Source organism: Pelophylax lessonae (assembly GCF_965119305.1).
Source record: "Pelophylax lessonae genome assembly, chromosome: 2".
NCBI classification, from domain to species: Eukaryota; Metazoa; Chordata; class Amphibia; order Anura; family Ranidae; genus Pelophylax; species Pelophylax lessonae.
The window spans coordinates 717327493-717399581 of NC_138769.1; the positions used below are offsets into that span (position 1 = coordinate 717327493).

General features: G+C 44.0%; 2 protein-coding genes across 2 annotated transcripts; both read right to left on the reverse strand.

The window, feature by feature from the left end:
• Positions 1–29460: 29460 nt before the first annotated feature.
• LOC309548267 (odorant receptor 131-2-like) lies at positions 29461–30393 on the reverse strand (the record flags this gene model as incomplete). The annotated part of the gene is made up of 1 exon (XM_082248214.1): positions 29461–30393. The coding sequence occupies one exon, from the start codon at positions 30391–30393 to the stop codon at positions 29461–29463; it is 933 nt and encodes a 310-aa protein (XP_082104340.1).
• Positions 30394–30409: 16 nt separating this feature from the next.
• Positions 30410–56177, reverse strand: LOC309548268 (uncharacterized protein; the record flags this gene model as incomplete). Its single annotated transcript, XM_082248215.1, has 4 exons — positions 30410–30454; positions 46109–46763; positions 54196–54293; positions 56139–56177. The coding sequence occupies 4 exons, from the start codon at positions 56175–56177 to the stop codon at positions 30410–30412; spliced, it is 837 nt and encodes a 278-aa protein (XP_082104341.1).
• Between the last annotated feature and the right edge of the window lie 15912 nt (positions 56178–72089).

Genomic DNA, 72089 nt, shown 5'->3' on the forward strand with positions numbered 1-72089 from the left:
CAAAAATGCCGTTTTCGGCGTTTTGCATACAGGGAAGTGTAGTGGAGGGGTCTAGGGTCTTTTAGACCCTCGATCCCTCCATAAAGAGTACCTGTCACGACATATTGCTGTCACCAGGGATGTTTACATTGCTTGTGACAGCAATAAAAGTGATCAGATTTTTTTTTTTTAAAAAACCTGTAATAAAGTTTAAAAAAAAAGAAAAAATAAATAGGAAAAAAAAAAAAAAAAAATTTAGCCGTCCCCGTCACCGTTAGCTCGCGCACAAAAAAAAACGTATACGCAAGTCGAGCCGCAAATGAAATCGCTGTTCAAACCACACATGTGAGGTATCGCCGCGATCGCCAGAGCGTGGGCAATAATTAAAAAAAAAGAGCTACACTCTAACTCTAAACTGGTAACCGTTAAATAAATTTAAAGCGTCGCAGATTGAGATCTCTATTGACCGTAGTTTGTCGCCATCCAACGGGGGGGCGCAATTTTAAACCGTAACATGTTTGGTATCTATTTACTCGGCGTGACATCATCTTTCACAATATACAAAAAAAATGGGCTAACTTTACTGTTTAGTATTTTTTAAATGCAGTGAAATGTGATTTTTCAAATTTTTTCCAAAAAAATGGCGTTTTAAAGACCGCTGCGCAAATACCGCGTGACAAAAAATTTTGCAATGACCGACATTTTATTCTCCAGAGTCTTTGCTAAAAAAATATATATAATGTTTGGGGGTTCTAAGTAGTTTTCTAGGAAAAAATACTGGTTTTAACTTGTGAACAAAAAGTGTCCGAAATAGGGCTGGGGCTAAAGTGGTTAAAGACCACAACATAGAGGGGTATACAATGTACGGTTAACAGCAAACACACACACACATCATAGGTTGAACTGGATGGACTGGTGTCTTTTTTCAACCTCACTTACTGTGTAACTATGTAACCTCTTAAGGCACTGCCAACCCACCTGGCTGCAGCTGCCCCTTTCACTAGCCCTCCAGGCTAACTTTTCCCCAAAGTCCTGCAGACTGACACTCTCTCCACAGTCCTCCAGTTTGACACTCACCAGCCCACCCAGCTGACTCTCAAGAGATCTCCCGGACGTGCTGACCTGCTCCCTCTGTCCTCTCACATCCTCCCATGCCTCCAGGAAAGGATTCCTCCTGTGTGTTGTAGAGGTTACCTCCAGCACCCCAGCCCCAAGCCTAAAGTCACCCCTCCCCCAGACTAGGGGATGCCCTCAAAGGTCACCGACACCCTCCTCAGCACTCCTTCCCCTTCTTCCACCCGACTGCCATGCTGGTATGAATCATGCTCATTTTTGGGGGGGATCTATCCCCTACCAGCCCATTTGCTGGAGAATGGCCCTCATAAATATGCATGACAACCCCTCCTAGCTTCTACCCACTATGTCTCCAATGTTCCAGAGAACAGGGGGTGGCACCAGATGAGCTGCCAAGATGAGTCATCCAGCCTCCCTGAGTCACTAATCCCTGACCCAGATTAAGCCCAGATTTGGCTTTCAGCAAAGCCAATTTACCTACACTAACAACTAACTATGTACACCTAGCTAGAGGGTTCTACACCTGGATAGGGGGGCAGACGATCCCCACCTGGGGTCCATGAGGCTCCCCTGTACACCTGGATAGGAGGGGCAGCCAATAGAGGAAACCCTCAATTTTCCTCCTGCAGGCACTGAAAGCCTGCTTCTCCTTTTCTCCCTCCCACAAGCATTCAGCGGCTGCAGGAGAAAAATAGAGGTGATCAGTTCCTCTGTATGCCCACTGGTCTCCCATCCAGGTCACTTGACTTCTGCTGGCCCCGGGACCCTGTGTACCCCACTGGCCCCCCTATTTCCCTCACAGCTTGGCTGGCTTACCCCCTCCCTTCTCCCGCTGGCTGCTGCAGGGGATGTGTCAGGATGGAGAGCGGGGAAGGGGCTGGTAAATATGTACTTTACCTGTCCCTTCCTTTTCTGAATGGAAAGAGTCAGTTATCCGTACCAACCACTGACTCTGTCCATTCATAACCGAAGCATGAAACAGGAAGCTCTGTACAGCTGAATCTGCAGAGTGAAACATCAGATATTTGTTTAGACCCCTGCTATCTCACCAAAGCCCCCCCAATGGGGCTCCTAAAAAATAATAAAAAATAAAATTTGCAAAAAAATAAAATAAACAGGTAAAAAAAAAAAAAACTACAGAGACCAGTAGTGGAACTACCAGCACTTGTGACCAGGCCCTGGCATTCCACCATCATGGGGGGGCTCCAAGACGACAGGAACAAGTGAAAGTGTCCTTATGGGGACCACAATAAAGGGCCCCGTGACAGGAGTAAAGGGCCCCTGAGATCAGTGGGAAGGGCCCTGGGCTCGTCATGGTTTCTTGCATAAGGGCCCTGAATTGGTGGATGATAACATCAGATCTGTCGAAGGGATCTCAAGCCATCTGGAATGGGGTTATTATGTGCTTTTGGACTATGTTGCTATATTTATTTATTTTAATTAATTAGAGATACTTATATATGGCTCCATATTTTGAGGTGAGGGCCTACCTATCACGGAGGTGGAGCATGCTTTGTTTTATATGTTTGCTGTGGAGCCCTGGAGTAGTGGTGACACAGAGTCTAATATATATTCACTTTGAATGGCCTATAAGGATGTTTAAGTCACAGATGTACATTGTTTCAATTATTGTGAGAGAGAGAGAGAGAGAGAGAGAGAGAGAGAACAAGCAGATTGTACCTTAAATTGTTTTTTGCAGCAAATGGAAAAATTAAACTACTTGCCAGAGCAGCTTTTTTAACCTTTTTGGAGAGGCAACTATCTCTGAGGGGCAGAGCGTGCAGATTTAACTTACAATAATTAAATTAGACTGAATGTTTGCATAGATATCATAAAAATATTGTACAGATTTAAGAGAATCTCATTCTTATAGATAGGTGGCAGAGTCTTATTTTTCTGACAGATTTTCAAAAAGAATTATTTACACAGAAATTGAATGGGTCTCATCAGAGGCCATTTGAGAGGAAGAAAGCAGGCAGGCTCCATCTGTAAATCCAAAAACTCAATTTTATTCTTTCGGGGAGAGAAAAATGTTGTAGCACTGTCCCCATAGGACTTGCTGTGTGATGACTTCTTGGGCCTCTTCTGATTACCTGCAGACAGTCACATAGGGGTAGTTCACACATTCATCCTTACTTCCAATGGCTCGTTACTCAATAAACAGTCCAGGGGTTTTTGTTTTTGATATTTATTGTGGATCTTGGATGGAAGAAGGGAATAGTGGGATACTGCAACTTGAACTATTTACAGTTGAGAAGGACATCTCTCACTTGGCCTCACCAGGTTACTTGTGGAATTGGTCACACTGCTTTAACCATACTGCCACGTGTCTGGAAAGGGTTAAGTATTCTTGCTCTCTCTCCAGCAACAGACTTGGTGAACTACATTATAGAAATATAGAAACATAGAATGTGTCGGCAGATAAGAACCATTTGGCCCATCTAGTCTGCCCAATATATCTGAATCCTATGAATAGTCCCTGGCCCTATCTTATATGAAGGATAGCCTTATGCCTATCCCATGCATGCTTAAACTCCTTCACTGTATTTGCAGCTACCACTTCTGCAGGAAGGTTATTCCATGCATCCACTACTCTCTCAGTAAAGTAATACTTCCTCATATTACTTTTAAACCTTTGCCCCTCTAATTTAAAACTGTGTCCTCTTGTGGTAGTTTTTCTTCTTTTAAATATGCTCTCCTCCTTTACCGAGTTGATTCCCTTTATGTATTTAAAAGTTTCTATCATATCCCCTCTGTCTCTTCTTTCTTCCAAGCTATACATGTTAAGGTCCTTTAACCTTTCCTGGTAAGTTTTTTCCTGCAATCCATGTACTAGTTTAGTAGCTCTTCTCTGAACTCTCTCTAGAGTATCTATATCTTTCTGGAGATATGGCCTCCAGTACTGCGCACAATACTCCAAGTGAGGTCTCACCAGTGTTCTGTACAGCGGCATAAGCACTTCTCTCTTTCTACTGCTTATACCTCTCCCTATACATCCAAGCATTCTGCTGGCATTTCGTGCTGCTCTATTACATTGTCTTCCCACCTTTAAGTCTTCTGAAATAATTACTCCTAAATCCCTTTCCTCAGATACTGAGGTCAGGACTGTGTCAAATATTCTATATTCTGCCCTTGGGTTTTTACGCTCCAGGTGCATTATCTTGCACTTATCCACATTAAATTTCAGTTGCCAGAGTTCTGACCATTCTTCTAGTTTTCCTAAATCCTTTTCCATTTGGTGTTTCCCTCCAGGAACATCAACTCTTCAGGACAATCTCTAGCACCCCCTTTACTGGCACCTGGCAACTGACTCTTCTAGCTGAAGGGATGACCCCTCTCAGGATCCTTTTGGTATGCAGAAAAGATCCAAACTTATACTCTCTCTAACACCTACCTAGGAGGGTGCTACACCCCCCCCCCCCGCCAAACTGAGCCATGTCATCACTGGCTTTGGGCATCCATCCCTACAAAACACCTATACAAAAATGTACACGGAGTATCCCACAAACTTTAAAAAGGGGCAAAAGGGAAATAACTTATGTACAGGGCCATGGGGCATACCCCATATGTGGTCAGCAGATACAATAAATTATGTAAAAAATATATATCTCTGCAGTACAATATTTACAAATTTACACACAGATTTTACCAGGTGCATTAAATGAATGCACCCCCACCAAACAAAAATCTGTTTGACAGGAAAAGGTTGAATATCCTGACTAACTGTGAAAAATTTAAACCCCAAAAAAGGGGTTAATATAGCGTTTGCTTCTAATTATTCAGGAGCGAGCAATTCCTTGTTCGCACCCTGAATATTAAAATAGACAATCAAGTGGTAAATTATATATAAACCATTCAAAATTTACACAGCTAAACGGTGGTAATCCAAAGATATTAACATATGGTGTACATAAATAAATACATCAGATTTTAAAGTGCAAAATAGTGCCAAATAATAAGTCCCAATAAACAGTTTATAAGTGACTTTGTTCGTGAATAAAGTGCCAAAATAAAAAGGAGTGCAAGTGTTAATTCCTCCAGTAGTCCAACTGCTGGTATATTGGGCATAACTTGAGATAATAGGGGTTCACACTCACCAGAATTAGTGGGTTTTAGATACCATATGGTAGAAAGACCTTTCAGGCTTATGACTTCCTGAGCCTAGAAGGTGACTGCTGGGCCTTGTGGTTCCCTGTGGTCGCTCCTTTAAGTAAAAAACGATCCTCCAGGTCCGGTAGTTAGGGAGAAATAAAAGTGCTCCAATAGTGCAGTACCATTAAAAAGTAGCTTTTATTTAATCTTGCTGATAAATGTACAAAGGAGTTCAAAATAGTTTAAAAACGCCTGCTGCGGGTAATGCCTATGGATGGAGAGCGGTGACTGCCGGTTTGCTTTCCACCAGGCTACCCAAAGCGTGCGTTCCACCTGACGCGCGTTTCGTCAGAGCGTGTGACGTCTTCAGAGGTTGACTAACTATTCTACAAATAACATTTGTACATATATACATGAAATATACAATGGATGACCTTTCAGAGGCCCGAGGATTCTCTACAAGCCTGCAAAGGAAAGGGTGAGAACATAGCAACTATGCATCCTACATACTCATAGTGAGACTGCCCTCTCCGCAGAGGCGACCTTCTCATCTGCAGAATCTCTAACTCTAACATTCTTGTAGAGACTTCTGATGCATCCGGCCCCCATAAGGGCACTCTTGACTTTCATTCTGTTATGCACCTGTAATAGACAAAACAGAACAAATCTGCCAATCTAACAGACTAACACATCTGTACTGGTTCCATTCGAGAACCATATGACTAGCAATAGGCACAGTCCCTCTCAGTTAACAGGGCAATGACTCTGTCCTATCCTAGTCAGACCCACAAGTTATGATAAAGAACGGCAGAGTCCACCCAACTGGTGTTCACAGTGTCCTTCTCTGTGTAACGCCAAAGCAACACATCCTCTCCTGGCGGCAGGCTATTATTGCTGGAGTCTGAGCAAAGCTTGCCTTACTTTTGAGTGTCTGTAAGAATTTTTCAAGGGATCCTTCACTCTTGCATCCCTATCTGTGAAGAGGCAATAAACCACTACCCTTCTCTCATAAGGTGGCAACTCGCACAAAGTTTCATCCAACACCACTCTGGCCCACTGGCCCAAAGTATTCTTCGCAAAGTGTCCTTTAACCGGTTGCTGACCGCCGCAAGTACATATACTGCGGCGGTCAGCCCCAGCCAGGCAAAGTGACGTACCGGTACGTCACTAGCCTGGGAGCCAATAGCGGGCGAGCGTGCGCCGCCGGAGGCGCACTCCCGCCTCGGCTCATTCACGAACACCTCCGTGCGTGTGACCAGCAGATCGCCGCCATTACTCGTTAAAAAAAACAACAAAAACGACAAAAATCTTTCCCTTAGTTAGTAAACGCAATAACTTTTGCGCAAACCAATCAAAATACGCTTATTGTGATTTTTTTTTACCAAACATATGTAGCATAAAACAAGAGATTAAAATGGTTGGCCTAAAATGTTAAAAAATTTTGATTTTTACATTTTTTTTACGGAATTTCATATAAAAAATGTGAAAAAATATTGTTATTTTTGCAAAATTGTTGCTCTTTTTTTGTTTATAGCGCATGATCAAAAAATCGCACAGGTGATCATATACCACCAAAAGAAAGCTCTGTTTGTGGGAAAAAAAGGACGTCAAATTAGTTTAGGTACAGCATCGCACGACCGCGCAATTGTCCGTTAAATTCACGCAGTGCCGAATCGCAAAATAGGCCCTGGTCAGGAAGGGGGTAAAATCTTCCGGGGCTTAAGTGGTTAAAGTGGATAGCTCAACACCAAGTTCACTATATGGACCCCTTATGTAATTGTAGATGTTGATCATATCCCCCCCTTAGAAGAGAAACTGGTCCATAATCATATGAACAAACCACAGTGAAATACATAAGCATAATAATACATAATGAGATCCCGACGCATTTCAATTCTTGACACAAATCTTCATCAGTGGTTAAATCTGAAATGGGAAAGCCCCACAGTAAAAGAGGTTCAGGCTATTGGAGCAGGAAGGACACCATGGATCTTCCCACTGATACTATATCCAAAGAAAATATAGAGCTTCTGGGTCCATTCAGAATGGATAACAGTGATGCTTGTTAGTATAGATATCCAGCCAAATATATCTGGCTTCTGGACAGAATGGCCACATGATTCGCCATGCTCATATGTCTGCTCCTCTGTTGATGGGGACATGCTTTGCTTGCTGGTTTCTGTATTTTAGTAGCCTTCTAACATCTTAGTTTTTTCTATATGTGGCTGAATATCTATACTATCAAACATCCATTTTAAATGGACCCAGGAGCTTTATATTTGTTATTATGCTTAAGTATTTTACTGTGGTTTGTTCATATGATTATAAACCAGTTTCTATTACGCCTTTATATGCACAGTGCCTTTAAAACAAACAATAATAAATGTTTCATTTTTTAATTTTGTCTGATTTGTTTTGGTGCCTCTAAAATTCCCAATTTTTGCTGCTTTCCTATTTACATGTGGAAGAAATCACACTGATGAAATGGATGTGATCATGTTTAAGAAGATCTTATGGACTTTTCCTGCTTGGTGATTTTGATCTCACAGCTGACACACTGTTTATGTTATTTGTTACATTGTATCTTTGATCACATTGCACTAAAAGATGTTTGCTTTATTCTTTACTTGCTGTCTTGTTTTATTATGTAGTGTAGGGGAATGTTTCTCAGCCCTTTTTCAGTCGCAGTATCCTTTAAAATTCTGCACAATCTCAAGGCACCCCATTAAAATATATAAAAAAATAATTATTAGTTGAACTCAGCAGCCTCCACACCCATACAGTAGGACACCCACAATTAGAGGTGAATTATTTTCACAAAGCAATATGCCTTCCCACCCAGGGACTGACTACTATTCCAACAGTTGAACAGTTGAACAACTGAATAGTTGGAAGATATTGGTTCCAAGGAAAATTACTCACAGCCACATTCCTAAGTAATTGCATCATAGAAAGAAGAGAGGAAGAACCCAAGGGGTTTAAAATGTTGGAAAACTCAACCCCAGATAGGGGAGATGGCCCACATTATTCTTCTCAAATTTAGGATTTTTAAGGCTGTGAGGTTGTCATAGATTAGGAGAACGCACAATATTTTTAAAATAACATCTTTATTCAAATTCTCAAAAAAGATAAAAACATTGTATATAAAAAAGTTGTGCAGCCATACTTCAGGCACAAATGCCCTGATACATTCAGTGTAGATACAGTACTGATAGGTCCTACGCGCTTCGCTGAGCATTGTGCTTGTTCAGTAGCTTCTTCAGGGACCACATATAGTCTATAGATAAAGTCTGTAGAAACAGTTTCTAAGTCCTACATGTGGTCCCTGAAGAAGCTATTGAACGAGCACAACGCTCAGAGAAACGTGTAGAACCTATCAGTACTGTATCTACACTGAATGTATCTAGGCACAACTTTTTGATATACAATTTTTTTATCTTTTTTGAGAATTTGAATAAAAATGTTATTTTAAAAATATTGTGCGTTCTCCTAATCTTTGACAACCTCACAGCCTTGAAAGTCCTAAATTTGAGAAGAATAATGTGGGCTATCTCCCCTATCTGGGGTTGAGTTTTACAACATTTTAGACCCCCTGGGTTCTTCCTCTCCTCTTTCTATGACTAGTATTCCAACGTTTCTCTTCTCCCTCAGTTTCTCTTCTTCATTCAGCTAACGTGACCCCCAGTGCTAATGGAGAAGGGTAGTAGAGAGGCATAAAAGGATGTCCTCAGGCACCCGAAGTCCACCTTATCAACCTTTGCTGTCACGGGTTGTTTAGATGCTGGCGGCTGCCCACACAGTGCCCAACGTTTTAATGCTGCACAATAAAAACCTGTGATGTTGTGTAACAAAAGAAATAGCAAGCTTGATCCAACTGCTGTCTGGTTGACATTTTTGGGGCATATTTTAGGCATTTGCCAAGGCATCCCTGAAGAGTGCAGAAGGCACCCTATAAAGATTGGTAAAAAAAAAAAAAAAAGATTGGTATAGAGCACTTGGGTGTTTGAGGAATGTGCTGAGCGCTACATTGGGGGGTAAATTTGCTTTGTTTACTCCTTTCACCTATATTTGAAGGTTTTCTAAATGCAGCAGCCACTTGTAAACTAGTGGATGTATATCCAAATACTGCATATATTTTTTTTTAAATAGTGTAGAGTTGGGATTTATATAAGGTTATATAGTGTAGACAGTTACATATTTATATGTTAAGTGATGTCTACCTACTCTCGAGTTGTCCCTCCAGCGATGCAGCCTCTGTTCAGAACATTCACTCCTCTTCTGTGATGTGACCTGTATATATATATTTATGTATACATGCATGACCTGTAATTATTATATATTGTATATTTGGTTGTGTTTCTCTTATGCTTAACTGCCCCAAATTTATACCTTCATAACCCTCGTCTTGATATTTTTAACCAACTCTCTGGTGGGTTGAAGAGCAGAGAGGGCATATTTGTTGACATAAAACTTCTTCACTTTCCCAATGGGCTTCACGCAGAAATGGTTTGATGCATTGCACTTAATTATGTTCAGTGCACATACTTAGGAATCTTAAAAATAGCTCATAGGTAAAATATACAGGTAAGCCGCCAGCACATGAGTTCATGATACCAAACTACACCAAATAAATGCAAAAAAGTGGAGCACTGAAAGTGTATTATAACAAAATTAGTGCAGAATCATAAAGAAATATATACATACATAAATAAAGAAAAGAGAACAAGAAATGTGCACAAGTGAAGAATTTGTGATTTCTGTGATTCCACATAATAAACCCATGTAGTCAGAGGCATACCTAGAACCTTCAGCTCCCTGGGAAAAAAAACATAGAAGGCTCTTCAGACCTGAGTCCTGGGCACTTACCTCTGAGCCCAGGTCCCTTTATTACGGTCCCGCAGTGGGACACTTTCATATGTTCTGCAGTGGCCCCCCTTCCTGTCCCTCTATTAGAATCCCCCTTGCATCAAAGTTCTGCTTTACAGTACATCAGAGTCCGCAGGGTTGCCTTACAGTGCATGGGGGAACTCTGTGGACCCTGATGTAAATGGGATCTCTGCAGGCCTTGCTGTAAAGGGGAACTCTGCAGGCCCTCATGTAAAGGGAAACTCGGCAGGCCCTGATGTAAAGGGGAATCTGTAAACCCTGATTAAAGGGAAACTCTGCAGACCCTGATTAAAGGGGAATGTTGCAGACACTGGTGTAAAGGGGAACTCTGGTGTAAGAGGTTCTTTGGTCACAAGAGTCCCTCTCCCTCACATCAGAGTTTGCAGAGTTCCTCCTTACCTTAGAGTTTGCCCTTGCACTGTCGGGGTGATATTTGCTGACTCTGATGTAAAGGGGAATGCTGGGAACCTGCATATTAACGGGGGGGGGGCTCTGGTGACCAGAGCACCTCTTACACCAGAGTTCCCTTTTACATGAGAGTCTACAGAATGAATAAGGTAAAGGGGTTCACTGATGTAAGAGGGGAGTGTGCCCCCCTTACCTCGGGGTCTCCACTCGCCCCTTACATCAGTGACCCCACATCGAGTGACTGACTGCCCCACAGACTCTGTGTGGCCTGGCCTGAAAAACTGACTTCCCGCAACTGCCTGTAGTCTTTGGTCCGCCTCTCCCCCAGGCACCCTCCTTGCAGTCGCTTTCAAATTTGCTGGAAAGGCGGCAAGCTCTATGTCACAGTGCACCTGACCAGCGGCCTGACCTGGCCCAGACCAAGCCCAAGCCAAGCTCAGCCAATATTACTAATCGGCCAGGTCTGGAACTGCACATATCATCAAGAACAGGAAATAATTGCTACGTTCGATTTCCCATTTCAGAGTAATAATACAATATAAAACTAAATATGAATCAATTTAAAATACTGTAGTAATCTGCAGTGTTCAGGTGCAATAAAGAGTCAAGTAGTCTGACAACTTTCTCAAATTTAGCCCAGGGTTTTAGCCCAAATGAGAAAAAGACAAAAAAAGAAGGGGCGCACCGACCTAGTGCAATACCACTTTTTAGCCCAAATAAACCTTGGAAAGTTGCAAAACTGACATTAGGGTGCAGCAGATTAGTAAAGCAGCTAAATCCTTTTATATTGACCCCATAGGCCCAATTCAAAAATCACTTTCTTGCCGGAGTATGGAAACAAAGAAATTTGCTGGAAAGACCGCAACTGCGGTCACCACACACCTGACTAGCAGCTGCCCCTCCCTGCCTCCTGGTCGAGCCCAGCCCAGAGATTACTAATTGACTAGCTGTGGAAGTTTTGTAGCTGGCCGATTAGTACGAAAGGAGGCGCAGAGAGGAAGCTCGGGGACAAGTGCAGCTTTAACAAACACTTTTTTACTGTTTGTAGACAGCGGGCAAGTGTCCTTTTTCTCCAGTGGTCTGTCCAGGACAGCACAGGAGATAAGCTCCACCTCTGGAGACAGGAAACACAAAGGATCAGGTGAATAAAGGGGCGGACACCATCCCTCTTCCCCAGTCTTTTGTGTTTCCTCCACCGGAGGAGGAGGCAGGTGTGGAGCTCGGTGCCGATACCTGTATCGGTGGATGGGAGCCCCCGGTGGCTTGCAAAGCCTTGACTGGCGCTTCTCTTCCAGGGAGGAGCCTGCTGCCCGACTTTCCTAGCGGGAGAATCTTTTCCTCGCCGAACCAGATGCTTGTTGGTTTCCAGCGTGGGGGCTGGGGGTGTGGATGCGCAGGCCTCAAGTTCCGGTTTTTGGAGCACAGGAGGAGGGCGGGGCTTCACTTCTGGTTCCGGCTCTCGCAACAACGAGGACACCGGAACCATGGCGGTTTATTTAAATCGCCTGCCACTTTACAGCTGATGGTCCATTCCGGTTTTAACGCAGTGGCACGATGTTACAGGAGGAAGAAGGACCCCTCATGGAGGCAGCAGCACTAAGTGGCAGTGACACCGCCCGGCTTAGGTAGGCTGACACAGGGGTGAGCTAGCCTACAGGGTTAGGGCAAGGGGAGAGTAAGGGGGTCCCCCAGGTTATCCTGTGGATCCTTCCTTTTCATTTTTGTCTCTCTTCCTCTCTCTTCCTCAGAAGCTGGGTCCAGGCTAGAGAGCTTAGGAATTTCGGCTAACTTTTACTGGCAGAGGGGAGGGGAGTGGCAGGTGTTGGTGTAGGTGCACCTCCTCCATTGTTTAGAGGTCAGATTTTTTTCCCCCCTCTTCTCATGTTTCAGGCTCAGCCCAAAGAAGCAGAGAAATCGGTGGGGAGTAAAAGATGCCCTGCCTGCACCACTAAATTTAAAGAAGGCTGGAGCAAACCACTCTGTAAACCGTGCACAAATTGGTCTTTAAAGAGGCGACTGGTGCGTGTAAGGACTTAATCGCAGGAGCTAAGAAAGAAATGAAGGCGATTAAATCCATGTTGTCTAACATTGAGACCCCCCCAAACAGCCAATCTAGGGTTTTCCCGGTACATAGCGCATTATCAGACTCCATCAAAAAAGAGTAGGCGGAGCCTGTGAAAAAAATATTTTTTCCAAAAAGCTTAAAAAGAAGGTTGCCCTTTGATTAAGATCCCTCCTGCATTTGGAATAAGGTTCCGAAATCGGATGCGGCCTTCTCACAATGCGCCAAATCTACGGATCTTGCGTTTGAGGACATGCTTGTTTTCAATAGCTAGGATTTTGGCTTTTTTTGCAGAAAGGAGTTGAACAGCGCTTGGCTTTGGGCACAATCAAAGGCCAAGTTTCGGCTTTGGCTATATATTTCCAACGCCCATTAGCTACGCATGCCTTGATTCGTACCTTCATCCAGGGGGTGCGCCATATGGTTCTTCTAAGACATTCCCTGCTGCCTCCATGGGATCTCAATCTGGTATTATCTGTTCTTCAAAAGCCTCCTTTTGAAAAAAATCGGGAGATTTCTCTGCTTTCGTTGTCTCAGAAGGTTGCCTTCTTGGTGGCTATTACTTCTGCTCACAGAGTATCTGAAATGGCGGCGTTCTCTTGCCATTCACCTTATCTGGTGGTACACAGAGATAAGGTGGTACATTGACCTCATCAGTCATTTCTCCCTAAGGTGGATTCTGATTTTCATTTGAATGAAGACATTGTGTTGCCAACACCCTGTCCTAAGTCCTTGTATCCTAAGGAATATGCTTTGCATTCTTTGGATGAGGTTCAGGCAATCAGGGTTTATTTGGAGGCAACCGAATCCTTTCAAAAATCAGACGCTCTTTTTGTTCTTACTGTTGGACCTCATAAGGGATTGGCTGTGTCTGCTGTGACCATTTCCAGATGGATCAGGCAGACGGTGGTACAGGCCTATTCACTGAAGGATCAGGTTCCTCCTTTCCCAGTGAAGGCGTATTCTACGAGAGCGCTGAGTGGCTCTTGAGCTTTTCGCCATCAGGCGTCGGTGCTACAAGTTTGCAAGGTGGCAAATTGGTCGTCTGTGCATACGTTCACAAAATTCTACAAAGTGGACATGTTGGCATCCGCAGATGCTTCTTTTGGCCTTTTTCACCTCCACCTTCTGTTTGAGGATGCCCCATAGATGCTCAATAGAGTTTAGGTCTGGAGACATGCTTGGTCAGTCCATCAGCTTTACCCTCAGCTTCTTTAGCAAGGCAGTGGTTGTCTTGGAGGTGTGTTTGGGGTCATTATCATGCAGCCCATTCTCCGAAGGGGGGGAACATGCTCTGCTATATGTCACAGTACATGTTGGCATTCATGGTTCCCTTAACCGCTTGCCGACTGCGCACAGTACAGTATATTTACTGCGGCAGTCAGCCCTGGCCAGGCAGAGTGACGTAGATCTATGTCGCTAGCCTCTCACTGGGTTTTGAGCCAATAGCGGACGAGCGCGCGCCCGCTGAGGCGCGCGCCCGCCCCGTCTTGTTCACTGACAAGTCAGTGCGTGTGACCGGCGGACCCGATCATCTGCCGGTCACTCACTATTGCTCCGGTGAAGGGAGAAAGTCAGGCGGCTAATGTAAACAAGCCGCCTGTCATTCTCCCTGGTGTAAAAATGAAGATCAGACTGTTCTACTATGTAGGACCGTTGATCTCTGTTTTTACACCAATAGCCATGTCCCTTTACAGTTAGAATCACACCCCTAGGACACACTTAACCCCTCCCTCTCCAATACAGTTAACCCCTTCCCTGCCAGTGTCATTTTTGCAGTAACAGTGCATATGTATAGCACTGATTACTGCAGTAATGTCACTGGTAACCCCAAAAGTGTCAAAAATGTCAGTCAAGGGTCCGATCTGTCCGCCGCAATGTCGCAGTACCGCAAAAAAATCGCAGATTGCCGCCATTACGCGTTAAAAAAAAAACACCAAAAATGACAAAAATCTTTCTCTTTGTTAGTAAACGCGATAACTTTTGCGCAAACCAATCAAAATACGCTTTTTGCGATTTTTTTTACCAAACATATGTAGCATAAAACAAATTGGCCGAAAATGTTAAAAAATTTAGATTTTTACAATTTTTTGGGGGGATTTCAAAGTGAAAAATATTGTTATTTTTGATAATTAAAATAAAAACAAGACCTGTGCGCTAAAACGGGGTAAACGACACCCTAAATTACAAAGACAATCGTGGCACACCACAGAGAAAGCTGCTGATTTGGCAGTGTCACCACATATCCAAGTATTATTCAAAACATAGAAATCAGCGCTCTCCTCTTAAAGTGAGCCACTCTAATTATTTAAATGACGGTAATACAACTGAAGGTGCTCAAAAAAACTACTGATGCATAAACGACGTAAATGAATCTAAAAACAATATCCTTGAAATCCAGCTCACTAATGGAGACAATAGAGATGAAATAATTCTTCTAATCTAATAAGTCACAAAGCGGTAATGCAGATACAGTGGGACGACATTCCCAAAAAATGATTATTTGAAAAATGTGAAACTAAGTGAGTGAAGTGGATGAGAAAAAGTTGATGTTGAAAAGTGCATGAAAATAATTGACTGATATTAAATAAAATAACAAATTATATATGTATCCATAACCCTGTGGAACATAAATAAGTGGGCAAATCAGAATATAAATATTCAAACAATCAATACAATTGTCCAATAAATATTAAGATCAATTCAAAGTGCAATAGTGCTAAATAAAGTGCATAATGTCCATCATTCCTTCTAAGAAAAACGTTTTCGTGATGAAAAGTGCAAAGTGCTCAAAAAATTCAAAACAAGAAGAAGAAATCCAAGTGAATAATCAAGGTGCATTCAAACTTCAAATTAAAGTAGGTAAATGTGCCTTCAGACTTCCAATTTAGGCCAGGTAAATGTGCACAGGTGAGCATGCAATCCGACACCGAATGCAATGACCGCTCACCTCAAACACACTCGGAGCGAGCGTTTATACGATGTATTACTTAGACTCCTCTCCAGCCCCTTAATCTTCAGTATATAATTCGGTATATCTCCACTATTACAAATTCAGTATTGTAAACGACTAAAAAATGATCCCGGCTTGCCAATCACTCCATGCATCTGTCAGGTGCTCAAGGAATGGAAACTCACATAGTGTAGCATTTCAGGGTATAAATTTAATGGTAAATAAGTACTAAACACTTACTAGACAGTAGATAAAATGTCAGCGAGAAGTAAACAAAGTACAGCAGCCGCCGATGCGGCGAGTTCCGATGCTTCCGGTCTCGGCCGAAGACCGGAAGTAAACTTACCCCTTTGAAAAAGCTACGGGCTGTTGTAGCGCAACGCGTCAGGGACAAGCCGTGCCTACGTCACTTCCGGTCTTCGGCCGAGACCGGAAGCATCGGAACTCGCCGCATCGGCGGCTGCTGTACTTTGTTTACTTCTCGCTGACATTTTATCTACTGTCTAGTAAGTGTTTAGTACTTATTTACCATTAAATTTATACCCTGAAATGCTACACTATGTGAGTTTCCATTCCTTGAGCACCTGACAGATGCATGGAGTGATTGGCAAGCCGGGATCATTTTTTGGTCGTTTACAATACTGAATTTGTAATAGTGGAGATATACCGAATTATATACTGAAGATTAAGAGGCTGGAGAGGAGTCTAAGTAATACATCGTATAAACGCTCGCTCCGAGTGTGTTTGAGGTGAGCGGTCATTGCATTCAGTGTCGGATTGCATGCTCACCTGTGCACATTTACCTGGCCTAAATTGGAAGTCTGAAGGCACATTTACCTACTTTAATTTGAAGTTTGAATGCACCTTGATTATTCACTTGGATTTCTTCTTCTTGTTTTGAATTTTTTGAGCACTTTGCACTTTTCATCACGAAAACGTTTTTCTTAGAAGGAATGATGGACATTATGCACTTTATTTAGCACTATTGCACTTTGAATTGATCTTAATATTTATTGGACAATTGTATTGATTGTTTGAATATTTATATTCTGATTTGCCCACTTATTTATGTTCCACAGGGTTATGGATACATATATAATTTGTTATTTTATTTAATATCAGTCAATTATTTTCATGCACTTTTCAACATCAACTTTTTCTCATCCACTTCACTCACTTAGTTTCACATTTTTTCAAATAATCATTTTTTGGGAATGTCGTCCCACTGTATCTGCATTACCGCTTTGTGACTTATTAGATTAGAAGAATTATTTCATCTCTATTGTCTCCATTAGTGAGCTGGATTTCAAGGATATTGTTTTTAGATTAATTTACGTCGTTTATGCATCAGTAGTTTTTTTGAGCACCTTCAGTTGTATTACCGTCATTTAAATAATTAGAGTGGCTCACTTTAAGAGGAGAGCACTGATTTCTATGTTTTGAATTGTTATTTTTGAAAAATTTACGCTCTTTTTTTGTTTATAGCGCATGATCAAAAAATTGCACAGGTGATCAAATACCACCAAAAGAAAGCTCTGTTTGTGGGAAAAAAAGGACGTGAAATTTGTTTAGGTACAGTGTCGCACGACCGCGCAATTGTACGTTAAAGTCACGCAGTAAAAAAACGCAAAAAACCCCCTGGTCAGGAAGGGGGTAAAATCTTCCGGGGCTTAAGTGGTTAATGAACTGTAGCTCCCCAGTGCCGGCAGCTCTCATGCAGCCCTAGACCATGACACTCCTGTAGGCAAGAAACACTTGTCTTTGTACTCCTCACCTGGTTGCCGCCACACACGCTTGACACCATCTGAACCAAATAAGTTTATCTTGGTCTCATCAGACCACAGGACATGGTTCCAGTAATCCATGTCCTTAGTCTGCTTGTCTTCAGCAAATTGTTTGCGGGCTTTCTTGTGTATCATTTTTACAAGAGACAACCTTCTGGGACGACAGCCATGTAGACCAATTTGACGCAGTGTGCGGCGTATGGTCTGAACACTGACAGGCTGACCCCCCTTCCCTTCATCCTCTGCAGCAATGCTGGCAGCACTCATACGTCTATTTCCCAAAGACAACCTCTGGATATGACGCTGAGCACGTGCACTCAACTTCTTTGGTCGACCATGGCAAGGCCTGTTTTGAATGGAACCTGTCCTGTTAAACCACTGTATGGTCTTGGCCACCGTGCTTCAGTTTAGTTTCAGGGTCTTGGCAATCTTCTTATAGCCTAGGCCATCTTTATGTAGAGCAACAATTCTTTTTTTCACATCCTCAGAGAGTTCTTTGCCATGAGGTGCCATGTTGAACTTCCAGTGACCAATATGAGATTGAGAGCGATAACACCAAATTTAACACACCTGCTCCCCATTCATATCTGAGACCTTGTAACACTAACGAGTCACAAGACACTTTTGTTGCCAGCAATTTAGACATTAATGGCTGTGTGTTGAGACATTTTGAGGGGACAGCAAATCTACACTGCTATATAAGCTGTACACTCTCACTATTGTACATTGTAGCAAAGTGTCATTTCTTCAGTGTTGTCACACAAAAAGATAGAATATAATATTTACAAAAATGTGAGGGGTGTACTCACTTCTGTGAGATACTGTACATATACACACATACACATATAGTATATACAGACAGACAGACTCACGCCACTGCTTGCCTGCACATTTATCCTCTCTTGATGACTACTCATGGATCTGTGCAGTCTCCTGTTATCTCCACCCTCACCCAGCCCTCTGGAGCTCTCATTGGCTCTCTTATGACTCATTCCTCCTCCCTTGCTGTCAAACTCTCAGGAGAGTTAGAGAGAGAGAGAGCTGTGCATGATGTCATTAGCCTAGGCAAATTGCCAGACAAGAAATAGGAAGTGGGCTGTATAAGGTATTTACTGGCAGAAAAAAAATGTTTTACTATCCAAAGTTAAAACTACAAGGGCAGAAGATTTAATAGATGGAAAGATGAAAAAAATGACTGAAAGTTCACTTTAAAGGAGATGTACAGCCAAAGCTCATTTGGCTGTACATCTCCTAAGGATCACAGGTGTGCAGTATGTTCTGCACTCCTGTGACCCATTTTCAGCAGAGAGTGGGCTGAAGTCTGCTCTCTGCTGATGTCACAGAAGTTGATCCAGGCATCACGTCATCATGACAATGGAAATTGGGATCCATCTGATGTCCATCTATATATAGGGCTATCGATTACATCATATAAGGTCATTGAGTATCTTATCGGTCACTTGCGTATACCCTATATCCATCTGATCTCTATCTACTATATATATAGGGCTATCGATTACATCATATCAGGTCATTGAGTATCTTATCGGTCATTTGCGTATACCCTATATCCATCTGATCTCTAAATATAGGGATATGGATTACATCATATCAGGTCATTGAGTATCTTATCGGTCACGTGCGTATACACTATATCCATCTGATGTATATCTATATATAGGGCTATCGATTACATCATATCAGGTCATTGAGTATCTTATTGGTCACTTGCATATACACTATATCCATCTGATGTCTATCTATATATAGGGCTATTGATTACATCATATCAGGTCATTGAGTATCTTATCAGTCCCTTGCGTATACCCTATATCCATCTGATCTCTATCTATATATAGGGCTATCGGTTAGATCATATCAGGTCATTGATTATCTTATCGATCAATTGCGTATACCATATATCCATATGATCTCTATCTATATATAGGTCTATTGATTCGATCATATCAGGTCATTGAGTATCTATCGGTCACTTGCGTATACCCTATATTGATCTCAATCCACATCATATCCGAAAGGCCGACAAGGAGAGGCAGACACTCACAGGCCACAAAAAGAGGGCAAGCAGCCTCTGTGTCCACAGTGAAATGTGGTGGTCACAGTCAATATGGTACATCCTCTGCAGGCCTTTATTTCCGGTGCTGCCCTTCTTTTTCAGCCACAACATGTGGAAGAGTTGGTGGAGTGGATAAATAAGCCACCCTCATCCTCCTCGTCCTCTGACACCCACGCTCATAGTAGTTTGCCTTCCACCGCAGCTGCCAAAGTGGCCGTTCCACAGGCTCCTTCTCCACACCTACTCCTTCTGTCGCCCCACCATCATGCACGGAGGAGTCACCTGACCTATTTGATCATAGTGTCAATGACATGCTGCTGGAGGATGCGCAGCAATTTGAAAGCTGTGATGTTGGTTCCCAGGTTGATGTTGGTTCCCAAGAAGGGAATAACGTGAGCCTAGAGAGAGGGGGTGACAATGACGGACAGGAAACTAGCAGTCATGTTCCCACAGCTGCAGCATACTGCCAAGTTTGCTCCAGTGACGAGGAGGGAGGGGATAATAAGGTCACTGACTGTACTTGGGTGCCTGACCGGATAAAGGGGGAAAGTGAGGGGGGGAGGAGGAGGAGGCACAACTCCAACGAGGCAGGATGTGCTCCAGGGGCCGCCATAGGATTAGCCAACCTATTGCATCACAGCACAGAGCTCCACAGGTGCAGGGTGCTGCAAACACCCCGCGGACTCCCAAAAGTTCATTAGTGTGGGCTTTTTTTGAGCACATGTGCAGTAGACTGCAGCATTGCTGTTTGCAACATCTGTCTGAAGCGGATCAAGCGTGGCCAGAACACCAGCTGCTTGGGCACCAAATTCTTGACAAGGCATATGACGACCTGCCATGCAGTCCGTTGGCAACAGCACCTGAAAGAGCCAGCAGACCAAAACAAGCATACAGCACTTTGCTCTTCAGCTGGGATCTCTAACCCTATACCTCATGTCTTCTCAAATATCTGCATTGAGAGGAATGATGATATAGCAATGAGTGCCACAGAGACTTGCACCCAATCTGCTAGCAGTACACCACCGCTTGATTTGAGCAGCAGGCAAATTTCACTACCCCAGTTGCTGAACCGTAGAAAGAAATACTGTCCCAGCCATCCACATGCTCAGCGTCTTAATGCTAGCTTGGCCAAATTTCTAGCATTACAATTGCTGCCTTTTCATCTGGTAGACTCTGCTCCCTTTCATGAATTTGTGGAATGTGCTGTACCACAGTGGCAGGTACCAAAAAGGCATTTCTTTTTGCGTAAGGCTATTCCGGCTCTCTACCGTCATGTGGAAGTTAGTGTTTTGGCCTTGTTGGACGGAGCGGTCAGCAGCAAAGTGCACATTACTGTTGACTCTTGGTTCAGCAGGCATGGACAGGGACGTTACATTTCTTTCACAGTGCACTGGGTAACTCTGCTGGCAGTTGGGAAGGATGCAGAACAGGATTCAGTGTTGCAGCTTGTTTTGCCACCACGCCTCCAAAAAGCTGGTGCTGGTTCTGCCACATCTGGCTACTCCACCACCTCCTCCTCCATGTCCTCTTCTGCTCAATTGTCCTCTGAAGCAGCATTGCTCCCTAAGGGTTAGAGGGTCTACGCAAGCAGTCAGGCAAAAAGATGCCATGCCTTGTTTCAGTTGGTCTGTCTAGGGGATATGAGTCAGACCGGGGCAGAGATTCTGTTAGCTCTGCAGAGGCAGGCTCAGAGATAGTTGACGCCATGACAGCTTGAGCCAGGAATGGTTGTGTGCAGCAATGGCACCAACCTTCTCTCCACCCTCCGTCAGGGACACTTGACACATATTCCATGCTTGGCACATGTCCTAAATCTGGTGGTGCAGCGTTTCTTGACCAGGTTCTGGGCTTCCAAGATCTCCTTTCAGTTTCAGTTCCTGTCTATACTAACCTTCCAGGTCCCCATCACTCCAGCCAGTTTTCATAGCCACCACCCAACCTTTGCTAGGTCAGATGACAGCACAGCGCCCCCACTAGATCACTGAAAAGAACACATACAACACTTGATCTTTGCCAATTTCAAATTGGTATAGAATTTTTTAGCAGCAGGGCCTGTTCCTGCGCCCAGCAAGAGTAACTGCGAGAAAAGGGGAATGGTCTGACACTGGCAATTGTGTGCACCTCCATCCCTGATTCAAATACAAAAAAACATAGCCCTAATGGGACTTTAAATGATGTGGACGCAATAGTCACTAATATTGGATGATGGATATATTTATTAAATAAAAAACATACACTGAATATAAAAATGTACCAACAGGTAATAGATGTCAGATATCAATGCAAAACATGATGAACATGACAGGATTACAACAGCAGCATACATGTAAAACAATTGACTTAGTATAAAACTCTAATTGAGTAAAAACATACAATAAAAATTAAATTATTGATACACTTGATACTCATCAGGAGTATATAAACGTGTAAGACTGTCAAAGATAATTGTACATAATGTCAAATCTCATATCAATTGTAAAGTAGTCAGCAAGTATGGAATTTCGACAAGTGTATAACCCAAGTGGGGAACGCCATACTTACATGCGGCTAAATTGGACTGGTGGGGGGGAATGCTGCCAAGTGGTGGAGGTACCATGAGTCTGACCCGGGAGCTGAAGGGACAAGGATTGGTGGCAAAGGGGTAGAGAGCCAGGCGAGGAAACGTGTGATGTGAATCAGAGGCGTAACTAGAACCTTCAGGGCCCAGGTGCAAGAAACCATGAAGGGCCCCCCGGACCCTTGGCCGGGGCCCTTCCCTTCAAGCCTGGGGCTCTTCCCACTGATCCTGGGGCCCTTTGTTCTCCTTATGGGGCCCTTTATTACGGGCCCGCAGAGGGACCCTTTCATAAGTTCTGCAGTGGGCCCCCTTCCTACCATCTTGGGGCCTCCTCACAGTGGTAGAATGCCAGGGCCCGGTCGCAAGTATGACCTTTGCAATCCTGCAGAAGCTGGCAGGAGATGGGAGGGAGGAAGCCCGGCAGGAGAGGGGAGGGAGCACAGTGGGGGGGAGAGGGGGGGCAGCACAGTGAAGGGGGGAGCACACATGGGCCCTGAGACAGCAGAACACAAGTGAACTGGAAAGGAGTGGCGGGGGCACAATACAGAGGAACCAATCTCCTCCATTTTCCTCCTGCAGCTACAAGAAGAAAAAGAAGGACTGTGATTTCTCTACATGCTGCCCCCTCTGCCCCTCCTATACAGGTGTACAGGGGAGCCGCACAGGCCCCCTGGAGCATGGGGCCCGGTTGCAATTGCAACCCCTGCAACCCCTGTAGTTACGCCCCTGATGTGAATGTATGATGATAGATAGCATGACACCAGCTGAAAAATGCATCGATATAAAAATCTCAGTATTAAAAGGAGTATTAGAAGGAATATATAAACTGTACCACATAGTTGTGACGAGACCAATCTCGCCACTGGGCGTTGGAGAAGCCTGGTTGCTCGCCTCCTGCAATGTGACTATGGACCCTCTCATCAGCCCATGCTAAACATAAACACCATGGCAATTTGACTGTGTTTGTGGCATCTGAGCGCTGTTTGGATATGTTGAGCGCTCAGATCCGGGCTATCTGGGGATGGGTTGAATGTGGGGGTTCTGTTCAGTAGACTGGGAGTTATGCATTTTTGTGTCTTTTTGTGTTTCTTTAACCAATGTGGCTAATGGAGTCTTGCCTCTATCCTGGAAGCTAAAACGTATTCCTGTAAACTGTAAGGAACAGGAAGTCAACTCCTAATATGGTCATCCCAGGAAGTTCTGAGGAGACAGACTGTCTAAGGTGGCTCCCCATTCACCTTTTGTCAGGTGTGCTAATGACCTGACCTGTTGTCTGCTAAGGGAGGTATTGACACTCAGAGTAATGTGTATTGAGGGCTCGTTAGGGAACCATTGTTCTGTGTCTGACTATAGTTTACATTGATTGCCCCCTGGGGCTTCTGTCTCCTTGCATTGGTCAAAGCTATCTGACCAATCACTGTTGACTAATTTTCAAGCCCTCATTTGCATGGGCTGGAGAGGACCTTATTGGGAACTGCAAGTACTTTACAATTGACCAATGGGAAAGCGGTTGTTGGGGGAAGGATGTTCCAATTTCGGTATAAAAGTGTGCTGTATTCTTCCAATAAATGTTGTTCCTGTTTTACCCTCAACTCGGAGCTTTGTCTCGTTATTGGGGGAATCTGCTGCAGGGATTGCTATGGTCTTCCATACTCCCTTAGAGAATCACTAAGCTCTTGTAAGAGCTTGTGTAAGAGCTTGTTCTGCTGCACTCTCTGGGGAAAGAGAGATTCACCCACAGGAACCTGGAGCCTTGTCGTTGGTCCAGGGTGGGTAGGAGATGCCAAGACCCTAACCAAGCTGCGGCGGTTCGTGGAGTTTGAAGTGCTTACGGTGTCTGGTGGAGTGCTTGGAGCCCTCGGGAAGCACTAGGAGCATCTGTCAACGGAGGTACCTGCTCAGGGGTGCCCTGTTCCGTAACAATAGTGATAAAAGAAAAAAATGTCAGAATACAAGTGTATTTTAGGTATTTATACACTGTATCACATGGTGATAACAGAGAAGGGTATCAGTGTGAAAATATATTCCAAAGGACCAGATATAGAACCAAGAAACGAAAAGTGAAAGGGCTGTGAGCACATCACCTGGTGCTGATCTAATAAACGAGGGAGTGGAAGAAATGATACAAGGTATCAAGGATGGTGAAACAGAGTGTGTGATCCAACTTGGTTACATAACATTGACTGAACTTACATAATAATGTGTCAAAGTATTCAAAGTTTATAAGCTGTATCACGAAAGTGACAGCAGGATAGCAAGATATAGAGTATATTGATGTATATAAAAATATACATATATAAAAATATAATCCAGTCAGGACCAGATAAGGACCAGAGAACAGAAAAAATGGTGATATCTACAACGGTATCAGGACAATATCCATACGGACAATATCCCCCGGGCAATATCCCCCGGGACAATATCCCCCGGGACAATATCCCCCCGGACAATATCCCCCCGGACATTATCCCCCGGGCAATAACCCCCGGGACAATATCCCCCCGGAAAACATCCCCCTGGACATAATCCCCCCCGGGACAACATCCCCCCGGGACAACATCCCCCGGGCAATATCCCCCGGGACAATATCCCCCGGAAAACATCCCCCTGGACATAGGGTTAGAGGGTTAGGGTTAGAGGGGGGATATTGTCTAGGGGTATATTGTCCAGGTAGGATATTGTCCGGGGTGATGTTGTCCAGGGGGGATTATGTCCAGGGGGGATGTTTCCCGGGGGATATTGTCCTGGGGGATATTGTCTGGGGAATATTGTCCGGGGGGATATTGTCCGGGGGGATATTGTCCTAAAATCATCTACACGGATTAAATGGTGGGTGAACAGAAAGTGATAATGGTAGAGAAGTGAATGTGGTATTCCAAAAGTGAGGAAACCAAAATCAAGTGAAGTGATAAAAATATTAGGAGATGTTATTAAGTGTAACACCATAGTGTGCCAAGAAAAAGAATGTGGAGGATAACCCGAGGCGTGATAGGAGCTGAAAGTGTTCAAAAGCATACCTCACCTGAAAACCCACACCAAATGCAAGTAGATCCTATCCCTAACGCCATGTGATGGTGTAAAGGGCAGGCAAACGCTGACCACCATGTGTCCATCCAGGGGGGGATAGGCAGCTCTCGCGGGTTGTGGTGTTCAGGCACCACCAACACCCAAGGCCCAATTTTTCTACACCTCTATGACAACTGACAAGTACATGCGATTTTTACATTTGTATGGAATTCTTACCAGCAGATCCCGTTCCTGCGCCCAGCAAGAGTAACTGTTGTGAGGGGTTGTTTACGGTGTTCAGGCACCACCAACAGCAAAGGCCCAATTTCTGGCACCTGTATAACAAGTACATGCCATTTGAAATTTGTATGTATATTTGTATATGACATTTTTTCCTTTAGAAATGTCAGTGTTGCTGCAGCAGGCTACATACATTGTAGAGATGCACTACTTTACAGGCACATTCAGGGGACCCCCCCAGGCATGATATTTGAAGGAATTTTTCATTTTTATAGTTTCCCTTTAAGCCTTATTAAAATCAGTAAATCACTGCTCCTTTAAAAAGGATTGCTTTGAAAACTTTTTTTTTTTATTGGTACATGTTCCCCAGGTCAGTACCAGGACCCCCATACACATTTCTGGGCAATAACTTGCATTTAAGCCTTCAGAATGAGACCATTTGATTTTTGACGTTTTGAATCCCATAGACTTCAATGGAGTTAGTTTGTTCGAACAAACTTTTCCTCTGTTTTGGTGTGAACCGAACCGGAGGGTGTTCGGCTCATCACTAGCCACAATTCCTCTGCATTTTGTTGCACAACAATTGCAGCAAAATTGCACCACATTTGGGGTGCTATTCTGGATGAATGGCACCCAAACGCGCGTCGCGTGTTCTACAGTGGTTTGGAATTTGCTAGCAGAATCTTGCTAATTCTGTCCGTAATTTCTAATTGTCCAAATGTGAATGAAGCATACATACAGCTCTTTATTTTACTGCTCATGTAGGCTAGCGCAAACTCATGGCCAGAGGCCAAATTACTCCAACACGACCCACATACAGAAAATCACGTCTTCTTACCTGCCCCAGAACTGACTACGGAGACATTGGGTGCTGGTTGTCCTCCTCCAGCTCTTCACAACACACTTTGCTCCTTACTCATGTCCAGCCATGAAGGCAAAGCAGGGTTCCATCCTGAAGTAGGCCCTTATCTAGGAACCCCAATCCTGCAAAACCTCCTTTACCAGCCACCATCTATACCTCTCCCAAGCTGCCTGCTCCTCCTCCTTGCTGCTCCTAACTACATTACCCCAGGGGTTGACTGTATTTCTACCTTTCACACCATACCCTCTAGGGTTAATCAGTAATTATGTACTGCATTCTTTGGTTCTCCAATACACTGTATATGCACACACTTGTTTCCTCTTCCTCAAGCAACTGCGTGTGGCTCAAGCTGGTCAGAAGGTCACTTCAGGAGATAGGTGCATTGCACCATTTTTTGTTTGGTCTTAAGCAACTCAGACCAGACTATTTTATTAAACAGTAACTCAAAGGTAACTCTGCTTTGAAAGAAAAAAATATTGCAAATACAAAAAAAAGAAAAAAAAAAAATATATATATATATAGAGAGAGCGTATACTTTTGCAACACAAGCCATATTGTATTTAAATGTTATTAAAACTTGCGTTTTCTTTTCAATCTGCAGTTCTGTAATTTCCTGTAAAATTCATTGCAATATGGCAACCTGGAGGCATTCTGTACATCTGTGTACACTGAGCTGCAGTTTACAGAACGCCCCCAGACATGTTATTTTCTGCTTGGGCGATTGGCTCACTGATTTTACAAGAAGTCTGCACTAAAAAAATAAGTCCGCATTTAGGCATCCTCTGCAACAAAAAGTTCAGTTTTGACGAGATGCTTCTAAATGGTTAATCACTTCTAAAGGAATGCAGATGCTGCCATTCTCCTTATTGGAGGACAGCAAGTGCATCAGCTCAATAATGTAAATCACTCCCATTTAGATTCACTTTGTACATTGACATAACCAAGCAAACAGCTTTTCCTTCAGAACAACAAAAGGTAGAAATCTGCAAAAAAAATTGTTAAAATTCCTGCAATATACATCGATCACTCAGAGGGGAATGGTTTTTTTCTCAACAAAAGTAGAGTTACTCTTTAATTTACTGAATAATGTTATATGTACAGTTCTGAAACATCCTCATGGTAGTACATTCAATATTCCATCCAGCATCTTTCCTCAATAATCACACTGTTTAGGACATAGGCTGTGCTCAGGGCCAGGACAAGGGGTGGGCAAGAGGGACGGCTGCCCTGGGCGCTGTGGTATCATGTGAGGTGGGGGGGGGGGGGGGTGTTGCATGGAGAGTGCCTACCTACAAGCTGGCAGGAGTACTGGAAGAGGGGAGATTTTTGTTTGGATAGAATTTTGGGGAATTTATTCTTGGGGGAAAAGTGTGCAGATTAGTGCTCAAATTTCTTTGGAGGAGAGGGAGGGGATCTTTGCTGACACATAATGATTACATTTTGTGGAGGGGGCGCCACTTGGCATCTTTGCCCTGGGCACTAGATGATCTTGTCCCACCACTGGCTGTGCTGTCCATACACTACAAATAATGGCTGCTTTCCGCAAGATGATATCAAGAGTCAGGTCCTCTGAACCAATCTCTGTTACGTTGTGGGGTTTCTCTCCGCAACTCTGCCTCACATTCTGAAACAATTTGTCCTGACTGTTTACCTTCCATACATGGACAAACCCGGTCTCCCCCTGCATACATATATCACTTTAGAAATAAGAGAGTCATGCAGGAGAAGACACCCCACAACACTAACCCTCACAACACCAGCAGCACTAACTCCCACAACACCAGGCATTAACCCACAAATGTACCTCTCTAGATACCTGCCTACAAGTATGTGACAAACGGCCACTACCTTCAGCCTGTGTTTACATTCTGTATGATGTGATTAGTCAAAGCGATAAGACAGTACAGAGCCACCCCTATTGGCTCTGTACCTTTTGCCTGTGATCTGGTGTGTCTAATCACAGTATGGTCACAAGACTGAAGGTATGTACAGGAGCCCAGTTCCCTGAGGACATACAGGCAGATCCTTCAGTATATGTATTGTGGTTGGTCTGCAAGAAACTAAAGGTTATTCAGCTTTCAAGTACTGACCAGGAGTTTTAATGTAGGCGTGTGGGCGGGTGCAGTCTACTTTCCCACTGCAGGTGGCACTCAACCGCAGTGGCCTTGCAGCTAGAGAGGAAGTCAGGAGAAACATGGTTCCTCTACAGTATGGTTTCCTGGGTCACTGGGGAAGCTAGCCAGTTGGATGCTGCCACTGTCCTGCCGAAAACTCCAACTTGCCAAGAACTCCAATCACTTCCGGTGACTATACATCATGAATAATTGGAGATTTTGACAACTTGGTGTTTTCACAGAACAGGTGGCATATACACTCCTGCACACGCTATGAGTGGAAATTGTTAGGCCACTCGCTAGTAACCAACAACATGGCTGCCTCCAAGGCGGTGACAACTAGTGGGCAGACTAACAATGTCCACTCATTATAGCGTGTACCAGAGTGTAAAGGCTGCCAGTGTTCTGTGAAAACACCAAGTGGTCAAAATCTCCAATTATTCCTGGTGTAGAGTCACTTGGAAGTAACATCTATGGAGTTTTCAGCAGAACACCACTCCACGTGACTCTGGCAGCCATCTTGGGTCAGGCAGAGCCTTTTTAAGGCTCTGGCTCCCAGGTTCAATGTGCATTTTCAAGTTGGTAGAGAATGGTACCCGTTCCTGTTAGGAACAGCACTAGTAGTAGAGAATGTTCCTGACGAGGATACAAAGCATAGGGATGAATTCCTCTGGACATCATCTCTCTTGGGCACGAGATGACCAGGCCACATTCTGCTCTTTTAACAGACGCTGTCAGTATGGCTGATACCTGCCCTCTTCTCATTACTGGAAACCATGAGTGCACCCAGTTGGGCAGCCTTCCCACTGGGTCTGTTGCTGTATTATTTCAATACAAGTTTTTCATTACACCTGACTGTGTGAATTATTGCTGCAGCACCATACTGCACTCCATCTACAGGCGTTCTGATCTACCTGCAAGAAATGTAAACATTTTTGTTGGTTACAGAAGCTTGGTGGCTTTTATGAAAGAAAGTAAGAAGTGGAAGGGCAGGAAGCAAACATGCCAGATCCAGGAGCATTCTAAAAGATGGAAAAACACACATGCAGGTATCTGTTGGTGCAAGAACTATGCCCTGATGTCAGGTCTTGTTGTTTAGGTTTATTTGGACAAAATGTTCCTGCTATGGTCAGCGGTAAACATGGTACAACATTTTTCTATAACATTAAATAGAAATTAAGAATAGTAACCCTTTCCCTCATATACGGGTCCTATGTATAGCTGGCTTTAAAACTCAACTCCAGGGAAACAGCCAAATACACACAGTCATATTGTCCACTGATACTCTAGGGTTTTTATTTTTTATTGAATCTATAGCTGAATTAGGAGCATTTTATTTCTGGCTTGAGTTCTGCTTTAATCGCTTTAAAAAAGTCCCTTCAAACAAGTATGGGTGCAAATATTTTGTGTATATTTACGGAAAACATTATCTCTTATCCCATAAATGAGAGGACTGATGAACCTTGGAAGACACATAAAGAAGAAGAAGTTGACTGATGGAACAAAGCCATAGGTTTTTCCCAGAAACATGTCTGTGAAAATGGAAGAGAAGGACATAATGCACAAGAAAAGCTGAAATGCGTGGAGCAGGACCGTTTTCCCAGCCTTAAAGGCAGAAGACTTGCCGGAACGTATTTGTTGAGCAGCCAGCATGACCTTGATATAGGTGAATATGATTATTAGTCCCACCGTGGAGAAGCTGAGGATGGGGACCATAAACCTTATGGTGCTTTGTACTTGGTTCTTTGAAAAAAGGAGCCAGTCACATACCATATAGAGAGAGTAAAAGTCTCTGTCAACAGAGAAATTCAATGCAACGAAGTCAATGCCAATGGGGACTAACCCCAAAGCCCACATTAGAACAATCATATAATTACACCAGCGGACATTGCAAGTTTGACCATGTCTTAACGGGTAACAGATTGCTATATAACGCTCTACTGACATAATGGCCAGGTTGTAAGGCGTGACATAAAAGGAGGAAGTCGTAAAAGTAATGATAGCATAGCACACTGGTGCTGGCATGTACAAAAGGTAAATGGCAGAGACAAACAAAAAAAAAGAAATCAGCAGATAGAGCATATCGTTGACAAGCATGTGAACAAAAAGCATGTAACGGGCCATTTCTTGTAGTTGCGGTGAGGTGAGGTAGACATGGAGTATCATGGACAAGCAGGGGTAGAAAACTGTGAAAGATAGCACAATTAGGTTAAGGAGGATCAACTGTGTAATTTGTGGCTTATTGTATGGAATGGATCCTTGAGTTGCAATACTGTAATTGGTTGAGAGGTTGACCATGTCTCCGTGGTTGTGGTTATTCTTGATTTGTTCTTGTTCTTGCGTATTTGCAATTTTGAGGCTTAAAAAGAAAGAAAAGATTGGTTTTAAAGGATAAAATTTGTAATTTTTGATCCTGCATGCAAAAATATTTTGTTTTTAGATTTATACAGTATGTGGATGAGATTACCCACTGCTTCTTTAGTAAACAATGACAGTTGGAAGCTGTTACATTCATCCATGCCGAACACAGACCAAGACTGAGCTCATCTCTAATAGCAACCAGCAACTTGACATGATAAACATCTTGTTCAAAAACATGCAATATACAGCACAACTCACAGAGTACAGAGGTCAGAATATATACAACATGGCACATTCAATGTTGGGGCCATGACTATGTAACATACAATGTAGCTAACTATTAGTAATCAATATAACATACTCCCTCCCCAGCATTGGTAGTCAGTGGCAGTGAGAATCTACCTCCCCAAGCACTGGTGGTCAGTAATAAATAAGAATCACCCTACCCTAAGCATTGGTGGTAAATGGCACTAAGAATTTCATCTCTTCTAAGCATTGTTTGTCAGAGGCACTTACATTCCCCCCCTCACTTAATTATTGGTGATCAGTTTAGAGAAACATGTGATACCACAGCCAGAACTATGAAGGAGATAGTTCCAACACTGCCACGTGGGCTGTTGCAAGGACTTTTGACACCCTAGGCGAAACCTCATTTTGCCCCTCCGCCCCTGACTCCACCCCCTTTGCCCTGCCCATGTATAAGGTGGAGGTGGAGGTGTAGCACCTGTGTCTCTGGACCCGGCCTGAAATCAAATAGTGGTGGCACTAGCTTCCTTCCTCACACCAGCCATGGTCCACAGGTATATGTATAGGCTAATATATAGACAAGCTACGGTAGTATACGGACAGGCTAGGGTAGTATACGGACAGGCTAGGGTAGTATACGGACAGGCAAGGGTGGTACAGTGCACCCAGAAAATATTCACAGTGCTTCACTTTTTTGTTATGTTACAGCCTTATTCCAAAATAGATTAAATTCATTATTTTCCTCAAAATACTACAAACAATACCTCATAATGACAACCTGCAAGAAGTTTGCTTGAAATCTTTGCAAATTAATGAAAACTAAAAACCAAAAAAAATCCCATGTACATAAGTATCACAGCCTTTGGTCATACTTTGTTGAAGCACCTTTGGCACCAATTACAGCCTCAAGTCTTGTTGAGTATGATGATACAAGCTTGGCAAACCTATTTTTAGGCAGTTTCTCCCATTCTTCTTTGCAGGACCTCTCAAGCTCCATCAGGTTGGATAGGGAGCGTCGGTGCACAGCTACTTTCAGATCTCTCCAGAGATGTTCACTTGAGTTCAAGTCTGGGCCATTCAAGGACATTCACAGAGTTGTCCTGTAGTCACTCCTTTGTTAGGTTGGCTGTGTGCTTAGGGTTGTTGTCCTATTGGAAGATTAACCATCGCCCCAATATGAGGTCCAGAGCACTCTGGAGCGGGTTTTAATCAAGGATGTCTCTGTACATTGCTGCATTCATCGTTCCCTCGATCCTGACTAGTCTCCCAGTTCCTACCGCTGAAAAACATCCCCACAGCATGATGCTGCCACCACCACCATGCTTCACTGTAGGGATGGTAATGGCCAGGTGATGAGAGGTACCTGGTTTCCTCCAGAGATGACGCTTGCCATTCAAGCCAAAGAGTTCAATCTTTGTTTCATCGGACCAGAGAATTTTGTTTCTCATGGTCTGAGAGTACTTCAGGTTCAGGTGCCTTTTGGAAAACTCCAGGCGGACTGTCATGTGCCTTTTACTGAGGAGTGGCTTCCGTCTCACCACTCTACCATACAGGCCTGATTGGTGGAGTACTGCAGAGATGGGTGTTCTTCTGGAAGGTTCTCCTCTCTCCATAGAGAAACGCTGGAGCTCTGTCAGATTGACCATCGGGTTCTTGGTCACCTCCCTGACTAAGGCCATTCTCCCGTTATCGCTCAGTTTGGCCAGGTGGCCCGCTCTAGGAATAGTCCTGGTGGTTCCAAACTTCTTCCATTTATGGATGATGGGGGCCACTGTGCTCATTGGGACCGTCAATGCTGCATAACATTTTCTGTACCCTTCCCCAGATCTTTGTCTTGATACAATCCTGTCTCGGAGGTCTGCAGACAATTCCTTGGACTTCATGGCTTGGTTTGTGCTTTGACATGGAAAACAGTGGAAATAGGATGCACATGAACTCAATTTTGAGTGTCATGGTAAAGGCAGTGAAGACTTATGTACACGTGATTTTTTAAAAAAATATTTGCAAAGATTTCAAACAAACTTTTTTTTTACGTTGCCATTATGGGGTATTGTTTGTAGAATTTTGAGGAAAATAATGAATTTAATCCATTTTGGAATAAGGCTGTAACATAACAAAATGTGGAAAAAGTGAAGCGCTGTAAATACTTTCCGGATGCACTGTATATATATATATATATATATACAGGCTAGGGTAGTACACAGACAGGCTAGGGTAGTACACAGACAAGCTAGGGTAGTAAAGGGGCAGGCTAGGATAGTATACAGATAGGCTAGGGTAGTATATGGACTTCTGTCAGCACTCTTGATTCATAGAGGATAACCTGACTGTCAAACTGACAGCCCACCCCCCACAAATTTAGGATAGCAGCTCTCTCCATGTTATCTGCCAAGCACAACTCAATTTCACAACCAGTCAAGCTCCCCTAATCAGTTAGCATCTTTGCTCTAGTATAACAAGACTTGTAAAGTAGTGTAGGCAGGGCTTTTTTTCTCAGAAAATAGGTTCAGGTACTTCCCCCTTCCAAGTCACCCTTACAAGTCACCCTACCTCTGAGCTCTGTCCCTTGATTCCACCACCTACACACCTCCCAGTATTTCAGAGAATACAGAACCAAATATAATAATAATTTGGGGGGGGGGTGTGTGGTTTGGTGCCAGGTGTGATGGCCGCTTAACTCCCAGGCTCCCATCCACAGAGGGGATTACTGAAGCTTAGTAGAGCCATTCTAATTACAAACATGGGGAAAACCTAAGGGGATACCTCCCCAACAAATTCCCGCTCACCCAGGGACACCAGGTCACAGATGCACGGTAGCATTCTGGAGATCTTTGGGTCACAGCAACGTGAGGCCCCGGATTTTTTTTTCGGGCCTCTGCTACTACCGCACACTTCTCCACCCTCTGCCCATCAGGCAGAAATCAGTCTTATACTTACCTATCGAGCACAGGATCAAACAATACACAACCATTGAACCTCCAGGACCTGAGAAATGTAGCTGAAGACATTAAAGCTACACTAGCAACAGCGATTACAGGGCTAAGAAGTAACATGCGATCTATGGCAGTACAGATGGATGATATAGAGGTAACATCAACCCACCATGAGACAGCAAACTAACATCTACAGGCTTCCTCACAAGCTTAAAATGTCCAAATTAGAGATTGCAACAGACACCTCGAAGATCTGGACAATTGTGGCTGCCATCACAATCTAAGGTTAGGAGGTCTCCCTGAAACAGTAGAATACAATCAACTTGCCCAAGCCACTATTGCCATTTTCCATAACCTGCTAGGAAGACCCCCTGAATCGCCCATTGAATATGAACATTTACACAGGGCATTGAAATCCAGGAGCAGACACACTGACCCTCCCCGAGATGTGGTGTGCTGTCTGGTCAACTTTAAACTGAAGGAAGAAATCTTACGTAGGGCCAGAGACCGTTGCACCTGCTCTACCAAGGTACAGATATAAAAATTTTACAAGACCTTTCGCCCATAACTCTTTAGAACAGAAGAGACCTGCGCCCTCTTATTGATCTAGTATCTACAAAAGGAATCCAATATCGGTGGAAATTTCCTTTTTGCTTTTCTGCTTCATCACAGGGCCGCACTGCAAACCTGCGTGTGCCAGAACACCTACCCTCCTTTTGTGAGACGCTAAACCTTCTCCGCATTGGCATACCAGACTAGTATAGTACCTTCCATTCTCCATACCTGAGAAGAATCACATCCATGGATGCTATACCAGTCCAAGACGATTTCCACATACAGCGAAGTAGGTCGGCTTCACCAAAATCGGCCATGCTCTCTGAACCCAGGAATGCTACAAATTGCAACTTGACAGCTTCTCCAGCCCACAGAAGAGCCCGTCACAAGGAATCAGACTGATCTCTATCCATCCCCATCCGTTATCTTCCTTTTTGGAGCCCTCAAATCACTATTACCACTGATTGTTCCTGATTGGGAGAGACTGTACGCTTCAGATGTTTGAGCTCTATTACATTTTCTTACCTTCACCCAAGAAGCAAGCCTCCACTATCCCTAATGAAAATCTCCATCACAGGTAACTGACTTTGAACTCAACAAAGCAAAGCAAATCTTTACATATCCCTTCCCTAACTCAAGCTATACACTTCATTAATCTAACAACAGGAGGAAAAAATTTGGTTTAAATATAGTTACTTTTTAGCTATACTTTATTTTCTACCTCCCTCCTTCCCTCATGTGACGTCACCCCTCTTCTTAAACCCGAATTTTACCATTATAGGCAACGATGATATAACCATATTTTTGAGTAATCTGTGATTGCTAATTGATGCACCCCCTCCCCTTTCGAAATCCAAATGCCAAATCAGTTAGGAAAATCCTACATGAGATCAATACATAAGATAGTGGACCTATGTGTGACTCATATACAACCTATATAACTATGACAACACTATCTATTACCTTGCTCCACACTGCCCATGCAGGCATTTTTGGTTATCCCAGCTCAAATTTAATCTCTCCGGGCCCTAAACTCAAGAAGAGATTGACTCGATCATACACACACACACACAGAAAGACCAACTTTTCTAAATAAATTAAAATTAGACAAGTTGAACACTTAACCACTAAATGTTTAATCTGCTATAGGGTCTTACATGCATAGAATGTATCTCTCTCGTCTCAAAGGAATCACCACATCTCTATGTAAATGGGATCCTATTACTGTAGTACTTCTCTACACTTAAATAGTTTGTTATATAACACTTTTTATAGTTTATTGGAAAAAGGTTCATATGTCTGTTGTTTGACTCAAAAAATGTGTTAAAGGCTTGAGTCCCCTAGGTTTTGAACCATAGTCATTCTGTTTTGTGCTAGACCTTATTGGCTCGTCTTTTGGTCACGATTATTAGCCACCTCTAGTGAACCAGAGGTTATTAACTAATCTCACTTATCTCACACCGTCACCTTCCACTTCCCCACACAACGGGAATGCAACTGCTCCCGTTGATCTTTACCAGATTGAATATCACCCCTAGGGAGGACTAACTGTACCTTCCCTACGTCCGGACTAATTCCTTTCTTGATCTATCCCACCCCTCTCTCTTCCCATCTTCTTACTCTCTCCCCCTCCCTCATTTCCCTTTCCACCTTTCTTTTTTTTTTTTTAAAACTTCTTCCTCATCTCCTCAGTCTCTGCTGCTGTAACACCAGTGTCTAAGCCAAAAATCTCCCTCTTACTGCTACCACTTAAGACCTCCCCACGTATAGTCATTGGAGATACCTTTACTACACTTCTCTTCCTCATAACTAATCAAAACCGTGCTACATAGCTACTATGTCGCATATATGTTCCATCATTAAACCCTCCACACTGAAAGTGGTATCACTGAACGCAAAAGGTCTCAATATCCCCAAAAAACGCAGCCAGGTTCTTGCTCTGATGCGGCCTCTAAAAGCTGATATTGTGTTTCTACAAGAGTCACTTTAGAAAAAAGGATATCCCAAAACTTGCGAACCATTTATTCCCCACATTCTACCATGCAACTAACTCACTCGCAAAAACCAAAGGGGTCTCAATTCTAATTTCAAAAAACGTAATTGGCAACTCACTGACTTATAGACGAAGAATGTAGATATCTCTTTCTAAAAGGTCAGATTCAAGGCTGAACCACAACACTAACCAATATACAGTATACAGCCCTAACTCCGCACAAGTCAGCTTTTTTTAAGACACTTTCATGACTTCTTGCAGGCTTTCACTCGGGTCTAACCATCCTTGGGGGGGACTTCAATGTCACACTATCCCCACATCCGGTTCTGCATCATTGCCATATAAGGCCCTCCGTCAAATTAAATTACAAACCCAGGATTTACTTTTGCATGATACCCTTCATCCCAACGATAAAAGCTATACTTTTTTCTCTGCCCCACATAACAAAAACTTCAGAATAGATTACTTGTTGTTGCTATCCCAGAAAGACCTCCCCTTTTTAACTAATGCAGCAATTGAACCAATGCTACTATCAGATCATCACCCAATAACTATGACCAGAAAGAAACATTTTTACAAAAACTTGGCCCTTATGCCCCATACACACGTGCAGATTATCTGTAGACTTTTGTCTGCAGACTTACCTTTTCTATGTAGTGCAAGGGCCTGCCGGATTGCATACAAATTGAAAGTGTTTAGGTTTGACCTCATTATATGGTTTTGGTAAGTCTGCAGACAAAAGTCTGCAGATAATCTGCACGTGTGTATGGGGCATTAGACTCCTCTCTGCTGACATCGGAAGCAGACCTCAGTCATATCCGTAACAGCATACACAAATTTTTGCTGGAAAATGACACAATGACATTTGAGACAGCTTCACCTTACCCAATGGGAAGATCACAAGTGCGTCATACGAGGAAAATTCCTTGCACTAAAAGCATCATGAAGAAGGGCCCATCAAGCCACAATTGCAGACTTACTCAATAAAATTAAAATTCAATAAAATGAAAACTTTAGAGCTTGCCCACAAACATTCCCAAGCACAACAGGTATATAACAGCCTCACCCAGACTAGAAAACTCATACTGGACGAATTGAATCGCAAAATTTGTTCTACACCAAAAACTTTTATGAGTTTGGCAACAAATGTGGAAAAATCCTAGCCAGAGCTATTCAGTCAAAAAAAGCAAATTCAAACATTGACACTAACAAAGGCTCTCAGGGAAGGTCCTATGTTGCCTCACTCATACAGTTATTCCAAAGGAAGGGAAGGACATCACATCAGTCACCAACTACAGGCCAATCTCTCTACTAAATGTGGATGTGAAACTATTTGCCAAAATCCTAGAAAATTGCCTCTTACAGTTTTTACTCTTTGTGATTGGGAAAAATCAAGTTGGCCTCATCCCGGGAAGAGAAGCAAGGGAAAACACGATTAAGGCAGTAAAGGTAAATATTTCCTGATCATTTTCTCCATCTTTTTATGCTGGAGACTGCAGTTTAATATTATTATGGCCAAATTTATATCATCTTCTTCCTGCTTCCTCTTATCTCCTATCTCTTTCCATCTTTCCCACTTCTTTAATCCTATATTTCAATTAATCCACTCTTATTACCTTTTTAAATAAATCTTTGACCAAACTCTCGCTTGCTCTTCATAATCTTCTTTTCTTGTGCACTATGGTATTTTCCATGTGCTTTGGGCATATTCACAGCTGCTAAGAGAGGTTTTCAGCCTCCTAAATGAAACGCACAGAGGTGTATCTACCGAGGTCACAATTGTAACCGAGCCAAATGCTCTAGGAAGCCTGTGAGGCTCCTCTATATACCTGTGTAGCTCGCCCCCTTAAGGGCCACAGATGAACTGGGATCCCCCACTCCTCCTGCACAGCCGGGCACACCGAATTTCCACAGTCACTCCAGAGTCAGAGAACAGTCCATGACTTTGTTTTTTTTTTTTGTTTTATTGAGTGTAATAACCTTGGCAAGGGATGAGAGATTATGGGATGCCCATTCGACTTCAAACAAACATCAGGGACAACTCTTACTATATACAGTCCTATATATAGCTCATCTTCTTCCTCCAGCAAACTTCTTGCTTGCAGACCCCAGCTATATCACCCTGTAGTAAATTTGCAGCAATGGCTCATTACAGGCAAGGACTGGCAGTCCCTATACTTGAGAGCAGATGGGGTGACACAGCTTACACTTTATCAGCACTTTCTCTCTGTGCTCACTGATCCCACTATCACCTCTTCAGGTACTGCCAACTCACCTGGCTGCAGCTGCCCCTTTGTAACGCTCTGGGTTCTTAGCTCAAGGGTAATGGATCTACAGCTGCAGAATTCCACTCAGTAGTCTTGTAGAGATATGTTAAATCACCTGATCCAACACTCTTGACTCATCACAGTGGTTCAGCCTAATTCAGTATGCACATATACAAACACTCAGATAATGATGTTGCAGGAGTGATAGTAATTATGCAAGTAGCAGTGAAATGATACACTGAAGGTATAGGCTTTGAGGAGTGATAGTAGATGATGATAAGCACTCAGATAGTGATGTACAGGAGTGATAGTAGATGATGATAGATAGAAGTAATAGTTACAATGGATATCACAGGTATGTTCGTCTCTTTGTAGGTGTGTGGAGGTAGGTTGGTAACTGATGCGAGAATCAGATAAGGCTGGTAGCCGATGTGAGAATCGGATAAGGCTGGTAACCGATGTGAGAATCGGATAGGGTTGGTAACCGATGTGAGAATCGGGTAAGGCTGGTTGCCGATGTGAGAATCGGATAAGGATGGTTGCCGATGTGAGAATCGGATAGGGTTGGTAACCGATGTGAGAATCGGATAAGGCTGGTTGCCGATGTGAGAATCGGATAAGGCTGGTTGCCGATGTGAGAATCGGATAGGGTTGGTAACCGATGTGAGAATCAGATAAGGCTGGTTGCCGATGTGAGAATCGCATAAGGCTGGTTGCCGATGTGAGAATCGGATAGGGTTGGTAACCGATGTGAGAATCGGATAAGGCTGGTTGCCGATGTCAGAATCGGATAGGGTTGGTAACCGATGCGGTGTTCAGAGGTATGTACAAACAGAGTTGCAGGGTAACAGATAGCAGTAGACACAAGAGCTAGCAATCTAGTTCAGGAATGCAGGGTTTAGGTAATAGCAAGTGTTGTTGATAAGGTGGGGGCCCCTATGGGGTACTTATCCTCATAAGAGTAAGCAGAGTTTAGAAGAAGGCAGAGTAGCTCCGGTCGGTCCAGCAATGAGGTACAGGGTTACTGGCAGAAGCTCCGGTCAGGTCCAGCAATGAGGTACAGGGTCGCTGGTAGATTCGGCAGCGTCAGGATAAGCCACTGCTGAGAGCGGTTGCAAGAAGAACCATGTGTGAGTGCAGACCGTCAGTTGAAATAGCCACTCAGTGCGGCGCCTGATGATGATGTCAGCCCTGTTAAAGGAATACACACCTATATGCGTTCCACCTACCTGAGTGGTGGAACGCAACCCGGAAGTGAGGTGATAGAAAGGCACTGAGAGTACCAGGATCTTACACCCTTTCACTAGCCCTCCAGGCTAACTTCTCCCCACAGTCCTCCAGACTAACACTCTCTCCACAGTCCTCAAGACTTACACTCTCCAGCCCACCCAGCTGACTCTCTAGAGATCTCCTGGACGTGCTGACCTGCTTCTGCTGTCCTCTCACTTGCTCCTGTCCCTCTAGGAAAGGATTCCTCCTGTGTGTAGTAGAGAGTGCCTCCAGCACCCCCCCCCCCAGACTAGGGGATGCCCTCAAGGACCACCGACAGCCTCCTCAGCACTGCTTCTCCATCTTGGGGGAATCTATCCCCTACCAGCCCATTTGCTAAGTCCCTCATAAATATGCATGACAGCCCCTCCTAGCTTCTACCCACTATGTTTAGAACATTCTCCAATGTTCCAGAGAACAGGGGAGGCAGCAGAAGAGCTGCCAGGATGAGTCACCCAGCCTCCCTGAGTCACTAAACCCTGACCCAGATTAAGCTCTCAGCCAAGCCAATTTGCCTACACTAACAACTAACTATGTATACCTAGCTTGAGGGTGCTACACCTGGATAGGAGGGCAAATGATCCCCACCAGGGGGCCACAAGGCTCTCCTGTACACCTGGATAGGAGGGGCAGTCAATAGAGGAAACCATCAATTTTCCTCCTCCAGTCACTGAAAGCCTGCTTTTCCTCCTCTCTCTCCCACAGGTATTCAGCGGCTACAGGAGAAAAATGGAGGGGATCAGTTCCTCTGTATACCCACTGCTCTCCATGTCACTTGACTTCTGCTGCCTCCGGGACCCTGTGTGGCAGGCGCAGCACTACAAAGTGCCTTATGCGCTGTGGCATTAGAAGAATTGGATCTCTCTGACTTCAGTCTAACCAGACTGTCTGTTACTCTATAAATTCCTCTAATACCGTTCTATGGAAAGCAGTAGGTTTAAAGAGCACACCAAACGCTTAAGATATCTTCTTTATTAACTTCAACTTTTCTTCATAGATAACACTGACACCTTTGCAGCAGACAGTCCATGTACAACATGTGCTGAATACAGTATAGCAAATGGTGGATATATTTCTCTGTATTGCTGTTTGCTGTTTAAGTTTGTTTGCTTGGGTTTGGTTTTGAGTTGTTAGAGTTGTTTGGGTTTGTTCGATAGTTTGAATTCGATATAACTTTTGAAGTTTGATAGTTTGTTTGTTTGTTTGATAGTTTATTGGTGGAACTACAAGTGAACACATAACTAGTTCAGTATACAGCTCTAATCACATTACTAACAATAAGAACATGTATAACTGTTAATTACTTATTTTTGGCCACTTGCTTCCATAAAACTGCTCTGTGGATCTGTGTGTCTATTCAGTTCTCTTGCTCTGTAGTGGAATGAGAAGGTTGGCTGAAAGCATGAGGCTTCAGAGAAAAAAATGGGTGTAAGGCTGGCTGTGATTGGCCAAGACTGTTGCTGAGTGTGAGATTGGCTGTGATTGGCCACAAACTCCTTATGGGTAATAAAGTTTAACTCTGTGCTTTCTGGTTTAAATTCTGCTGTGTCTGAGCTTACCTTACAGGCATATAAATGAATCTTACAGGCAAATTTCCTTTTGCTTCTGTGAACACAACATACAACTGTTATGTGACATCCTAACATGAAATCACAGTAAATAACTCTGCTTTTGTCTCTCACATATAATACATATGCACTGTATTGAGGTTATTAACAGGTCTAGCTGTATATGCATGTAGGTCATATTAGCAACCTAGGACAGGTTCTAGCTGGCCAGCTACACCTTGTGTGCTCCCCTGGTCCCCCTATTTCCCTCGCAGCTCTGCTGGCTTACCCCCTCCCCTCTCCCGCTGGGGATGTGTCAGGATGGAGAGAGGGGAAGGGGCTGGTTAATATATAATTTAACTGTCCTTTCCTTTTCTGAATGGACGGAGTCAGTAATCCGTACCAATCACTGACTCTGTCCATTCATAACTTAAGCATAGTAAACTCTGTTTACTGAACAGGAAGCTCTGTACAGCTGAATCTGCAGGGATGGAGATTAAGAGATGTGTCCTCTATCTTCTTTCTCTGTTTTAAAGGTGAAACATCAGAGGTTTGCTTAGACCCCTGATATCTCACCAAAGTCCCCCCAATGGGGCCCCTAAAAAATAATAAAACATAGCATTTAAAAAAATAAAATAAAATGGTAAAAAAAAACAACTACTGAGACCAGTAGTGGAACTATCAGCCCTTGTGATCAGGCCCTGGCATTCCACCATCATGGGGGGCCCCAAGATGACAAGAAGGGAGTCCCCTGCAGAACAAGTGAAAGGGTCCTTATGTGGACCACAATAAAGGGCCCCGTGACAGGAATAAAAAGGGCCCCTGAGATCAGTGGGAAGGGCCCTGGGCTCAAAGGGAAGGGGGCCCATCATAGTTTATTGCACCAGGGCCCTGAATTGGTGGATGAAAACATCAGATCTGTCGAAGGGACCTCAAGCCCATCTGTTGGCCCTGGAATGGGGTTATTATGTGCTTTTGGCCTGTGTTACTATATTTATTTATTTTAATTAATTAGAGATACTTGTATATGGCAACATATTTTGAGGTGAGGGCCTACCTATCATTGAGGTGGAGCATGCTTTGTTTTATATGTTTGCTGTGGAGACCTGGAGTTGTGGTGACACAGAGTTTGATATACAGTATCTCACAAAAGTGAGTACACCCCTCACATTTTTGTAAATGTTTTATTATATCTTTTCATGTGACAACACTGAAGAAATGACACTTTGCTACAATGTAAAGTAGTGAGTGGACAGCTTGTATAACAGTGTAAATTTGCTGTCCCCTCAAAATAACTCAAAACACAGCCATTATTATCTAAACCTCTGGCAACAAAAGTGAGTACACCCCTAAATTTAAAATGTCCAAATTGGGCCCAATTAGCCATTTTCCCTCCCCGTTGTCATGTGACTCGTTAGTGTTAGAAGGTCTCAGGTGTGAATGGGGAGCAGGTGTGTTAAATTTGGTGTTATCGCTCTCACTCTCTCATACTGGCTACTGGAAGTTCAACATGGCACCTCATGGCAACGAACTCTCTGAGGATCTGAAAAAAAGAATTGTTGCTCTATATAAAGATGGCCTAGGCTATAAGAAGATTGCCAAGACCCAGACACTGAGCTGCAGCACGGTAGCCAAGACCATACAGCGGTTTAACAGGACAGGTTCCACTCAGAACAGGCCTCCGCATGGTCGACCAAAGAAGTTGAGTGCATGTGCTCAGCGTCATATCCAGAGGTTGTCTTTGGGAAATAGATGTATGAGTGTTGCCAGCATTGTTGCAAAGGTTAAAGGGGTGGGGAGTCAGCCTGTCAGTGCTCAGACCATATGCCGCACACTGCATCAAATTGGTCTGCTTGGCTGTTGTCCCAGAAGGAAGCCTCTTCTAAAGATGATGCACAAGAAAGCCTGCGGTTTGCTGAAGACAAACAGACTAAGGACATGGCTTACTGGAACCATGTCCTGTGTTCTGATGAGACCAAGATAAACTTATTTGGTGGTGTCAAGCGTGTGTCGCGGCAACCAGTGGAGGAGTACAAAGACAAGAATGCAAAAAACTGGGTGTAACCAGCGCTATGGAGTACTTATATGGTTTGTGGAGGTGTAAGCTGCCACCAACCTACCCCTTGGGATTGGGGTATAAATACAGGGTATGCGGTGTGGTGTTGGTGTATGACGCTATCAATTGGGAGGGGATGTGTGTATAATGAATGTTCACCAATATTTCAATAGGCTTTACAAATGTGGCTTATTACATAAATCATGAAATCACCTTGTACATTATTATTATTATTATACAGGATTTATATAGCGCCAACAGTTTGCGCAGCACTTAACAAAATGAAGGCAGACATTACAGTTACACTACAATTTGGAACAAAAGGAATCAGAGGGCCCTGCTCGTTAGAGCTTACAATCTAAAAGGGAGGGTCAATTGATACAAAAGGCAATAGCTGTGGGGGATGAGCTGATGGAGCAAGTGAAACAGTGTTATTAGTTAGTAGCCGGGTAGGCTTCTTTAAAGAGAAGGGTTTTCAGGGATCGTCTAAAGATGGATAGATTAGGGGACAGTCGGACAGATTGGGGTAGAGAGTTCCAAAGAATGGGAGAAGCTCTGGAGAAATCCTGGAGGCGAGCATGGGAAGAGGTGACAAGGGAGCTAGAGAGCAGGAGGTCTTGGGAGGACCGAAGAGAGCGGCTTGGTTGATATTTTGAGATCAGGTTAGTGATGTAGCTGGGGGCAGAGTTGTGGATGGCTTTGTAAACTATTGTTAGCACTTTGAATTTTATGCGTTGGGTGAGTGGAAGCCAGTGAAGGGATTGGCAGAGAGGGGTGGAGGACACTGAACGGTTGGTAAGGTGGATAAGTCTTGCAGCAGCATTCATTATGGATTGAAGGGGGGATAATCTATGTAAGGGTAATCCAATGAGGAGGGAGTTGCAATAGTCGAGGCGAGAGATAACCAGGGCGTGAGTTAAAAGCTTGGTGGTGTCATTGGTAAAAAGGGCCGTATTCTAGCGATGTTGCGGAGGTTAAGGCGGCTTTATTTGGACAGGGATTGGATGTGAGCCTGAAAGGACAGTGCAGAGTCCAGGGTTACCCCTAGCACCCTGGCATGTGTGGAAGGACTAATAGTTGTTCCATTGATCTTGACAGAGAATTCCGGGGAAGGGGTACGTAGAGGAGGAAATATTATGAGCTCGGTTTTAGATAGATTCAGTTTGAGGAAGTGGTGAGACATCCAGGCTGATATGTCTGTTAGTAGATCAGTGATGCGGGAGGAGACTGATGGGGTGAGCTGAGGGGTAGAGAGGTAGATTTTGGTGTCATCAGCATAGAAATGGTAGTGGAAGCCATGGGAGGCTATTAGCTGACCCAGGGAGGAGGTATAGATTGAGAATAGTAGCGGTCCAAGGACAGAACCTTGGGGGACCTCAACAGTAAGAGGAGTTGCAGAGGAGTAAGTGGAATTGTAAGTGACACTGAAGGTGCGGTGAGATAGGTAAGATTCGAACCAATGGAGAGCACAGCCACGGAGACCGAGCAAACTGAGTTTTTTTTAGAAGGAGGGGGTGGTCAACAGTATCAAAGGCAGCAGAGAGGTCCAAGAGTAAGAGTATTGAGTAGTGACCATTGGTTTTTGCTGTTAATAAGTCATTTGTAAGTTTTAGGAGAGAAGTTTCTGTGGAGTGTTGCCGGCGAAATCCAGACTGAAGATGATCAAGGAGGTTATTCTCAATGAGGTGCTTGCTCAGGCGGTTGTAGACTAAACGTTCAAGGAGTTTGGAAGCAAAAGGGAGTAAGGAGATGGGTCTTAAGTTATTAAGATTGGTGGGGTCTAGTGAGGCTTTCTTTGGTATGGGAGTTACTAGTGCATGTTTTAGAGAGTTGGGGAAGATGCCAGTGGAGAGGGAGAGGTAGAAGATATGAGTTAAAGAGTGTAGGATAGAGTCAGAGGGTGACCGTAGTATTTGAGAAGGAACAGGGTCCAGGGGGCAGGAAGTTAGGTGGGCATTAGAAAAAATTTTAGTGACTTCCTCTACAGTAGTTGGGTTAAACAAGGGAAGTATTGATTGTGCAGGAGGACATGGTGTGTAAGGTGAGGGAGATATCTGTAGTGTAAAGATCTCTTCACAAATTGTATCAATCTTATTTTTGAAGTGATTGGAAATCTCTTGGGCAGTGAGTATGTTAGTGGGTGGAAGCAATGGAGGACGAAGTAGATCGTTGAAGGTCGTAAAGAGTTGACGGGGACTGTGTGAGAGGGTGTTAATGAGAGTGATAAAGTAGGTCTGTTTGGCAGTGTGGAGGCAGGAACTGTATTTTTGGAGGGCAGATTTATATTGGCTGAAATCTTGCTGTGACTTAGTCTTACGCCACAGACGCTCAAGAGCGCGACTACGTTTTTTGAGGCTTCTGGTATTGTCTGTCTGCCAGGGTTGAAGCGGTCGGGGCCTGATTCTGTGTGTAGTGAGGGGGGTCAAAGCATCCAGGGTAGATGACAGAGAACTGTTGTAGACAGAAGTGGCATGTTGGGGCAGGAGAGGGATGAGATTGTGTTGAAGAGACCATCTGTAGCAGAAAAAAGAAGTGAAGGGTTAAGATGGCGAAGGTTTCTACGGGTAATTGCTCGGTAGTTGGAAGGTAAGGAGGAGGACAAGGAGAGACTGAAACTAATGAGGTGGTGATCAGAGAGAGAGAATGGAATGTATTACAGGTTGCGAGGAGAACATGAGGTCAAGGCTGTTGCCATTAGAGTGTGTAGAAGCATGTGTCCATTGTTTTAGGTCAAAAGAGGAGGTTAAGCTCAAAAGTTTAGAAGTAGCAGGAGTGTTAAGATTAACAGGGATGTTGAAGTCTCCAAGAATGATTGTGGGAATTTCAGAAGAGAGAAAGTAGGGTAGCCAGGCAGAGAAGTCATCAAGGAAGCCTGATACCGGTCCAGGAGGCCGATAGATCACAGCAATTCTCAACGAAACTGGTGAAAATAGACGAATACAGTGAGCTTCAAATGAGGAGAGAGACAGAGAAGGGGGTGGATGAAGAACCTGAAAAGTGCTTTGAGGGGAAAGCAGAATTCCAACCCCACCTCCTTTCCGTCCACTAGGCCTGGGAGAGTGAGTCCACGGGAGGCCACCATGGGAGAGGGCAGCAGGAGAAGGAGAGTCAGATTCTTGAAGCCAGGTCTCAGTAATTGCAAGCAGTTTGAAGGAGTTTGTGATAAATAGGTCATGGACAGAGGTGAGTTTGTTGCAAACAGAGCGGGCATTCAAGAGGGCGCAGGAGAAGGGGAGGTTGGCTCTAGGCAGAAGAGGGATAGAAACCAGATTGTGTGGATTTCGGCTGGTGTCAGAGGATAGGGGGTGACGGGTATGTCTGCCAAAGGTAAATGATGGGGGTCCAGGATTTGGGGAAATATCTCCAGAGGTTAGGAGAAGCAGAAGGGTGAGGGAGGTGATATGGGAGTATGATTTATGAGGGGGGACACATCTCAGTGTCCTGTAGGTTTTATTGGTGTGTGGGTTCAGAATCAGCAGGAGTTGATGAGTGCAGTATAAAGGTGAGGATAGGAGTGAGGGTGATATATACAAGCTGTGGGGCGGAGAAGAGGGGTGAAGGAGAGAAAGTTTTAGGAGAGAGGATGCAAACATGAGAAGGAGAATTAGGGATTGCATAATACAGGGTGGTGAGATTGAGAAGTAGACTGAATGTGAGATGGAAAAGTTGTATAGAGTCTCAGATCACCTGTAGTCTGTCTGTTGGCTTGCAGTTGTATGCTTTGTGCATTCGCTGAAGTGCTGAGCAGAAGTGCAATACTTAATCCAATATTAATACTTTATCCAAGATGATAGTTGCCAATGCAATCCCAGCCTGTGCAACCCCCGCCTGACACAACTGTATACCTAGGTTTCCACATATATATCACTTTTGTATATTAAGTGCACTGTGCTCCAACAAAAGAAAGTGCCAACATGCTAAGATGCTTTTAAGAGTCAAAACATACTGCGAATCATATTAACCAATGCTAAAAACGTAATCAGTATTAAAGTGCTGACTGCCAGTGCCGTAAAAATGTTATTTAATTATTGCACTACAGGCGACAAGTTGAAAAACTGGGCAAATATAAAACATGTAATTAATAATTGAACTCAGCATCATCCACACACATACAGTAGGACACCCACAATTAGAGGTGATTTATTTTTACAAAGCAAAATACCTTCCTACCCAGGGACTGACTAGTATTCCAGAGTTTCTCTTCTCCCTCGGTTTCTCTTCTTCATTTAGCTAAGGTGACCCCCAGTGCTAATGGAGAAGGGCAGGAGAGGGGCGTACAAGGATGTCCTCAGGCACCTGATGTCCACCTTATCAACCTTTGATGTCACTGGTTGTCTAGATGCTGGTGGCTGCCCACACAGTGCCCAACGTTGTAATGCTGCACAATAAAAACCTGTGATGTTGTGTAACAAAAAAATAAATAAAGAAATAGCAAGCTTGGTCCAATTGCTGGCTGGTTGACATTTTTGGGGCAATTTTTAAGCATTTGACAAGGCACCCCTGAAGAGCGCAGTAGGCATCCCAGAGTAAAAAAATGATTGGAATAGGGGACTTGGGTGTTTGAGGAATATGCTGAGCGCTGCATTGGGGGGTATGTTTGCTTTGTTTACTTGTTTTACCTATATTTGAAGGTTTTCTAAATGCAGCAGCCACTTGTAAATTGGTGGATATATTCAGTATATCTAAATACTGCATATATATATATATATTTTTTTTTAAATAGTGTGGATTTGGGATTTATATAAGGTTATACAGTGTAGACTTATACAGTTACATATTTATGTGATTAGTGATGCCTACCTACTCTCGAGATGTCCCTCCAGCGAAGCAGCCTCTGTTCAGAACTTACGCTCCTCTTCTGTGATGTGACCTATATATATATTTATATATACATGCATGACCTGCAATTATTATATATTTGCTTGTGTTTATATTATGCTTAACTGCCCCAAATGTATACCTTCATAACCCTCCTCTTGATATTTTTAACCAATTCTCTGGTGGGTTGAAGAGCAGAGATGACATATTTGTTGACATAAAATGTCTTCACCTTCCCAATGGGCTTCACGCAGAAATGGTTTGATGCATTGCACTTAATTATGCTCAGTGCACATACTTAGGAATCCTAAAAACAGCTCATAGGTAAAATATACAGGTAAGCCACCAGCACAAAAGTTCCCGATACCAAACTTACACCAGATACATGCAAAAAAGTGCAGCACTGTAAGTGTATTTTAACTTAATTAGTGCAGAATCATAAATATATGCATACATAAATAAAGAAAAGAAAAGAAAACATATGTCCACAAGTGAAGAATTAGCCCATTTGTGATTTCCTAATCTCCACATACAGTAATAAACCCATGTAGTCAGAGGCATAACTAAAACCTTCAGACCCTTTCATATGTTCTGCAGTGGGCCCCCTTCCTGCCCCTCCATTATTAGAATCCCCCCTTGCATCAAAGTTCTGCTTTACAGTACTTCAGTGTCCGCAGGGTTTGCCTTACAGTGCATGGGGGAACTCTGCGGACCCTGATGTAAAGGGGAACTCTGTGGACCTTGATGTAAAGGAGAACACTTTGAACCCTGATGTAAAAGGGAACTCTGCGGAGCCTGATGTAAAGGGGAACTCTGCAGACCCTGATTAAAGGGGAATGTTAAAGACACTGGTGTAAAGGGGAACTCTGGTGTAAGAGGTTCTTTGGTCACCAGAGCCCCCCTCCCTCACATCAGAGTTTGCAGAGTTCCTCCTTACTTTAGAGTTTGCAAAGTTTCCCCTTGCACTATAAGGGTGACCTCTGCTCACTGTGATGTAAAGGGGAATGTTGGGAACTCTGATGTTGGAGGGGGGGAGGTTCTGTGACCGGAGAACCTCTTACACCAGAGTTCCCCTACAGAGTGAAGGTAAAGGGGTACACTAATGTAAGAGGGGAGTGAGGACACTGATATAAGAGGGATCCTTATATCATCATCCCCCTTACCTTAGGGTCTCCACTCGCCCCTTACATCAGTGAGCCCCCATCGAGTGACTGACTTCCTGTAACTGCCTGTAGCCTTTGGCCTGCCTCTCCCCCACGCACCTGTCGCTTTCAAATTTGCTGGAAAGGTGGCAGGCACTATGTCACAGTGCACCTGACCGGCAGCCTGACCCAGACCAAGCCCAAGCCAAGCTCAGCCGATATTTCTAATCGGCCAGGTCTGGAACTGCGCATATCATCAAGAACAGGAAATGATTACTACGTTAGACTTCCCATTTCAGAGTAATAATACAATATAAAACTAAATATGAATGAATTTAAAATACTGTAGTAATCTGCAGTGTCCAGGTGCAATAAAGAGTCAAGTAGTCTGACAACTTTCTCCTATTTAGCCCAGGGTGTTAGTCCAAATGAAAATTGGCAAGTTGCAAAACTGGCATTAGGGTGCAGCAGATTAGTAAAAAGTCCTTTTAAATTGCCCCCGTGGCCACAATGCAAAAATCGCTTTCTTTCTGGAATATGCAAACAAACAAATTTGCTGGAAAGACAGCAACTGGGGTCACCACACATCTGACCAGCAGCTGACCCTCGCCCCTCCCCGCCTCTTGCTCAAGCCCAGTCCAGCCCAGCCCAGCCCAGCCCAGCCCAGAGATTACTATATTGGCACTTTTCCACTGCAAGTACCGGCTCGGCTCTACTCGGCCCTGCTTGGCCCGGTTTGCTTTTCCACTGCTGGTACCGCATGGTACAGTGTTGGAACGGTTCGGTACGGTACGGTATGGTTTACTTTTCCACTAAAGTAGTACTAAAGTTAAGTGGGTGGGATAACAACGGGGTGGGTGGGATTCTATGACCAATCAGTGGCTAGTAGTGACTGCATGCAAAGGATTGTGGGATATGGTACCAGTTTGGTACCTGTTGGAACCACAATCGAGTAGGTACTGTTTTTTCAGAGCCGTACCGTACCGTTCAGTTCCATGCAGTGGAAAAGCGCCGCCGTACCATACTGTACCGAACCGTTCCTACACTATACCATGCGGTACCAGCAGTGGAAAAGCACAAAAGCGTGCCGAACCGTTCAGTTCCATGCAGTGGAAAAGCGATTTATGATACTTGGTGTTTACAAGCTAAAATAATTTTTTTTTGCTAGAAAACTACTTAGAACCCCCAAAAATTATATATTTTTTTCAGAGACCCTATAGAATAAAATGGAGATCGTTGCAATATTTTTTATCACACCGTATTTGCGCAGCGGTCTTCCAAACGCAATTTATTTTGAAAAAATTCACTATATTGAATTAAAAAATAAGAAAACAGTAAAGTTAGTCCAATTTTTTCCATAATGTGAAAGATAATGTTACGCCGAGTAAATAGATACCCAACATGTCATGCTTCAAAATTGCGCACGCTTGCGGAATGGCGACAAACTTTGGTACTTAAAAATCCCATAGGCGTCACTTTAAAAATGTCTATAGGTTACCAGCTTAGAGTTACAGAGGAGCTCCAGGGCTCAAATTATTGCTCTCCCTCTAACGATCGCGGCGATACCTCACATGTGTGGTTTGAACACCGTTTACATATGTAAGCAGGACTTGCATATGCGTTCGCTTCTGCGTGCGAGCTAATGGGGACAGGGCGCTTTAATTTGTTTTTTTTTTATTTTTTATGTAAAAGAGGCCATCTTGCCCTCACTCGACTTGTGGAGAGAGGACCGGATCGGTTTCCCCGCTGCTGGCAAGTCCGGTAAGCGGGGAAAACGACCGGGATGTGGCGGAAGGGGGGGCACCTCTTCCGCCGCACCGTAAGGGTGATCCCGCGGTGAATCCACCACTGGGACCACCCTTACCTGAAAGCCGATTGCCCGCCGTTTTCAAAAATACTGGGGTTTTGGCAGCTTTCTGCTGCCATAACCCCGGTATTTAGCGTCAAAGTACCGACGTACAACTGCGGAGGGCGGTAAGTGGTTAACGAGCACTTTTCTGCTGTTTTTTAGACAGCAGGCAAGTGTCCTTTTTTTTTTATAGCAGCGCTGTTTGCCCCCCCCCCCCCCACAGTAGCAGAACACCAGGGTCCGATTGAAAATGCGACCTTTGTGACCCTGTTAGTTCCACCTCTGCATGTAGTCCATATATGATAGACATAAAATATATGATTATAATCTTCACAACCAAAAATCACCTGTAAAGAGATTGGAAAGCAAATCCGTGCACGCAAACCAAGGGTGCCCACTCCAGCTCCTTAACAGATTCCAGTGACCATTATAATTTTAAATGGTCAATCAGTGCTTAAGGGGTAAAATCCCCCATCAGTAAGTATATCTCCTCTGCAAGCCAAATGCAGGATATATGCCCATTTCTTGTATCTTGCTAGGGATGGAGACGCTTGCTTTACAGGTGGGTGTCTCACTCAAAGTCCCCATTTGCCTATAACATCTTTACTAAAGGGATGAGGGTGTGTGTCTCCCAGCTGATCACATTTAGTTTGCACCCCATGGTTTTTTATACAGCCATGCGTTTTTCATTGCCAGTCATGGATTGGAGCAGGTGGGGGAGGATTGGGCGGTCTCCAATCCCATCTGTTTCCCATCCATCTATTAGCAAGCATGTACTTCCCTTTGTGAAGACACTTGGACACTCAGGTTGAGTAGTGTTATTTAGTGTTAGGTTCTGCAAGAAACGCAGGATGCCTTGTCGTTGGCCTTGCAGCTTCCGCATGCATTTGCAAATATGTGTTAACTAAACTCCTGCTTTTAACTTATATTGTTAGACAGGTTTATTTTGGTTTGTTAGCAGACTGGTGGGTAAGTATTTCAAACTAGGGACCGGCTGTTTTTCACACACCTTCATTTATCCTATCTTGCTTTTCAATTGACTATTCACAGGGATGGAGACACTGAGCAGTGCTCGCCAGTTCTCACATAAAGTCTCAATTTGCCCATTTCTTGTAAATGCAGGATATACTGCTAAAGCAATTTAAAAAAAACAAAGGGTAAGAACTGATCCCATAGTGTAATACTATATTACCTGCTTTTGCAAAGAAATAAAGTATACACTCACAGTGAAACAGGATTAAAAACATCAAAATATGGCGTTCCTGTGGGCTAGCAGTTTGAACCCAGCCATCAATCAAATTGGCATGCATGATGATGTCACTGTAGGCCTCACTCTACGCATTTCATCACAGATAACATAATCAGGGTGATGGGCTGAGAGGCGTCTATCACACATCAAGTCTATAGATATCCTTGAGAGCATAGCCGCCATGTTGCCTACTGGTCTTATGCCATCACAGCAAACAAAGATGGATATAAGGGCCAACTATAATTTCAGTCACAGCGCCTGCTTGTGTGGAAAATACAAATAATGCCCATGTATAATAACTACAGCCCATAGAAAATAACAAACAAACAAAAAAAACCTCATAAACAATGCCATAAATTATTTACATATCAAACTGGTCCCAGCACTATCCTGTGTTTGTCTGGCAAATTACACTCAAATATTTTCTGCTAATACCCACTAACTAATCCAAAATGTATATTCTATAAATACACATAGTTCATTTTGTATATATAAATCGATTAAAAGGAAATCCACAAAAATATATAAAATAAAACAAAATGAAAACGATTGGCATACAATTAATCTATTTGTGTAATAAAAACACCAGCATTTTTAAAACCTTTATACTGGCCTATAAGAATACTGTATTCTAAAATTATCAATAATAACATACAGTAACTATTATTTATAAAACTATTATCCCAATCCACATTTAAACCGAATGGGACATTCCTTTTTTAAATTATAGATCTAGCGTGTTTCCAACCTGGATATATAGTAGCTCTCCTAATGTGACTACCTCTTCAATGCAGTGTGTTTTTTTTTTTAATGGCAACAAACAAAGTGCCCTCTGGGTTCATATTTTGATATTTGGGGTAATGTTTAGATACATTATGGCCACTAAAGCCCCGTTTGATATTGCCTACATGTTTGTTAAGACGCACATGCAACATGCGCATTGTACGTCCAACATATTGTTTCCCGCACGGGCATTGGATCATATAGATGGCATATCTCAATGAACAAGTCACAAAGAAATCTATATCATATGACTCGCCAGTCTGATGTGACTGGGAAGAGGATAAACTTCTGCTTTTAAAGGTGATAATGGTCCTAAAACCCTATCACTTTTTAAAACGGCCCATTGCTTTCTCAGGAGTTATTTATGTCATTACAGGTTCATAGCACTGTGAATTTATGTAGCGCTTTACATATATTTATTATACATTCAAAACAGTCCCTGCCCTCAAGAAGCTTAGTCTATGGTCCCAAGGGCTCCTTTCACACGGGTAGTGCAGCTGATGGAATAGGTTTTGCCTAGCGGGGATCAATCCGCGGATCCCCGCTGAGCAGGCGGATGACAGCTCCGTCTCTGCTCTGTGTGCAGAGACGGAGCTGTCAGAGCCCCGCTCTCCTCTATGGGAGATCGGATGAGAACGGACCGCCTGTACATTTTTAGGGTTTCCATCCGTCCAGATTTCACGGACAGGATCGGATCGGATAGCAGCGGGTGTCAGCAGAGATGTCTCCGCTGACATCCGCTGCTCCAAAGGGCTGTATGAAGCATTCAATCTGGTCCGCCTGAAAAACTGACAGGTGGGCCAGATTGGAAATCCCGTGTGAAAGGTGTCTAACTTATATTCATACTAAGGCCAATTAAGACAGGAGCGAATTAACCTACCAACGTGTCTCTGGAGTGTGAGAGGAAACCCATACAGGCACAGGGAGAACATGAAAGGATCTTTTTGATTGCATAATGCTGGGTTGCTGGGTAGACTTATTAGTCACTAAGGACCAACCAGTTTTTTCAGTTTCTCCATCGAAAACTCTAACATCGTCTCTCTATTCATCAGACTTAGTTTACCAATAACACAATCAATATTATGTTCACCATATCCCTTCTCTATAAACCTGGATTTAAGAACTTTGGCCTGTATGTGGAAGTCATTTGGATTAGTACAATTTTGCCTAATTCTTTTGAAGTTGGCTCTTAGGGACTCCATTGAACTATGAGGGGTGATGGTGGCCATTAAGTGTTATAAACCCATTTCTGTCAGTCTCTTTAAAATTTGTGATGGTTACTAGTGAGCCTCCTACATCTTTAATATTCAACTCTATGGAATGGATTTCCTGGCTGCTAACTTAATACTGTAAAAAAATCCCCCTATCGTTATTATTTAACCCTGGAAGAAACTATCCAAAGAGCACATGTCACCTACCCATAGGAGGAAGACATCATCAATATACCTTCTCCGAAGGCATTATTCACCAGGGGGATTTAAATTTCAGATGTATTTACAAAACAACCCAACCCATCCTCTCTCCCTCCCTCCTCCCCTCCCTACCCTCTTATCCTCCTCCTATCATCTCCTTTTTAGACTAACTCTACTTCTTTCTAAGTTTGTTATATTTTTTAAGTTTTTTAATAATGGTTGGAAATTCTAACCTAAACTCCTTTCTCTGTAATCCTATATAGGGGTATTACCTTCAGCTCTTCTGATATTCCTACTTTCCTCTTACGACAAGGTAAATATAAATTTCTGCATATTTACTAATTACTAGTTTTTTTAAATTCCACCAATTTTTCCCATTTTTTAATCATGTTCATTGGATATTCCTCTTGTCTGCTACTAATAGACTCCATATTTGAAAAAAATGAGTATTCCACATCAGTGATCCCAGAATACACCGATGGTAGGAAAGGGGGTTGGGACTATAACGGACTAATTGCCAAAAGTTTATAGGTAAGCCAAGGGAAAAACAAAGAAGAAATATTAAAATTTAACAATATTTATTGGAGGAATAATAAAAGTCGACATAGAAAAAATGGGAAAAATAATACAATACAACATGTTTTCACATATGTCATGGTAGTAGTCGATCAAACGGGTGAATGCCTTTGTTCAATGCATTTCGCCTTTAGCTTCGTCAGGAACTCTGGCGTGATATATTCACCCTTTTGTTGAATTAGGACTACATTAAGATCTTCAAAGTGTATACGTGAAAAGAAGAAGAAAAAACATATATCAATACAGATTCATATCTTAATAGTGGAAAGAGTCTACAATATTCATTTTGAACCCTAGTATAGAAAAATAGGGTTAGTCATAAAGGGAGGAACATATAGCTTACCACACTTAAAAATGTTGTGTGCCTAGTACATGGAAAGGTTGGACCAAAGATTGCGTCTCCCAATGGCTTGTCTTATGGCTCCAAACCAAACAATCCCAGGTAGGGCCCATTGGGGGTCCTCCATGGAGGTGGTTTAGAGGTATGAATTAGGCCAGTCTTGAATGGGTGCCACCACAACGGACAATAGGTGGAGCCCGGAATTCTGTGGACAAAAATAATATGTATTGTATAACATGTCTGATGTCATACGAAGTTGTTAAAAATAGGTAGGCATCAAAATGTAGTATGGTAGATGGTTGAAGCTCCGGAGGGGTTAAAAATAGGAATAATGACAAAAAATATATATACTACAGAACTGCCAAGGCTAGAGTCAGCTCTGGGACTGGGCATGAAAAGTAGAAATGCTACACCAAATGTCCAATCCATGTTCAAACTAATCTATAATAATCAATAAGGGCAGCAGCTACACGCATTAACTCTAACGGGTTACCCAATAGGAGTATATATGCAGGAATAGAATATAGTCTGGTTGACAAACGGAACCCAGACATTAACTGTCCCCAAAAACAGGGCTGAAGTATGGAGGGTGATCAGACAAAATAAATCAAAGAGAAGCCTAGGGGGTGTGGGCTTGGGTGTCTTACCTTACAACCGGTGAAGCCGCGGGTCGGGAGAGCCGCCATGACTCATCCTCCCGTGCCCGCGGCTTAAGACTGGTCCCGCCGGAAGTGACGTATGTCCGCAATCGTCACTTCCGGCGCGGGCGCCATACTATCGGATGGCCGCCACTAGAGGTCAATTGATCTCCGTGGCAGAGCACCCGCGCCGGCTATATTAGCCGGAGAGGACAAACACAAGAGCTGTCCCCTGCTTTGCGCCCAAACTCATACCTAGAGGCGAGCCAATGGACAAGCAGAGAGCGAATCCGGATCCATTACATAAATAGATACAAAGTTTAAACTGCAACATTTAATTGAGTGAATAAAACAAACAGAAAAAAAATAAAACAAAGACAAAAACAACCCTTAATGGATTATAGTAAGTATGCAGCACTAGGAACCTAACAGGGACAGGCATGTCCTGCTGGTAGTTCCTATATAGACATCGAAAAGGCATCTTAAAGTATAACGTGAAAAGGGGGATGAAAGATGAGAAGCAAAGAACAATAGAAACCGAGGGAGGGGCAGGGAAAGGTGGGGGAAGAGGAGAAAAGGAAATAAAATAAAATGAAATGATGAGTAATTCACCTGTCATAGGATATAATCAGAGCTAACAAACAATTATGACAGTAGGAGCATCCCATATTGTGAAAAAGTGGTCCCCCTGGTTCTCAAGAACGGACCCATATGAAAAATAATAAAAAATAATAAAAAAATATAATAAAAATAATAGGCATAACATCCCCATACCTGTCTTCCTCCAGCATATGAGCAAGTTTAGTAGGGAACAGTAGTCCCCATTTGGAGGTTCGGTATAACCTGTATATCAGATAAGGTGATAGAAAGCATAAAACAAAAAGAAACAAGTGAGCAATGATCACTGAATGAACAAATGGGCCTCCAAAAGTGAGGCTTCCAGAAGGTAGAGCAGTGAGATGGATTTGACTGGTGGCAAGTTGCAAATTATTGTGTATTGAATCATAAAATAAGTATCTATGTAGATTTATGTTAAAGATTTATTTCATGATGGGGGCCGCTGTTGGGACAACCTAGGGGGAAAGAAGTATGAAAAAGTTCGAAAGTCTAAAGGAAGGACTTATACGAGACAGCAGTATTGAGTCCTGGCCAATGGGTGGCCTGTAGATTGAAAATCCACATAGCCTCTTTACGGAGGACTTTGTTATCGAAATCACCCCCCCCCCCCCCCGTGGATTGGAGGGGATGACTTCGAGAACAGCGAACCTGACATAGTCGGGATCAAAATCATGATGCACACCGACGTGCTTACAAATGGGTGTATAGATGAGACCAACCTCAAGATAGTAGAGGTGATCCTGTATACGCTTAGAAAGTTTGCGTTTGGTCTTTCCTACGTAGAAAGCCCCACATTTGCAGAGGGCGATGTAAACCACCCCCTGTGTTTGGCAATCTGCGTAGGATCAACATTTGTGAATACCTCCCCTGGGGAGAGGGAAGGAAGGACCCTCCAGGACCCATGGACAAAAGTCACATAGTAGACTCCATATTATAGACATAGTTAATTCTACTACACCATTCTTTTAGACTTGGGCTTTCTATTTCGCACCACTTTCTAGGGATTGTCCCTTTTTTTTTAATTGAAATCTTTATATGTTTTTGTATAAATTTGATAAAAAATTTAATAAAAATTAAATAAAAAAAAACAAAAAACTAATTCACCAGGGGGATTATTCCAGATGACATCCTCTTCCCATTTAGCCATGAAAAGATTGGCTGTATGCAAATTTTGCACCCATGGCCACACCACAGTTTTGCAAATAATACCGTCCGTCGAACCAAAAATGATTGTAGTTCATAGCGAAAGCAAGTAGCTCCAAAATTAAGGCACACTGATTCAAAGGTAAAGATCCATCTCAATCCAGATGATGTTTAACCGCATCTATACCATGTTGATGTGAAATAATGGTATAAGGAGAAGCCACACAACTATGATGAAAAATCTCTCCATGTATTATCTATTAATAGGTAACCAGTGGCTGTGAAAACTTGTCAATGTGCTTGCCAACTCGTGCTGTGACCAAGTCTATGCCACTGATTATAGGTCGCTGCGGAGGCTTGATAGGATTTTTGTGGACCTTTGACAAGTAAAAAATTACAGGTACTCGAGGTGCCACAGGAATCAGGTAGGTTTTTTGTTTTCATTCAAAATACCATTTTTGTAACCCTCATTAATAACTCTCTGAAAATATTTTTTATATGCATTACAGTAGTGGTTACTAGCGAGCAGCACATATGTTGCCCTATCAGCAAGTAATCTGTTCATCTCTTCCAAATAGTCTTTCTTATCTAAAACAACCAGTGCTGGGACAAGGTCATCCAGCGCCCAGGGCAAAGATGCCAAACTGCGTCCCCCTAACCCATTCATGATGCGCAAGCTTAAGGGATTCTACGCCCAGCAGTAACTCATTTGTCAAAATCACTGCTGCTGGCACCACTCCTGTCACCATTGCAACAAAGAGAAGGTGCCCCCATACCTACAGTAAACCATTGCACCCAAGGCAGCCGTCCCTCCTGCACACCCCTTGCCCCCGCCCTGAAAACAATTATACCACCCCGCATATCAGCGAGGCGTATAATGATGTTCTCATGTGCACAACGATCTTTAATCCCTTGCTCAAAATATCTTTCTGCCTTATTATTTTTTTATCCTTCAGAATTCTAAATCCTTCAACATAAACTCCTTGAAAACTTCAATATAGGCGGCAACATTTACAGGGGGATTAAAGAGGGAAGCAACAAATAGGTGGATATGTCTAATTTTATTTTGAACACTATCTTTCTGCATTCCTTATGGTGTAACACTGGAGCGTGGAGTAGGCTGACTTGTCAATGAAAGTTTCAAATTTATTAAATTTGCGTGTTGGTACAAACCTCAAACCTCGATTTAACGCTTTTTGCTCAGTGGCGGAGCCAGAGGGCTAGCTGGGGTGGCAATTGCCACCCCAGACAAAGTCCTTGCCACCCCTGCTGCCACCCCGCTCGCTGAAAACATTTCCCATTAATTAGCTGTCACAGCTGTGCTGAACGATAGAGCGTGGGCGCCTCCGCGCCTGCAGCTAGTTCTCCTGACTGTGACTGAGCGGTGAGCAGCAGCGGCGCCGTGAGCCGCTGCACAGCTAACCAATCACGCGTGCCTGCACTCCTGATTGGTTCGCTGTGCTGCTACTCATGACATGATTGGTTCGCTGTGCCACGCTCACCGCTCGGTCATGAAGAGAACTAGCTGCGGGCCGGGCAGACTCACAGACTGAACATGTGGGATGGATGTGTCTGTGTCAGGCTGTGTTACCTTAGGTAAGTCTCTCCGGTCTCTGCATTGAAGGGGACACGGCATGCTGGTCACTATACATTGATGGGGGGAGTAAGCTGGTCACTATACATTGATGGGGGGAGTACTCTGGTCACTATACATTGATGGGGGGAGTACTCTGGTCACTATACACTGATGGGGGGAGTACTCTGATCACTATACATTGATGGGGGAGTACTCTGGTCACTATACATTGATGGGGGGAGTACGCTGGTCACTATACATTGATGGGGGGAGTACGCTGGTCACTATACATTGATGGGGGGAGTACGCTGGTCACTATAAATTGATGGGGGGAGTACGCTGGTCACTATACATTGATGGAAGTCAAGCTGGTCACTACATTGATGGGGGAGTACGCTGGTCAGTACATTGATGGAGGGCATGCTGGTCACTACATTAATGGGTGGGGTACGCTGGTCACTACATTGATGGGGGGCATGCTGGTCACTACATTGATGGGGGCATGCTGGTCACTACAAAAGGTAGGTAAGAGACTACTACTGCAGTACTGTCTGACTGTACTAGTGACTGACTTAGTGAGAAGTCTGTAAAGGAAAGGGGATCTATCTTATGGGGAACCTGCCCTTGCCCAATGCCTGGTCTGCTGACTGTAAGGGGGGATCTATATGGGGGACCTCACCCTGGCCTGCTGTAAGGGGGATCTATATGGGGGCCAGGGTGAGGTGAGGTCCCCCATTAAGATCCCCCCCTTACAGCAGGCCAGGGTGAGGTGAGGTTCCGTCCCCCATATAGATCTCCCCCCTTACAGCAGGCCAGGGTGAGGTGAGGTCCCCCATATAGATCCCCCCTTACAGTAGACCAGGGTGAGGTGAGGTCCTGTCCCCCATATTGATCTCCCCCCGTACGGTAGGCCAGGGTGAGGTCCTCTGACCTCACCTCACCCTGGCATGCTTTAAGGGGGATCTATATGGGGGACGGGACCTCACCTTACCCTGGCCTACTGTACAGGGGGAGCTCTATATGGGGGACTTGTTGCTGCTACACTTTTCATTGGTTAAGCTGACACGCAACTCCTTTGTGCTCCAAACGGCTCCAAAACAAAACATAACGCGGCAGCACACACAGGAAACATATTTTTAGTGTAATTGAACACTTTGTATATTGACCCCCCTAAATAATACCTTGCCACCCCTTTGCCACCCCTGTTTTAAAAGTCTAGCTCCGCCACTGTTTTTGCTCTTTCTGTGACAGTTCAACCTTACCTAAATAGAAAATACCCACATTATATGAAACCTCCTTCTTTTTCTCTTCCCCCCCTCTTGAGTCTTTCCTGCTTCAAACCTGCTTTTTCTACTCCGATTGGCCTTAAGAAAAAACAGGATTTTTCATCTCTCCTTAATTCAGAAGGGGAATTATGATGAACATGCAACCAAGAACCTCCATAATCACTTGGTGTATGTGGTTTATACATAGAATGCCTAATGATGATCTTGTCATCCCCAAATGGATCTATACTGTTATTGCAAAGAGGTGCGTATCTATGATTTGAGGAAATGGCACCCCCCTTGATGGATCCCTATATTCTGTTGACCTATAATTACCGTTCTGTCTCTGATTATAAACCTTTTGAGGGGGAATGTCTGGAATGAGGGTTAAGCAGCCAAATTCCTACTATGGGGTCTCTGCAGCGACCCTCTAGGTGAGTAAGTTCCCCCTGATTACCTAAATTGTTGACCTTTAGGGGGGTTAGCAAGAGAGTAACTGCAGGGGTCACAGGGGGTCACAATTATGACCCAGCCCCATGCTCCAGGGGGCCTATGCGCCTCCCCTGTACATCTGGATAGGAGGGGCAGCGGGGGCACCATATAGGGGAACCAATCACTTTCATTTTCCTACTGCAGCCACTGAAAGCCTGCTTCTCCTCCTCTCCTGGCTGCAGGAGGAAAATAGACGGGATCCGTTCCTCTATATGTTTTCCCTCCTATCCAGCTCCCTCTTCTTGCTGCTGCCCCAGGTCCCTTTGTGCTCCCCTGGCCCCCACCTCGTTCCCCACAATGCTGCTGGTCTCTCCCTCCCCTCTCCTGCTGGGTGCTGTGGGGATGTGTCAGGATGGAGAGCGGGGAAAGGGCCTTTAAATATGTTGATACCGAACACTGACTCTGTTCATTCATGACTTCATTCATAACTGAAGCATAGTAAACTGTGCTTTTGTTTGTTAATGAATGGAAAGCTCTGTACAGAGTTGTTCCTGTCCATTCATTCTGCGTAGCTGAGGCTGCAGAGATGAAGATTGATAGAAGTGAACTCTTACACTGTAAATCAAGACAAGTATTTGGTATAAATGGTGCGTTTGTTCAAAATTGTGCAAACAATTGTTTATAACCTATACACTGTAATTCTTTATGAACCATAAAATATATCAACTGCAATGGTCTGGATGTGTGAAATATATATATCCTTAATTAGTCCATAAGGTGTCCACATCCAATGGTGTGATTAACCACTTACCCACTGGGCACTTCAATCCCTTCCTAACCGGACCAATTTTCAACTTTTAGTGCTCTCCCATTTTGAATGACATTTACTGAGTCATGCAACATTGTACCCATATAAAAATTTTCATATTTTTTTTCACACAAATAGAGCTTTCTTTTAGTGGTATTTAATCATCATTGAGTTTTTATTTTTTGCACTATAAATGAAAAAAAAATTGAAAATTTTGTAAAAAAAAGCATTTTTCTTTGCTTCGGTTTTAAAGTTTAGCAAATTTAGTAATTTTTCTTCATAAATTTTGGCCAAAACTTATACTGCTATGTATCTTTGGTAAAAATAACACAAATAGGAATATATTATTTGGTCTTTGTGAAGGTTGTAGAGTCTACAAGCTATGGTGCCAAGCATTGAAAATTGATTACACCTGATGTACTGACGGCCTATCTCATTTCTTGAGACCCTAGCAAGCCAAGAAAGTATGAATACCTCCCAAATTAACCCCTTTTTGGAAAGCAGACATTTTAAGGTATTTCGTAAGAGGCAAGGTGAGTTTTTTGAAGTTGTAATTTTTTCCCACAATTCTTTTCAAAATGAAGATTTTTTATCTTTTTTTACAAAATGGACATATTACTAAGTTAAGTCTCACACGCTGTATAGGCAACTACACCCCAAAATACATTCTGCTACTTCTCCTGAGTATGGTGATGCCACATGTGTGGGACTTTTATACAGCCTGGCCACATACAGAGGCCCAACATTAAGGGAGCACCGTCATTTCCTAACTTCCCATTACAATTTTGTGAGGCACTGTAGGGCACTGTAGTGGCACTGATGTTGCACAGATGAGTACTGATGTGGCATGGATGAGCACTGATGTGGCATAGACATGGCACGGATAAGCACTGATGTGGCACGGATGAGCACTGACGTGGCATGGATGTGGCACGGATGAGCACTGACATGGCATGGATGTGGCATGGATAAGCACTGATGTGGCATGGATGTGGCAGGGCTGGGCACTGATGTGGCATGGATGTGGCATGGATGAGCACTGACGTGGCATGGATGTGGCACAGATGAGAACTGATGTGGCATGGATGTGGCATGGATAAGCACTGATGTGGAATGGATGAGCACTGATGTGGCATGGATGTGGCATGGATGAGCACTGATGTGGCACGGATGCTGCATGGATGTGGCACAGATGAGCACCGACTTGGCATGAATGAGCAATGAAGTGAAATGCATGTGGCGCGGATGACCACTGCTGTGACATGCTTGAGGCACGGACATGGCACAAATGAGCACTGACATGGCATGGACGTGGCACAGATGAGCACTGATGTGGCATGGACTTGGCACGGATTAGCACTGCCATGGCATGAACATGCAGCGGATGAGCACTGTCGTGGCATGGATGTGGCACAGATGAGCACTGACGTGGCATGGATGAGCATGGATGTGGCACATATAAGAACTGACATGGTATGGATGTGGCATAGATGAGCACTGATGTGGCATGGTTGTGGCACGGATGAGCACTGACATGGCATGGATTTGGCATGGATGTGGCATAGATAACACGGATGTGGGATTCTGGGATAAAAATCAAGCCTGGGACCTCTCCTACAGGCTTTTCTCCAACCACCATGCAGCGGGTTGGGGAAGATGAAGGTGGAGGCTCTCCAGAGGAACTGAGGCCTACACCATGTCCTCAAGCTGCAATGGATCCTGGGGTTGTCCCTATGCAAGGGGAGTCCTTACCAGCCTTCCAGAACAGAGTGGTGAATAGACTTTGCTGTAATACTAAGGAGGAACAGAAGCGTGCTGTCCTGAAAGCAGATTTCAGGAAAAATAAATTTGTACAGTAAGACCAGGAGCAGTACGAGGGAAGACTCCTAGCTGAAGTCTCTGGAGGAGGCATTACAAAAGCAGGAGAAGTTGGTCGCCTCTCTGAAGCAGTGGTGTGTTCAAGGAGAAGTATGAGATTGAGGAAAGATTCCAACAGATGAAGGAAAGTGCCTGTGTGAGTACCAGCCAGAGCGTGGATGCAACAGCAATGGCGACAGTACGGATGGGGGGTAAGGAAGTGGTTTCACATGGTGGCCCCAGCACTACCCCTGTCTCAGGATCTGTCTTGTCTAAGTCGGTATCTGTCCCCCTCCCTCCCCAGTAGCCTGGGTCATCTAAGGAGGAGGTTAAGGAAAATAACCGATTCCTTCAAGCTATTGCAGGAATAGAATCTCCCTTGAGTTGCAGGAAGTTTCAGTTTTCCAACGACTTGTCAGATGAAGATGAGGAGGAGGATGTCATCCCTCAGCCTGTAAGGGAGAAAGTTGTGGACAAATTTTCATTTGTGGAGTCTGACCAAAATGGCAGCAGTCCTACAGTGTCTGCTAACTAAGGGCATGCCGGAACTGTTTCAGTACAGGAAAATGCTGGTAAAGGAGTGCCTATGGTATGGAGAATTTCTCTCAGTGTGTGAGTGTGTGTTTCCTGTAATTACTGCTATGGACAAAGAAATTGCATCTGTCAATGGATCCTTGCAATCGGCAAAGGGATGCAGGAGGAGATGGCAGGAATCCAGATGTCCCTGCTGGCTTTGAGAGAAAGGAGCAGGAGTCCCATATGGACACTAGGACTGCAGAGCAGGAGTGCCACATGGACTCTAAAACTGCAGAGCAGGACTGCCATATGGACACCAAGAGTGCCGCATGGACTCTAAAACAGCTGGTGTTTATTCTAAGCAGAATTCTTTACCTGAACGTGACTTCTGGTAATTGTGGTGCTTCTGGGACTATGGTGAGCAGGACTGCTGGGCCAGAGGGGAGGAGGGAGGATCAGGTGGTGGGTAATTTACCAAACTTGAATTCTGAGGTTTCTATGCAGCCAGTAAATGTACTTAAACTGAGAAATTCTGTGTCATCTGTCCCAGGTAGGAGCTATGCTAGGGCTGTGTCGGGACAAAGTCATGCTGCTGCTGGAAGTGAGCCAGTTGTGAGACTTTCAACTAACGCATCTTCTTCCATTAAACACAGGAATGTGGTACAGCTCAGGTGGGAAGGAGGAGGTATTCCACCTATCAGGGATGTGGTTGTGAATAGGATCCTAGCCATGGGATTTAGGCGGAGGATATTTATACTCTTATCAGTCCTTATTCAGGCTCCTATGAATATGATTTGTCATTTGTGTGTCCAGAGCCACTGGACCTGTTTTGGGAACGGTATGAGCATGTATATAGGGGCCAGCCAGACTGGAAGGGGCTTGTCCACAAAGTTATCTCACGACAGCCCTTGATAAAGAATGTGACTATCTTGACAAGGAATTAGTCCATAACCCCTGAGGATTTATGGGTCTGGTTGAGGAGGTTTGGTGAAACATTGTGCCCCTTAAAAAAGAATAAAGATTGTGAATGATAGAGGAATCTGGAAGGGTGGGTGGTCAGTGTCAATGAGGTTGAGTGTGTGTGAGAATGTGGTCCAGCATTTGCCCTCCTCTGCCTTTAATGGTAGAGCTAGGTTTACCATCTTCTACCCTGGTCAACCTAAGCTGTTCCATAAATGTGGAGCCAAGGGAAAATTCTCCTCTTCCTGTCCAGAACAGAAGTGCTCTTTGTTTCAGAAACTGGGGCATCTGGCAATGGACTGCAAGGCCGCCGGTCCTCTTGTAGGTGGCCCAAACACACAGGGGGGCCCACATTGGGAGGGTTTGATAATTCATGATGAACGACATTTACAGAAATCTTCCTCCAGCAGCTGAAAGCTAATCTTTCTCCTCTTCCCTGCGACCAGCTTTTATCTGCTGATAAAGAGACAGTTTTCACTTACTAATCCCCCTCCCTGTGTGCCCCCCATCCTCCCGCCAGCCCTGGCTCTAATGGTAGCTCTGCTAGGTGAGTTTGTTATCTCTTTAACTTTGTTTCTCTCCCTGCAGTTCTTCCTATACTCCTTGTCCCAGCCTGTATATTTTTTTCATCTCTCTCCCCCATTGCTCTGTCTTCCTTACACAGTCACAGCTGATCAGCTGCATTCCCATGGGGTGAAGTATTTACTGTTACACCGGTTCCATAGGTGCCTGTTATCTTGTCCCAGTGAAGTTTAGTGTGCTTTATGTAGCTGGGCTTCCCACTTCTCTTCCCCAGACTGCTTCCTGATCTATGCTACTTTGCTTCTTCTCCCCTACATTGTCAGTTCCCTCTGCATCCATGTATCAACTCCTTCTATTTAACCACTTTGAGACCGGAAGGATTTGCCCCCTTAATTACCAGGCCCTATTTTGTGATTTGGCACTGCGTTATTTTAATGGACAATTGCGCGGTCGTGCAACGCTGTACCCAAATAAAATTGATGTCCTTTTTTCCCCACAAATAGAGTGTTCTTTTGCTCGTATTTGGTCACCTGTTCGATTTATATTTTTTGCGCTATAAACAAAAAAAGAGCGACAATATGGAAAAAAAAAAAAAAAAAAAAACAATATTTTTCACATTCTGCTTTATAACATTCTCAAAAAAAATTAAAAAATCAAATTTTTTAAATATTTTAGGCCAATTTGTTTTCTGCTACATATTTTTGGTAAAAAAAATTGCAATAAGCATATTTTGATTGGTTTTCACAAAAGTTATTGCGTCTACTAACTACGGGAAAGATTTATGTCATTTTTATTGTTTTTTTTTTTTTTTTACTAGTAATGGCGGTGATGTGCTTATCCATGCCACATCAGTGCTCATCCTTGTCACATCCATGCCAAGTCAGTGCTCATCTGTGCCACATCCATGCCATATCAGAGCTCATCCATGCCACATCCATGCCACATTAGTGCTCATCAATGCCTCATTCATGCCACATCAGTGCTCATCCATGCCACATCCATGCCACGTCAGTGCTCATCTGTGCCACATCCGTTCCACATCAGTGCTAATCCATGCCACATCCATGCAACATCAGTGCTACTCCTTGCCACATCCATGCCACGTCAGTGCTCATCCATGCCACATCAGTGCTCATCCATGCCACATCAGTGCTCATCCATACCATGTCAGTGCTCATCCATGCCACATCCATTACAAATCAGTGCTCATCCGTGCAACATCCATGCCACGTCAGTGCTCATCCATGCCTCATCCATGCCACGCCAGTGCTTATCCATGCCACACCAGTGCTCATCTGTGCCACATCCATGCCACATCAGTGCTCATCCGTGCCACATCCGTGCCACATCCATGCCACATTAGTGCTTATCTGTGCCACATCCATGCCATGTCAGTGCTCATCCGTACCACATTCATGCCACACCGGTGCTTATCTGTGCCACATCCATGCCACATCAGTGCTCATCCATGCCACATCCATGCCACGTCAGTGCTTAACCATGCCACATCAGTGCTCATCTGTGTCACAACCATGCCATGTCCGTGCTCATCTATGCCACATCAGAGCTCATCCGTGCCACATCAGTGCTCATCCATGCCACATCACTGCTCATTCATGCTACGTCAGTGCCCATCCATGCCACATCCATGCCACGTCAGTGCTCATCTGTGCAAAATCCATGCCACATCAGTGCTCATCCATGCCACATCAGTGATCATCTGTGCCACATCCATGACACATCAGTGCTCATCCATGCCGCATCAGTGCTTATCTGTGCGACATCCATGCCACATCAGTGCTCATCCATGCCACGTCAGTGCTTATCCATGCCCCATCCATGCCACATCAGTACTCATCTGTGCCACATCCATGCCATGTCAGTGCTCATCTATGCCACATTAGTGCTCATCTGTGTTACATCCATGCCACATCAGTGCTCATCCATGCCACATCCATGCCACATCAGTGCTTATCTATGCCACATCAGTGCTCATCCATGCCACATCAGTGCTCATCCATGCCCCATCAGTGCTCATCCATACCATGTCAGTGCTCATCCATGCCACACCCATGCCACATCAGTGCTCATCTGTGCAACATCCATGCCACGTCAGTACTCATCCATGCCATGTCAGAACTCATCCATGCCACATCAGTGCTTTTCCGTGCCACATCCATGCCATGTCAGTGCTCATCCGTGTTCCATTCATGCCATGCCGGTGCTTATCTGTGCCACGTCCATGCCACATCCATGCCACTTCAGTGCCTATCCATGCCACATCAGTGCTCATCTGTGTCACAACCATGCCATGTCAGTGCTCATCTGTGCCACATCAGAGCTCATCCATGCCACATCAGTGCTCATCCAAGCCACATCAGTGTTCATTCATGTCACGTCAGTGCTCATTCATGCCACGTCAGTGCTCATCTGTGCCAAATCCATGCCACATCAGTGCTCATCTGGGCCACGTCCATTCCACATAAGTGCTCATCCATGCCACATCAGTGCTCATCTGTGTTTATCTGTGCCACATCGATGCCACATCAGTGCTCATCCATGCCAGTTCAGTGCTTATCCATGCCCCATCCATGCCACACCAGTGCTCATCTGTGCCACATACATGCCACATCAGTGCTCATCCATGCCACATCAGTGCTCATCTGTGCCATATCCATGCCACATCAGTGCTCATCCATGCCACATCCATGCCACGTCACTGCTTATCTATGCCACATCAGTGCTCATCCATGCCACATCAGTGCTCATCTGTGCCACATCCATGCCACATCAGTGCTCATCCGTGCCACATCCATGCCACATCAGTGCTCATCCATGCCACATAAGTGCTCATCCGTGCCACATGCATGCCACGTCAGTGCTCATCTGTGCCACATCCATGCCACATGAGTGCTCATCCGTGCCACATCCATTCCACGTCAGTGCTCATGCATGCCACGTCAGTGCTCATCTGTGCCACATTCATGCCACATCAGTGCTTATCCGTGCCACATCCATTCCACGTCAGTGCTCATCCATGCCACATAAGTGCTCATCTGTGCCACATCCATGCCACATCGGTGATCATCCATGCCACATCAGTGCTTATCCGTGCCACATCCATGACACATCAGTGCTCATCAATGCCATATCAGTACTTATCCATGCCCCATCCATGCCATATCCGTGCTCATCTGTGCCACATCCATGCCACGTCAGTGCCCATCCATGCCACATCAGTGCTCATCAGTGCCCTACAGTGCCTCACAAAGTGTAATGGGTAGTTGGGAAATGACAGTGCTCCCTGAATGTTGGGCCTCTGTATATGGCCAGGCTGTGTTAAAGTCTCACACATGTGGTATTGCCCTAGTCAGGAGTAGCAGAATGTATTTGCCACATAAGTGCTCATCTGTGCCACATCCATGCCACATCAGTGCTCATCCATGCCACATCTATGCCACATCAGTGCTCATCCGTGCCACATTGGTGATCATCCATGCCGCATCAGTGTTTATCCGTGCCACATCCATGCCACATCAGTGCTCATCAATGCCATATCAGTACTTATCCATGCCCCATCCATGCCATATCCGTGCTCATCTGTGCCACATCCATGCCACGTCAGTGCTCATCCATGCCACATCAGTGCTCATCTTTGCCACATCCATGCCTCATCAGTACTCATCCGTGCCACATCCACACCACATCAGTGCTCATCCATGCCACGTCAGTGCTTATCTATGCCACATCAGTGCTCATCCATACCACATCAGTGCTCATCTGTGCCACATCAATGTCACATAAGTGCTCATCCATGCCACATCCATGCCATGTCATTGCTTACCCATGCCACATTAGTGCTCATCCGTGCCACATCCATGCCACTTCAGTGCTCATCCATGCCACATCCATGCCACTTCAGTGCTTATCTATGCCACATCCATGCCACATTAGTGCTACATCCATGCCACTACAGTGCTTATCAGTGCCCTACAGTGCCTCACAAAGTATAATGGGTAGTTGGGAAATGACTGTGCTCCCTGAATGTCGGGCCTCTGTATATGGCCAGGCTGTGTTAAATTCTCACACATGTGGTATTGCCCTAGTCAGGAGTAGCAGAATGTATTTTGGAGTTTCATTTTTGCTGTGTACATACTGTATGTTAGAAATCTCTTATACACGGACAACATTTTGTGTAAAAAAAAAAAAAAAAAATGTGTTTTAATTTTCTTTCCACATTTTCTAAAAAGTTGTGGAAAAAATTACATGTTCCAAAGACTCATTATGCCTCCTAGATTATGTGTTGGGTGTTTTCTTTCCAAAATGTGGTCATTATGTGGGCGTTTCCACTGTCCTGATGCTCTAGGACCTTCAAAAGTGTGATAGGAAACTATATGTGTAATTTAAGCTCCTAGAAAGCCTGCAGGTGCTACTTGGATGTTGGCCCAAAGTGTCAATATTTTTTGTGGCCACTATTATTTTCCAGAGCCTTAACCCTCTTGGACATAGAGTTCACTAGAGCTTCACAGGTTGCCACTGGAGTCTTCTTCCTCTTCTCCATGAAGGCATCATGGAGCTGGTGGATGTTAGAGACCTTGCGCTCCTCCATCTTCCGTTTGAGGATGCCCCACAGATGCTCAATAGGGTTTAGATCTGGAGACATGCTTGGCCAGTCCATCACCTTTACCCTCAGCTTCTTTAGCAAGGCAATGGTCGTCTTGGAGCTGTGTTTTGGGGTCGTTATCATGTTGAAATACTGCCCTGCGACCCATTCTCCAAAGGGAGTGGATCATGCTCTGCTTCAGTATGTCACAATACATGTTGGCATTCATGGTTCCATCAAAGAAGTGTGGCTCCTCAGTGCTGGCAGCACTCATGCAGCCCCAGACCATGACACTTCCACCACCATGCTTGACTGCAGGCAAGATACATTGTCTTTGTACTCCTCACCTGGTTGCCATGACAGACGCTTGACACCATCTGAAGCATAGAAGTTTATCTTGGTCTCATCAGACCACAGCACATGGTTCCAAAAATCCATATCCTTAGTCCGCTTGTCTTCAGCAAACTGTTTGCAGGCTTTCTTGTGCATCATCTTTAGAAGAGGCTTCCCTCTGGGACAACAGCCATGCAGACTAATTTGATGCAGTTTGCGGCGTATAGTCTGAGCACCGACAGGCTGACCCCCCACCCCTTCAACCTCTGCAGTAATGCTGGCAGCAATCATACGTCTATTTCCCAAAGACAACCCCTGGATATGATGCTGTGCATGTGCACTCAAATTCTTTGGTCGACCATTGCGAGGCCTGTTCTGAGTGGAACCTGTCCTGGTAAACCACTGTATGGTCTTTGTCATTGTGCTGCAGCACCGTTTTAGGGTCTTGGGAATCTTTTTATAGCCTAGGGCATCTTTATGTAGAGCAACAATTCTTTTTTTCAGAGCCTCAGAGAGTTCTTTGCTATGAGGTGCCATGCTGAACTTTCAGTGACCAGTATGAGAGAGTGAGAGCGATAACACCAAATTTAACACACCTGCTCCCCATTCACACCTGTAACCTTGTAACACTAACGAGTCACATGACACCAGGGAGGGAAAATGGCTAATTGGGTCCAATTTGGACATTTTCACTTAGGGGTGTACTCACTTTTGTTGTCAGCGGTTTAGACATTAATGGCTGTGTGTTGAGTTATTTTGAGGAGACAGCAAATTTACACTGTTATACAAGCTGTACACTCACTACTTTACATTGTAGCAAAGTTTAATTTCTTCAGTGTTGTCACATAAAAAGATAGAATAAAATATTTACAAAAATGTAAAATACTGTAGGTAAGTATGAATGGGGGAAAAAAAGGGATCCCATACATCTCTTTTAAGATACATGGATACCCTAAGTGCCAAAGTCAATTTGATTAATTGTACATGTGGCTTATATTCCAGAAAATGTAAGTTAGACTGGTGAAACACAAGCATTCTATTAGATGTAAACAAGTGGAGTTACCTATTGCTAGACATTTCATACAACAGGGACTTGGTGTTCCCCAGTTGGAATTGATGGTGATAAACTGAATCCCCAAACCAAGTAGAAGAAGTTACGGAGAATTAATACTTAACCCTCCTCTTGTGTTAGGATCAAAACTGACCCGTTTTCAGGTTTTGAATGTCTATAAGTATCACATAAATTTGTATATTGCATCAAGATTTTTTTACTTCGTCGGGAACCTCTATTTAAACAATGTAATAGAAAAATAATCCTTTTCACTAA